This window comes from Pituophis catenifer, unplaced genomic scaffold (assembly GCF_029215685.1).
Source record: "Pituophis catenifer annectens isolate HBS135680 unplaced genomic scaffold, rPitCat1.0.hap2 SCAF_3, whole genome shotgun sequence".
Lineage (NCBI taxonomy): Eukaryota > Metazoa > Chordata > Lepidosauria > Squamata > Colubridae > Pituophis > Pituophis catenifer.
This window is the reverse complement of record NW_027256883.1, coordinates 150,889,057-150,948,879: the sequence shown is the minus strand read 5'-3', so window position 1 is coordinate 150,948,879 and position 59,823 is coordinate 150,889,057. Positions and strand designations below refer to the sequence as shown.

Here is a 59,823-nt window from a genome sequence, read left to right as displayed (position 1 = left end):
AAGACAAATGAAACCCACTGATCTTCATCTAAAACACCACGCAGAGTTATGGCTATAACCAATGGCAGCGAAGATTAAATAAACAGCATTGTGTCTGCAGCATGGGCACAATATCTGCATGCTTTTTAAAGAACAAAAAACAGCCCAAACGCTCAGCAATGTTTATGGTTCTTTATTGAAAACCAGGTGCTCCTCTATTTCTGAATGCTCTTAGATGGTACTCAGAGATGGCCCAACGAAAACAGAAGCCTTTGCCAGGTCACAACATTGCAACAAGGCATCCCAGAAGGACTGTATTCCTGAGAAGAATTATGGTATTATGAGTTAAAACACAGCTGAAACAACAGAGCTGGATCCAGAAGAGATGCCTCGGTTTCTAAAGAGCACCACAGGTGCCACGGCTCATCCATGAAGCACAGCACAGCATGCTGGAATTTGAATGTAGCTCTGACAAAACCAGGGATTCTGCAGTGGCACAACATACACACAACAGATCATTCGCTATACTCCCATCAGAACTGGGAGAATTTACAAATCCTTCTTTTTTTCCCTTACAATCTACTCTGATCCTTTCTTTTTAACAAATCTGTTTCCCACCTTTATTATTTTTACAAATAACTCAAAGTGGCAAATATATCCAACACAACATCCATCTCCTATTTTCCCCACAACTACAATGCTGTGAGTTGTGTTGGGCTGAGACAGAGGGACTGGCACAAAGCAGCCTAACTGGCTTTCATAGCTAAAATGGGATTTGAACTCACGATTTCCCGCTTTCTAGCCTGGTACCTTAACCACTTGTTATGGCATCTTGTTAAAACTTAATTTTTAGAGGCAGGATATCCTAAGGCAAGATTCTGGGGGGAAAGTTTCTTTCTTTCCTACTCCAAATCAAGTTTGATAAGGCCTAACAATTCTTCACTTACTACCTTTCTAACTACGAGAGAAAAAGAGAGCAATTCACAATGGAGGAGAAAGAGAGAAAAAGCACTTTTTTACTAATTAGAAATCCTTTCCATATGCAAATACTTCTGAAATAAATGCCCTCAAGTTCAGTGTTAATGTAACACTTCACTCAACAAACCAGGAATTCCTGTAGTATATAATGCATCTAGAATTTTTCAAAATACCGGACTCCAATAGATGACCAATGTTTATGACTATCATAAAGCTATAAACTGTAGTTTACAAGCTACTATAGTTGCGACATAATCCACCTTACGCATCAGTATAACCGTATGATATTTAACAGTACTATGGGTTGGTACAAATATATTACTAAAATCTAGAGCACGACTGTCAAACTCCCAGCCCGCGGGCCAGATCTGTTACGCGCTGGCCACGCCCACGCCCGGTTTAGCAAAGGGGAAAAAAGTCCTGATACGTCATGAGACGCTGCCGTGACATGAGTTTGACACCCCAATCTAAAGATACATGTGTCACTTATGTTCTAACAACAAACACAAGGGTTGGAATTGTTTGTTCTTTAAAAAAATTATTAGAAGTTTTTTATTGCGTAAAAAAGCAATAAAAAGCAAGTTTTATTATTAAAATAGAAACAATACAAGCGATTTTTCTCTCCAATTTTTAATTAAGCTTACAATAAGTCTATGAACATTACGGCAGGATGAGTGGGAATTATCATGTAATAGTAACAGAGTTGGAAGGGGCCTTAGAGGTCTTCTAGCCCAACTTCTCGCTCAAGCAGGAGACCCTATATACCATTCTGGACAAATAACTATCCAATCTCTTCTTAAAAACCTCCAGTAAATGGAGCACCCACAACTTCTGGAGGCAAGCTGTTTTGCTGATTATTTGTTCTCGCTGTCAGGAAATTTTTCCTTAGTTCTAGGCTGGGTCTTTCTTTGGTAAGTTTCCAACTGTTATTTCTTATCCTGCCCTTAGGTGCTTCGGAGAATAGGTTGTTCCTTTCTTCTCTGTAGCAGTTCTTCAGTGCAGAAAATCAGATCTTTTTGTCCAAGGAATTTTCTAAGAGATTTTGGGTGAGAGTAAGGACAAGAACAGAGCAATACTGCCAAAGGTTTGCAAGGGTAGAGTCACTACAGTTGCACTTTAAGAATCTAGAATTAATTTTCTAAATCTAAAGAGGAACATGCTCGGAGACTCATTTATTTCAAAGTAGTAAAATACTCTGACCTTAAGAGGCACATGTTGCCACATGCATCAGGGACTACAACTAGACTGACACACACTGTACCCAGGAAGTATCTACTCATGCAGGTTTTCCCCACTAATCCACCCACAGGTTCTCAAAAAATGCAAAAGGAAGGAGGAAAAAAACAAAAGAAGCCATTATTCAGGTAGTTTCACAATTAAAAATAAACAGAACAATTTCAAATGTAGATGCCAACTATCTCAAGGGTCTTAGATTATTAGTACAATCTAGTCTCTCAGAAGCAGCTCCATTCTTCAATGGATCTTACTTTGTGTAATTTTAGCTTCAAAATAATATTTTTTTAAAAAATGGCACAGTCTTGTCCAGTGACTGTTAGGCAAAATTAAAATGGAATTGGTCACAAAATTCAAACAACTTTTGGAAAGGTAGCAGTAGAGAGTGACGGTCAGCTGTAACTCTTTGCTACATTTCAAGGTTTAGCCATATATATTTTTTTCAGCCTTACATAAAAAGACTGCAAGTAGAAGTAGATTGTAAAGAGAAGCCATCTAGAAGGAAGGGGAAGCATTTCCCCCCTTCTGTTGTAAGGAATGTTTACAGACAAGCCACGTGTGCGGATGGATAAAGTTCACTTCAGAAACGTGAACCCGCAAAATAAACTCCAGCACCGAAAGCAAGGAAAGGCTCCAGAAAATCCAAAGCACAGCTATGGCCCCGATCCAGACCCTGTGCTTTGCTCTAGACAATAATGCCTTGCTCTAGAAACCAATCCAAAGTATAGTTACCCTCCTCCTCTCCAAAGCAGTCTGGGCCCGGTCTACTCCATCCTACCCCCCCCTCCCCAAAAAACCCCCAAGCCCGCTTTCCTGCTGCGCGTGGCAGCGATCCTTAACCAGCTGCAAGCCGCTGAAGAGTTGTTTAGTCCCCAGACCCGCAAACCCAACCTCTGGCCAGAAGAGTTACCATGTCCATATTTTCCCTCTTTTTGTCGTACTCCTTCCCAAGCCGGCTCCACTCCTCCCAAGCAGCCCATGCCGTGGCTCTAAGGAAAGGAGCCTGGCTAACTTCCTCTATCCCGAACTGCCGAAAGAAAGCCGGCAGAGGAGGAGGAGCGTCGATGCAGAAGAATCGCACCTGAGCTCAGGAATCGGCTCCTCCCCGTCTAAACCCTGGGGCTGTCTGTAGAGCCAGATTAGGTTCACCTGTCAAAAGGGCTAGCTCTGAGATAGAGCTCCCTCACTCTCCCTACCCCCTCCCTCCCTCCCTCCCTCCCTCCTTCCTTCCTTCCTCTTTCTCTCCCTCCTTCCTGTCTAAACCCTGGGGCTGTCTGTAGAGCCAGATTAGGTTCACCTGTCAAAAGGGCTAGCTCTGAGATAGAGCTCCCTCACTCTCCCTGCCTCCTTCCTTCTTTCCTCCCTCCCTCCCTCCCTCTTTCCTTCCTTCCTTCTATAGACAACCCTGGGGCTGTCTGTAGAGCCAGATTAGGTTCACCTGTCAAGAGCTCTCTCTCCTTCTCCGTCTCCCTCCCTCCCTCCCTCCCTCCCTCCTTCCTTCCTTCCTTCCTTCCTTCCTGTCTAAACCCTGGAGCTGCCTGTAGAGCCAGATTAGGTTCACCTGTCAAGAGCTCTCTCTCCTTCTCCGTCTCCCTCCCTCCCTCCCTCCCTCCCTCCTTCCTTCCTTCCTTCCTTCCTTCCTGTCTAAACCCTGGAGCTGCCTGTAGAGCCAGATTAGGTTCACCTGTCAAAAGAGCTAGCTCTGAGATAGAGCTCCCTCACTCTCCCTACCCCCTCCCTCCCTCCCTCCCTCCTTCCTTCCTTCCTCCCTTCCTCTTTCTCTCCCTCCTTCCTGTCTAAACCCTGGGGCTGTCTGTAGAGCCAGATTAGGTTCACCTGTCAAAAGAGCTAGCTCTGAGATAGAGCTCCCTCACTCTCCCTGCCTCCTTCCTTCTTTCCTTCCTTCCTCCCTCCCTCCCTCCCTCTTTCCTTCCTTCCTTCTATAGACAATCCTGGGGCTGTCTGTAGAGCCAGATTAGGTTCACCTGTCAAGAGCTCTCTCTCCTTCTCCGTCTCCCTCCCTTCCTCCCTCCCTCCTTCCTTCCTTCCTTCCTTCCTGTCTAAACCCTGGAGCTGCCTGTAGAGCCAGATTAGGTTCACCTGTCAAAAGAGTTAGCTCCCTCACTCTCCCTGCCTCCTTCCTTCCTTCCTTCTTCTTTCTTCCTTCCTCACTCTTTCTCTCCCTCCTTCCTGTCTAAACCCTGGAGCTGCCTGTAGAGCCAGATTAGGTTCACCTGTCAAAAGAGCTAGCTCTGAGATAGAGCTCCCTCACTCTCCCTACCCCTCCCTCCCTCCCTCCCTCCCTCCTTCCTCTTTCTCTCCCTCCTTCCTGTCTAAACCCTGGGGCTGTCTGTAGAGCCAGATTAGGTTCACCTGTCAAAAGGGCTAGCTCTGAGATAGAGCTCCCTCACTCTCCCTGCCTCCTTCCTTCTTTCCTCCCTCCCTCCCTCCCTCTTTCCTTCCTTCCTTCTATAGACAACCCTGGGGCTGTCTGTAGAGCCAGATTAGGTTCACCTGTCAAGAGCTCTCTCTCCTTCTCCGTCTCCCGCCCGCCCTCCCTCCCTCCCTCCCTCCCTCCCTCCTTCCTTCCTTCCTTCCTTCCTTCCTTCCTTCCTGTCTAAACCCTGGAGCTGCCTGTAGAGCCAGATTAGGTTCACCTGTCAAAAGGGCTAGCTCTGAGATAGAGCTCCCTCACTCTCCCTGCCTCCTTCCTTCTTTCCTTCCTTCCTCCCTCCCTCCCTCCCTCTTTCCTTCCTTCCTTCTATAGACAATCCTGGGGCTGTCTGTAGAGCCAGATTAGGTTCACCTGTCAAGAGCTCTCTCTCCTTCTCCGTCTCCCGCCCTCCCTCCCTCCCTCCCTCCCTCCTTCCTTCCTTCCTTCCTTCCTGTCTAAACCCTGGAGCTGCCTGTAGAGCCAGATTAGGTTCACCTGTCAAAAGAGTTAGCTCCCTCACTCTCCCTGCCTCCTTCCTTCCTTCCTTCTTCTTTCTTCCTTCCTCACTCTTTCTCTCCCTCCTTCCTGTCTAAACCCTGGAGCTGCCTGTAGAACCAGATTAGGTTCACCTGTCAAAAGAGCTAGCTCTGAGATAGAGCTCCCTCACTCTCCCTACCCCCTCCCTCCCTCCCTCCCTCCTTCCTTCCTTCCTCCCTTCCTCTTTCTCTCCCTCCTTCCTGTCTAAACCCTGGGGCTGTCTGTAGAGCCAGATTAGGTTCACCTGTCAAAAGGGCTAGCTCTGAGATAGAGCTCCCTCACTCTCCCTGCCTCCTTCCTTCTTTCCTCCCTCCCTCCCTCCCTCTTTCCTTCCTTCCTTCTATAGACAACCCTGGGGCTGTCTGTAGAGCCAGATTAGGTTCACCTGTCAAGAGCTCTCTCTCCTTCTCCGTCTCCCTCCCTCCCTCCCTCCCTCCTTCCTTCCTTCCTTCCTTCCTGTCTAAACCCTGGAGCTGCCTGTAGAGCCAGATTAGGTTCACCTGTCAAAAGAGTTAGCTCCCTCACTCTCCCTGCCTCCTTCCTTCCTTCCTTCTTCTTTCTTCCTTCCTCACTCTTTCTCTCCCTCCTTCCTGTCTAAACCCTGGAGCTGCCTGTAGAACCAGATTAGGTTCACCTGTCAAGAGCTCTCTCTCCTTCTCCGTCTCCCTCCCTCCCTCCCTCCCTCCCTCCTTCCTTCCTTCCTTCCTTCCTGTCTAAACCCTGGGGCTGTCTGTAGAGCCAGATTAGGTTCACCTGTCAAGAGCTCTCTCTCCTTCTCCGTCTCCCTCCCTCCCTCCCTCCCTCCTTCCTTCCTTCCTTCCTTCCTGTCTAAACCCTGGGGCTGTCTGTAGAGCCAGATTAGGTTCACCTGTCAAGAGCTCTCTCTCCTTCTCCGTCTCCCTCCCTCCCTCCCTCCCTCCCTCCCTCCCTCCTTCCTTCCTTCCTTCCTTCCTGTCTAAACCCTGGGGCTGTCTGTAGAGCCAGATTAGGTTCACCTGTCAAGAGCTCTCTCTCCTTCTCCGTCTCCCTCCCTCCCTCCCTCCCTCCTTCCTTCCTTCCTTCCTTCCTGTCTAAACCCTGGAGCTGCCTGTAGAGCCAGATTAGGTTCACCTGTCAAAAGAGTTAGCTCCCTCACTCTCCCTGCCTCCTTCCTTCCTTCTTCTTTCTTCCTTCCTCACTCTTTCTCTCCCTCCTTCCTGTCTAAACCCTGGAGCTGCCTGTAGAGCCAGATTAGGTTCACCTGTCAAAAGAGCTAGCTCCCTCACTCTCCCTGCCTCCTTCCTTCCTTCTTCTTTCTTCCTTCCTCACTCTTTCTCTCCCTCCTTCCTGTCTAAACCCTGGAGCTGCCTGTAGAGCCAGATTAGGTTCACCTGTCAAAAGAGCTAGCTCTGAGATAGAGCTCCCTCACTCTCCCTACCCCCTCCCTCCCTCCCTCCCTCCCTCCTTCCTTCCTTCCTCTTTCTCTCCCTCCTTCCTGTCTAAACCCTGGGGCTGTCTGTAGAGCCAGATTAGGTTCACCTGTCAAAAGGGCTAGCTCTGAGATAGAGCTCCCTCACTCTCCCTGCCTCCTTCCTTCTTTCCTCCCTCCCTCCCTCCCTCTTTCCTTCCTTCCTTCTATAGACAACCCTGGGGCTGTCTGTAGAGCCAGATTAGGTTCACCTGTCAAGAGCTCTCTCTCCTTCTCCGTCTCCCTCCCTCCCTCCCTCCCTCCTTCCTTCCTTCCTTCCTTCCTGTCTAAACCCTGGAGCTGCCTGTAGAGCCAGATTAGGTTCACCTGTCAAAAGAGTTAGCTCCCTCACTCTCCCTGCCTCCTTCCTTCCTTCCTTCTTCTTTCTTCCTTCCTCACTCTTTCTCTCCCTCCTTCCTGTCTAAACCCTGGAGCTGCCTGTAGAACCAGATTAGGTTCACCTGTCAAGAGCTCTCTCTCCTTCTCCGTCTCCCTCCCTCCCTCCCTCCCTCCCTCCTTCCTTCCTTCCTTCCTTCCTGTCTAAACCCTGGGGCTGTCTGTAGAGCCAGATTAGGTTCACCTGTCAAGAGCTCTCTCTCCTTCTCCGTCTCCCTCCCTCCCTCCCTCCCTCCTTCCTTCCTTCCTTCCTTCCTGTCTAAACCCTGGGGCTGTCTGTAGAGCCAGATTAGGTTCACCTGTCAAGAGCTCTCTCTCCTTCTCCGTCTCCCTCCCTCCCTCCCTCCCTCCCTCCCTCCCTCCTTCCTTCCTTCCTTCCTTCCTGTCTAAACCCTGGGGCTGTCTGTAGAGCCAGATTAGGTTCACCTGTCAAGAGCTCTCTCTCCTTCTCCGTCTCCCTCCCTCCCTCCCTCCCTCCTTCCTTCCTTCCTTCCTTCCTGTCTAAACCCTGGAGCTGCCTGTAGAGCCAGATTAGGTTCACCTGTCAAAAGAGTTAGCTCCCTCACTCTCCCTGCCTCCTTCCTTCCTTCTTCTTTCTTCCTTCCTCACTCTTTCTCTCCCTCCTTCCTGTCTAAACCCTGGAGCTGCCTGTAGAGCCAGATTAGGTTCACCTGTCAAAAGAGCTAGCTCCCTCACTCTCCCTGCCTCCTTCCTTCCTTCTTCTTTCTTCCTTCCTCACTCTTTCTCTCCCTCCTTCCTGTCTAAACCCTGGAGCTGCCTGTAGAGCCAGATTAGGTTCACCTGTCAAAAGGGCTAGCTCTGAGATAGAGCTCCCTCACTCTCCCTACCCCCCTCCCTCCCTCCCTCCCTCCCTCCTTCCTTCCTTCCTCTTTCTCTCCCTCCTTCCTGTCTAAACCCTGGGGCTGTCTGTAGAGCCAGATTAGGTTCACCTGTCAAAAGGGCTAGCTCTGAGATAGAGCTCCCTCACTCTCCCTGCCTCCTTCCTTCTTTCCTCCCTCCCTCCCTCCCTCTTTCCTTCCTTCCTTCTATAGACAACCCTGGGGCTGTCTGTAGAGCCAGATTAGGTTCACCTGTCAAGAGCTCTCTCTCCTTCTCCGTCTCCCTCCCTCCCTCCCTCCCTCCCTCCTTCCTTCCTTCCTTCTTCTTTCTTCCTTCCTCACTCTTTCTCTCCCTCCTTCCTGTCTAAACCCTGGAGCTGCCTGTAGAGCCAGATTAGGTTCACCTGTCAAAAGAGCTAGCTCTGAGATAGAGCTCCCTCACTCTCCCTACCCCCTCCCTCCCTCCCTCCCTCCTTCCTTCCTTCCTCCCTTCCTCTTTCTCTCCCTCCTTCCTGTCTAAACCCTGGGGCTGTCTGTAGAGCCAGATTAGGTTCACCTGTCAAAAGAGCTAGCTCTGAGATAGAGCTCCCTCACTCTCCCTGCCTCCTTCCTTCTTTCCTTCCTTCCTTCCTCCCTCCCTCCCTCTTTCCTTCCTTCCTTCTATAGACAACCCTGGGGCTGTCTATAGAGCCAGATTAGGTTCACCTGTCAAGAGCTCTCTCTCCTTCTCCGTCTCCCTCCCTCCCTCCCTCCCTCCCTCCCTCCCTCCTTCCTTCCTTCCTTCCTGTCTAAACCCTGGAGCTGCCTGTAGAGCCAGATTAGGTTCACCTGTCAAAAGAGTTAGCTCCCTCACTCTCCCTGCCTCCTTCCTTCCTTCTTCTTTCTTCCTTCCTCACTCTTTCTCTCCCTCCTTCCTGTCTAAACCCTGGAGCTGCCTGTAGAGCCAGATTAGGTTCACCTGTCAAAAGAGCTAGCTCTGAGATAGAGCTCCCTCACTCTCCCTGCCTCCTTCCTTCTTTCCTTCCTTCCTCCCTCCCTCCCTCCCTTCCTCCTTCCTTCCTTCCTTCCCCCCTTCCTCTTTCTCTCCCTCCTTCCTGTCTAAACCCTGGAGCTGCCTGTAGAGCCAGATTAGGTTCACCTGTCAAAAGAGCTAGCTCTGAGATAGAGCTCCCTCACTCTCCCTACCCCCTCCCTCCCTCCCTCCCTCCCTCCCTCCCTCCCTCCTTCCTTCCTTCCTTCCTTCCTTCCTTCCTTCCTTCCTTCCTTCCTTCCTTCCTTCCTTCCTTCCTTCCTTCCTTCTACAGACAATCCTGGGGCTCTCTGTAGAGCCAGATTAGGTTCACCTGTCAAAAGAGCTCTTTCTCTCCCTCTCCCTCCTTCCCTCTCCATGCTGTTTCCACACAGGAAACACTGACCTTAAACCATGGATACTTCATCTAGAAAGCAAGTCCCACAGCCAGGGCCTTTCAAGCAAAGATTGTGCTGCCCAAGGGACATAGCAGCAAACCAATTTAAGCCTCTTTTGCCACTCCAGATGGGAGATATGTGCAAGTTGGTTTTGGTGATTATTTTGGGGAAATAATAATCAAATGTATTATTTGATATGTTTTACATTCTCATCTGTTTTGGTCTCAACACAGACAGCTACTCTGATGCGATGCATAAAGACAACTGTGCCCTGGTGTTCTTCTCCTTCATTTTTTCCCCTTTAGTTTCCTCTGAAAAAGCAATAACATACTTTAACAAATATCAAAGGAAGAGGGCTTGAGGCAAACTCTAAATTAGCCAGAGATTGAGACAAGTTAATTGCACTTTGTCTAGGCAGAGGCTACTACCCAGTCAGAATTAAATAGAATATACCCTTATTGGTTTTGATGTAGTTAAATTTTTCCCAAGGAAACCAATTGTATTTTAAATAGCTTAAGTAGAATAGCTAAGAACAGAACCAGATTATATCCTAATATTTAGTTTAAATCAGCTCCTATATAAGTTTAGTGTTGGTCATATTTTTAATATTTCTATATACCAAAAAACAATGGAGCACAATCTCTTGTTGCTTTATTTACAGTTGGCTTGAAAATGTGTTCAGGTTTGCAGCTTTAGTGCAGACTTTTAATAAAAAGGTGGCATTCAGAATTGTTTCAAAGTTCCCGGTGAGTCAGGAAATTGTTCTACCTGCTAAGAATGTGCTTATTGTGAATGTGCTTATTGTGACTGGAAAAATTCCCTCATGAAGACCAAATGCATCTTTCATTTCAAGATGCAATGAATATAAAGTTCTCTATAATAATATTAGTGCAGTAGTCCTTGACTTACGACCACAACTGAGCCTAAAATTTATGTTGCTAAGTGAAACAGTTGTTAAGTGAGTTTTGCTCCATTTTATGACCTTTCTCGCCACAATTAAGTAAATCACTGCAGTTGTTAAATTAGTAGCATGGTTGTTAAGTGGATTTGGCTTTCCCTTTGACTTTGCTTGTCAGAAAGGTGATCACATGACTCTGGGGCACTGCAACCGTCATAAATATGAGTCAGTTGCCAAGCATCTGAATTTTAATCACATGACCATGGGGATGCCGCAATGATTGTAAACAAAAAACGGACATAAGTCATTTTTTTTAGTGCCATTGTGACTTCAGACTGTCACTAAACAAAGTGTTGTAAGTCGAGGATGATCGGTAGTTATTGAGGAGTTGACATGATCATTTCAAATCATCAGTTGGACTCTCTCGGTACATGAGGGAATGGAATTGCTATAGGGACATTACATGCACCACATACTTTCATGTATCTGATCGCCATTTCACAGTGCCTGAAGACGGATTGACTGTAAGTGGAGCCTTGGGGGATATCATCTCTGAAGGAGAAGCATTACCTCAGACAGGGCCCATGTTCTGCTCAAAGAACAAGTAGCAGTGGCGGCCAAAAGAGCCTTTGTACAACTTTGGGAAAACTGTGCCCTTTTCTGGATTGTGAGGTTGTTTAAGCGCTAATCTGTTTTTGTTTTTTTTTTTTTGAATGACAACCAGTCTCTTTGGAAAGATTGTCGCTTTGCCCAATCAAAGAAAATGTTCCATTTCTGGTCCTGGATCTATTCAAGCTACAAATCTATTTACTGTAACTTACCTTCCTAAATATCCTTAATGCAGTTATTAATATCTAATCTATTTCACTGTTTATGCCGTTATAGAAATGGCATCATATTGGAGAGATTAGGGGTGTGGAAATATTTATTCAGGCCAGTCCATTTGTGGTCAGTTTGTTAGATGTTTTAGGAGTCACTACTATGCCATACTAAAAATTAGGAATTTGTCACATGATGTTGGTGGGCAAAACCCCTTCTCATTTTTCTTCATACATGAGTCTGTGTTATTTTGAAAACCTCCTGAAGCTACAAGAAGTGTATTGAGGAAAATCTAAAGTGCTTTGGAATGGCCATGGAAAGATGCCAATGAAAAGCAATTGTTTTTTTTTTTTAATTGCCATTATTCATAATACCGAAAGTTAAATAGAGCTTGAAATATATCATACATTAAACCAGTTTAAAAAGGTGGAATGTATGACTCACTCTATTTTAATGACACTTCTTATTTTTTAACGATGAATTGAAGGTTAAAGTCTACCTACTCTAGTGGTTAAAAATCCAAAGTGGGTTATAAAAGTAATTTTAATAAATGATAGCATAACATTTAAATAATGATTGCTAAGTAATGATTTTGTGTAGCATGTGTTATGAATAACGTGCCTTCTAAGCAGTGGTGAAATCTGAACTGATTTACTACCAATTCGCTGGCTGCGCATGCGTGCTGCGTGCCAAATGCACACTGCACAAGCATGCACAGTGCCCACCACGCACCAAATGCGAGGTGCATGTGCAATGCACACGAAAAGGAGGCATGGGGTAAGTAGAACAGCGTGCAGGGGTGTGTGTGTGTGATCAGCTGTGGCACGTAATCTTCAGAGCCTTTTTTTTTTTTTACTTTTAAAAGCATTTTTTTACAACCTAAAAGGTTAAAAAAAAGGCTCTGACGATCGCGCGCCACAGCTATGATCATTGGAGTCTTTTTTTTACCTTTTAAAAGCATTTTTACTACCGGTTCTGGAGAAACCTAAAAGCCTAAAAAGTTTTAAAAAAAAAGTTCCGACGATCAGCTGAGCAACGAGTGATCTTCAGACCTTTTTTTTTTTTTTTTTTACTTTTTAAAGCATTTTTAACTAACGGTTCGGAAAACCAGTAGCCTTTTTTTCTACCAGTTCGGGCGAACCGGACTGAACCGGGAGCATTTCACCCCTGCTTCTAAGGCAACAATTGACATATTAATACTAAACACCGCATTCATCTCCAAAAAATATATATCAAAAATAGTTTGAAATTATTTGTTAGAATCTTATGACATTATTCGTTATAAATACCAATAATGTCAATTAAAAAGATCATTGTTTTTTGAGTCAATCCAATGAGGGCAACATACAGAGGCTGAGATGTCATACAAGTGGCTACACAAATCAGGGGTGGGTTCTACTTACCTTTACTACCGGTTCACAATGGGATCTTGCTTCGCTCACATGCATGCCTTGCGTCTGCACATGCGCAAAAGCTTTTGCGCATGCGCAGATCGCCGATGACAACATCCGGGGTGGTGGGCGGGGCCTCCATTGGTTTTACTACCGGTTCTTGTGAACCAGTCCAAACCAGGGGCAATCCACCACTGACACAAATCAAGTGAATTATGAATAGGAAGTTGACCATGCTAATATTTATACATGTACCTTTCAAGTGGTTTTGTATGTTAGATTATTTGGGCTACCTGGAAACTATGATTAAACGTCTACCTCAGGTGACTGGTAAAATGATGCAGTAGTCAATTTCTTTCTTTCTTTTTTTTAAGCACATGGGAAAGTAGAAAGGTTGGAAAACAAAAGTAGTAATTATTATTATTATTATTATTATTATTATTATTATTATTATTATCATTATCATTATCATTATCATTATTATTAATTTTATTTCTATATCGCCCTTCTCCCGAAGGACTCAGGGCGGTGTACAGCCTAATTAAAAACACAGATAATATTTAAAAATAATTAAAATTATTAAATAATAGGCCCAATTTATAAAACCCCGAATTTAAAATCCCATTTAAAACCAATTAAAATCTTTATATTGATAGCCCAGCCTGGCGGAACAACATGGTTTTGAGGGCACAGCGAAATACACGGAGATCAGAGATTTTATGAATTTCTGGGGGGAGTTCATTCCAAAGGGCAGGGGCTCCCACAGAGAAGGTCCTCCCCCTGGGTGTCGCCAGCCGACATAATTTGGCCGATGGCACCCTGAGGAGACCCTCTCTGTGGGAGCAGACTGGCCGGTGGGAGGCTACTTTTTTTAGATTTTTTTTTTTAAAAATCTACCAGGTTTCAAATCCAGAAACTTCTATTTGCAAGGCAAGAATTAAAGCCATTGCCCTAATAGAGTACTATTGATAAAAACAAACAAACAAACATCAACTCAGTTGAAAAGAAGCCACTCTCTCTGCAAAGCAGCTAATGAACGGATAGGATTGGTTTGCAATAAAATGAAGTGTGCTATCTGTAATAAGTGGGAACCTTGAGCTAATAACTTGAACAGCATACTTCAGAGGTAGAACAGAAAAATGCACCCTAAAGTTATTTCAACAGTGAGTGGAGGCAACATAGTCTGTTTTATTCCCTCCAAAAATGGTTGCTTAGCTATTTTGATGATGATACAACCGGATAATAAGGATAAACCTTTTTTATTTCTTTCCTTCCTTCCTCTCTGAGTTGTGCTGTTCAGATAGTTATCTGACTTATTCTCTGCCTATAAAGGAAGAGAGAACACTCACGTCCCGAATAAAAGTTATCTCTGTTTTTCTTTCATGCAAGAACCAGCCTCAAAAATACTTTTTTTTATAGAAGGTGTGCCCCTATCTTCAGGGTTTCGTTCCATGCATTCTTTCCATTGTATAAAGCTATCGGTTATCCATCCTGGTACAGCTGTGATATGACTGTAAACTACTCTCCTTTTATCCTTTCCCTGACCTTTGATGGAAGGTTGTCTTTTTAAAGGCCATTCTTTCACTCTGTACCAGCAAGAAACCTGAGGTACAACAGTTGTCATGTAAACATATTTTCTATTATAAATCTTCCCAAACAATAATATCTCCCAAAGCAAATACATGGAAATATGTAAAAGTAAACATTTTCTCTGCACAAAAGAGATTTGCTTTTATTTCTTGATAACAATTACGATCATCTATTTCATAGATTAATATTGTGGGTAAAATATAATCTGAATAAGGAAGGGAGGCCCAATTTCAGGTTTTCAATAGGCTAGAAGCTCATTTGAAGGCACAATCTAACGTAACTCAAGGTTTTCATAAAGGTAAATGTTTATAATTATGAATTAGGTCCACAGATAGCATCTAATTGGTTTAGTTACAGACTTGAGTAACCGCATTAAAGCAATGTAGGATAGGTTTAACATTAGTTAGAATTTTGACTTTTGAAACCATCCCATCCCCCCACCCCCAGTCAATGGAAGAAATGTCTTTTCTGGAAACCTGTCACTGGTGCCAAAAAGAGTAAGGATCACTGCTGTTCAAAGAAGAGATGGGTGGCCCACAGGAGCCAAGCAATGTGAACTCCACATTATTTTGACACACTACTCACCTTGTCAAAATCTTAGTCTACTGAGAGTCACCAGGAATGAGTTGGGTAGCCATACAGATTGTCTTTATCTATCTATCTATATATATAAATGACTGTGTGTGTGTGTGTGTGTGTGTGTGTGTGTCTGTGTGTGTCTGTGTGTGTGTATGTTCCAGCATAACTCTGGAATGCCTCAAGCAATTTCAACCAAACTTGGCACACAGATGACTTACTCTCTGGAAAAAAATACTGTGGGGGTAAGACACCCCTAACACCCCTTGGGGAGTGTTCTGTTGAGATACAGCCTATTGTGCCGTAAAATGACTTCTACTGTACTGCCTTAAAATGGCTTCTACTGTACAGCACAATGGAGTTGCCATGGTAACAGCTTCACACTACTCCACAAGGGGGCTCCGTCTGGTAAGGGGGAAAATCCAACATTAGAAATTACGTTTGGTCCGGACATTTTCAACAAGGCTTTGATTATTCTTGAAGATAAATGTATGGCCATGATCAATAAAACATTACTGCAACTCGGCCTGCCTGTACCACTACGAGACCGACACAACGTGCTCAGGAGTGGGTTGTACTTATCTTTACTACCGGTTTGCAATGGGGCCACGCGTGCAGAAGCATTTTTGTGATGTCAGGATCGGTGGGGAGGGCCTCCCGCCGGTTTTACTACCGGTTCTATAGAACCGGTGCGAACCAGGGGCAACCCACCTCTGGACGTGCTTCCCACAGATTTCATACAAGAAAAGAACTACAATGTTGAACAGTTTAGTGCATATATCATGGACAAAAGCATACTAAATGATCATGAATCAGCTAGCAAAACAACAAAGTAGTATCATTTTACTTGACACTTCTGGGGGCACAGGGAAAACATTTTTAACTAATTTAATTCTCACTGAAATCAGGGCTCAGAGTGAAGTTGCTCTTCCTGTCTAATACAGGATTGGGATAAATAAATACCTAGACAACGCCAGGTTATCAGCTAGTATATATATAAATAAAGTTAATGTTTAGTTGCTTCTGATTCTTTCTAGTGACTTCTTATGCTTCGAATGGGAAGTTCTGCTCTGTTATCAAGCTCTCAAGAGATTTTTTTCTATACTTTGCTCTTCTTATGACTGGAACATGATGATCTGAATCACTGACTTTTTGACTATTACTTCTGCTTTTGGTATCTGTTGTCCTTTCTCTTCAGTTCTGTGCTTATGAGCAATTTATGACCAATGTAAACAATTCTCAGCAACCCATAGGATCTTATTCAAAGTACAATGTTGATTTGCCAGCTTGTGCTAAAACTATCTATCCTGAAAATACTTCAGCCAGGAATGGGAAAGAAGGCTGAGATAAGCCTTCTTCTACTGAACTGGCCTGAAGTGATTTGAGGCCATAGAAATTACTTTGTTGAGTTAAATCAGGTAAACTCTGCAGCAAAACAAGATCAAATTGCTTTCATGATATAAATCACTTCATTAAAGTGAATTTTAATTGTTTTCCATACCCTAATATTTTCCATGTGCTAGTTCTAGTTACAACAGCATCTAATTCACACATTTTTTTTGATAGACTGCTATCATCTACTATTTTAACCTTTTCTTCCCCAGGCTAATAATTACCAGATATATCACAGACTTGTCACATGGATTCAGACTGTTTTCCATATTGGTTTCTGTTGAGAATATGTGCTAGATCCGTATCTTGTGTTTTCTATAGAGCACACAGAGACAAAAGCCTACAAGATAAGTTGGATAGAAAGAGAATGATTGACTCAAATCAGTGAACTTCTATGATTGAGGGGACCCAGAACTGGGAGTTTCCTTGTTACATCTGCTGCAAACCACATCTGCTGTGGGATAACTTCTAGTTTTTTAGTATCATCTTAAAATGTGGCATAGCCAGAAATGGCTTCAGTACTTCAGATGGTGCTACAGCACCAGCCCTGTAACTTGAACCTCTTGCTTACGTTAATACACTCTAAAAAAGCCCTGTAGCTCTACAAAACAAATAAGGTTTGTTTTGGAAGAAAATGAATTCTTCTCCTTTTGTCAAGGCATAGCTTGTCAGTTACTCTGTATATCTCACAGGCAACATGACCATTCATTTGTGAATTATAAAGAGTGGATAACACACAAGTGCTATTCCTAGGCATAGAGGGGAAGCTTGTGGAATTGTGTGAAAGGTGCCAGATTTTTATTACAGTGATGCCCAAATCTTAAAAAGAGTTCCCCAATCATTGCCTGATTACAGTTACGTGAAGAGTCAGTCTCCATCGCTGAACATTACACCTATTTTTCTCACTGGAAGCAGCATTTGTTTTCTCGGGTCAAAGCTTGTATCTACAGAGAAAATGCCAAGGAGACAAAGCACTGGAGCTTGTTACAGGCACAGCGTTATCTGACAACTGCCTCTTAACCTGAATAAACTGAGGAATTTATTTTGTCTCTTTTTACTCCTATGACTCCAGCGAAACACTTTTTAATTCTCCTCAAGATTTTGCTTTCAGGAGCAAAACAGAGCCATATTTCCAGGCACTAGCTGTCTGAAATCCACCCAGCCTAATCTTCAAGGGTTAATCTTTTCTTCAGGGGGTTTAGAAGCTCATCTGACAGCACAGAGTCTAATCAATTCAGTTTGCAATCTCGATAAGTAATAATAATAATAAAAAGAATGTCTCATTTAGGAGAAAAGGAGGACTTGATGCAAATTTGTTAAGATGCCCCCCCCTCAAAAAATAATAAAATATTCCTCTAATAGTTTTATTAGAGAGACAGAAATCTGTCACATCTTTGATGTGGAGAAGTACTTTTTTTTCTTAACAGGATCAAAGCCCTTCCAATTGTTAGAAGAATTATCCTTCTGGGTTCAGTTCCAAGTGGGGGGAAAAGACACTGGAAACATGAAGACTGCTTGGAAAGATGGCTTAATGGTGGACAGGATCACATAGTTTGAGTTCCTGAACAGAAAAAGGGCAAGATGCAACGAGTCCTCGGGTTTTATGCCCTCTCTGTCTTTGAACTACCTGGGGTCCTGAAAGAGTATCCTGATTGGTTGTCAGACACCCAGGGGGTGGGGGTCTTAGCTAGCCTTGCTGGCTGATGTAATCTTCCCAGGTGCCATGTGGTGAGTTTCTGTTGCTAGATAGGTCCTATTGTGTTAGTTTCTGTTGCTAGATGGGTCCTATTGTGTTGCAGATGATGGTCCATTGACAAAGATGGGAAGGAATTGAGTTTCTGCCTCTGGCCCATTGACAAGGGGAGGGGGCAAGAAGGTGGGAGCTGCTTCGTCTTTAAAACATGCTTCTCCATTTCTCATCCAGGGAAACATAATATTCTCCCTTTTTAATATTTCCTAAAATATTTCATTTTTCTAGGAAAGGGGTGGGTGCTAACTTCCTACACGATTTTGAAACATTAGTACGGTATTAGAAAATTCCCCTAGATTTGTGTTTCTTCTAAATTTTGCTTTAATATTTAGATGAGAATGTACAATTTATATGAAGTTGAATTTAATAACAATCACATTTTATATGAGTTGAATGGAAAAGTGTGAATAGAAATCTAAAGATGACATACAGTTTCCACTAGTCTTTTGCATTGTAGAAACCATTCTTAGAATTTTAGCTACACAGAGTTCTTTCAAAAGAAAGCTCCCAAAAATTGTAAATTGTTGTTCAAATTTAGTTCACAGAACTCTAGCACAGGGTCTCAATCTTGGCAGCTTGAAGATGGGTGGACTTCAATGCTGGGTGGGGAATTCTGGGAGTTGAAATCCAGCCATCTTCAAGCTTCTATGGTTAAGAAACAGTGCTCTAGCGCTATCAATGATGATTTGACTAAGGAAGCTCCTTTTAATCTAAGAGAAACTTAAATTGTCAAAATCGATTGGGTGATGCACTTGTAGTTTATGTTTGAACTTTTTCCATTTTTCTTTCCCTACCATTTTGCCTTCTTTAAATTTCTCTACTCCTTTCTTTCAATGTCATAAGGAAAGTGAGATATAAATTCCTACATATATCATGGCCATAGATGCTGCATGTTTTCTTCATGGGTCTTAAATGCAATTGACTCTTTTCATGTTAACATTAAGCTACTGCAAACATTAAAAAAACATCAAAAATCAGCTTATTGATCCAGTTAATACCATTTTACTAGGTTCATCAGTTACTCATTACAGGCAAGGAATAGGTTGTGATTTTGGGGTATGGAAAAAGGTAAGTGCATGATCTGATGCTTTGATCAACACGACAAAAGCAACTTTTGCACCATTATGTCCCAAATCACAACACTTGTGCAAAAGGGCAGAATTTACAATAACATGGTGTGATGCTGCTTTTATCGTTTGTGCATCCTCTCCTATGGACGTTTCTGTGAAGGAGATCTGTCAAGCCCATGTGTGCATTCATTTGGAGGCAAATTGCATTCAGTATAGTGATAATGGATGATAATTACCACTACGTTTTAACTGAATCCCTTGGCATTCAGTATCCTCTATAGAGTCAACTATAATAATCCTTCAATTTAACTTCTGCAAATTCCACAGTATTGAATACTGGCAAATTTCTACTGTAAGGCTTTGTAGGCAAAGAGGTTTTTTTTTTGGCTACAGTTTTCCACTAGAGGACGAGCTAACCTAGCTTTAGTTGCATCAGGATTTTTTCAGGATATTTCTCTACAGCTTTGGGGGGAGGGGAAAATGTTCATAGTGTTTATTGATCTTCGGGTTAAAATCAGACAAGGTGAATAATGACAACTTTTACCGAAGCAACTTATTATTAGCCAGACTGATGGAATTTACTGTACGTCTAATAATTCTCCCTTCAGTAATTTTTAAGAAAAGTCCTCTCAAAACAGGGCAATAAAATGTTGCATTGGAAATAGACTTACTGTTCTCAGCTGCTCCAGTTTCCCATCACATGACTTGCAGCTTTTAATGGGCTACTTCTTCTCTATAGATTAGGCCAGGGGTTAGGCAACTTTAAGACTAAGCCATCTGAGGAATTCTGGGAGTTGAAGTCCACAAGTCTTAAAGTTGCCAAGTTTGGAGAGCCTTGATATCGTGAATCAAGTTTAGTCTTTGTGCTGAAAACCATTGGATCAGTTTCTTTCTCTTGGCTTTTTTTCATTCATAGTTCATGCACTCCAGGGTTTGTTTAGTGAGATAGTATTCCACCACAGGGTTAGTTTTGAGACATGTGGTGATGCAAAGATTGCCTTCTTTTGCCTTTCGCATTTAGTGTGGCAGAGTGTGCCAAATAACCCAGATGCTGGAACAGCTCCAGTGGGTTGCCTCCAGAATTGCTAGCCAAATTCAGTTTTGGCTAGGAATGCTTGGAGCTGCCATCCAACACATGTGGAGAGCCTGAGGCTAGGAAGAACGGCTGGGGACATTACCTTGAAGGTCACTGCACCAGCTGAACAGCTTGAGAGTGTAGGACCCAACATTTATTTCATTTATTTGCAGCTTTCTAATGTTGATGCATATGGGAGTATAGTTTTTAGCCATCATTTTTAATATGTAACTTCCTGCAACATGAGATGTGTTTTATTCATCTGTGATATGCTTAGTGTCTCTCCAACCTTTTTTCTACTTTCCTAGCTGACAGCATCACACACTCACTAAAGTGGCACCTTCTCTTTCGGAAACAGGAGATGTGCTTGATTGTTTTATTTCTGGAAGAGCCACAAATAACTTTAATCATATGAAGTGTGTTTCCAATGCCACTGTCAGCATAGCTAAAATAGATATAATGCTTTAGTAATCTCGCTACATGCTGAGAAGGAAAATATTTGGCCATTTTTATTAGGAGATGGTCAGGCTTTGGGTTGGAGAGATTCCTGGTGGCTGGTTTACATGGCATATTAAATTAAAGGAAGATTTCATATTGTCAGTTACTTCTTTCTTCTCTCCATTTGCTTTAGAAATCAAAGATTTAGATTCTAGTGATGCAGTGACTGAGTAGGCAAACATGACAGCCAATATGTGCTAAGCAATAACTCACTCTGCTTGGATGCTGGAAACTATTTTATTGAGACAGACAATGGGGAAAAATGAATTGCCATTTTCTTTAGGGCCCTGTGCGGTGTACATTTTGTTTTCCCTAAGTGAATTCATTGGTAGGTTCAGCATATTATTTTCTAAAGTTTTGCTATACATGAGATGTGGCTTGCAAACTCCACTTGAACAGATGGTAAGAATGGCTGAATTCATATAGCCCAAAGGAAGCCCAAACTGAGTTTGTGTCATCTTCATTATTCATTGAGGTTAGTACTATTCAGTTCTATTTCCGTATTTTATCCTGTTTTAAGTCTAATCTTAGCAAGACTTAGCTAAGGTTCATTCAAATCAGAACTTTATTATGGCGATAGACAACATAGGGGCTCAATCTGCTTTATAACACCATAGAATATGACAGAATAATAATTATTTTTTAAAAATCTTTGCTTATTTATTTTTTCAGTCCATTTCCTGGAAATCTGGCTGAGGCTTCTAGAAAACATGGCATTAATATTTTATTCTATTCTATGAAAGCGTATTTTTGTCATGCAGTAGTTCAAATATGTCCTAAAATTATCAAGGGTATCTATTTTCTATAATGCAGATGCATATTGGACTGTTTATTTGTAGCATTGCCCCATATATATTGTAGAATGCCAAACCAGGGAAATTCCTACTGGAATCTTACCATCTGCTCATTAAAACATAAAGTTGTAGCTTACTGTAATTTATTCTCAGATTTTTGATTAAAGAAAACTAGACAAAAAAAAAAAGTGACGAGGCCCTCTGCTTCTTATCAAATCAGATATTCCAAGTTCTGATCCTGCAAAATTCCTGTAAAACTGATATTTTTGCAAAATATCATTACAATAGGCTGGCTAAAAAAATATCAAGAGTTCATGTAAAACAAGTATATTAAGGATAATTTGTTTTGAAGTCCCAATATTATACCAGGTTGGGGACTTTAATTAGCCATTGCAGAGAAACGTTAATTAATTAGCCATTGCAAAGAAACAATCAGAGGTATATTTTTGTCACCCACTTGCAAGCACCACAAAGTAATCTGCGTGGCAAGATCCAACATATCATAGGTCTATTTGACTTGTACATATGTATCAGATGAATGCATTTCTACATATGGCCATGTTTTTTATTTCTAGTCGAATTTACACCTGTCAAAATAGTGTTAATATTAGTGAAATCCAGTATCTATATCTGGAAACTTCCCATATGTTAAATGTTGCACTTGGAAGAAGAGAGAGAAAACCATTGGGATAAAATTTGTGCTCTTGATTGTTTTGACTTTCCCTTCAATAATGCTGTCCTTAATTCCTAAATATCATAATCGCATATAGAAGAAACAAGCAGCTATTAAGTTCATGTTCTTATACCTTCAATTTCTAATATATGGGCTTCAAACAAAGAGTTCAGTTCTATTAACCAAACTTAGTGGACTTTGGCATGGACACAAAAGCTTGTTTAAATATGTCCATCTATCTTGAAATGTCTGCCATTGAGAACTCAGTTTGATTGGTTCCCCCCCCCCCCATTTTGTTTGTTTTTCTTTCTGTCAATGATTCACAGTACCAAAGAACATTTGAGACACAAAATACACTCTTAAAAAAAAAAAAAAACCCGAGACCACTCCCAAGTGGGTTCTCAAAGGTTTTCAAACCAAAAAATAAAAAAAATAAAAAATGAAAAGCATTTGGTTTTGCTAAAAGAAAATGAAGATCCACCCAAATAATATACTTTTTCCTATAATTCTCTCAATAGCTTACTTGCTATTATGTCAGAATACAGATGCGGCAGAGAGTAAGGTAACCGGATTGCCTTCCCAGAGGTAAGTCTATCTCCATGTAATTTAAGATACTACCTGTCATATAGAAATTGTTATCTGGTCAGTACATCAATTCAAACTCACATATGAGCCATGTGGGTACCATTATCTTAAAGCAGCTAGCAAAAAATGGTTGACACAATTGTCCCATCACTGTGGAGCAGTAATGCTCAAATCATTTTTTGAGTCTCATAATTATATCTGTTTAAGACATTTCCTCCTGAGCTACAATTTGTTCTTCAGACAATTCTATTCTTCATTCCATGCATACCAAATCAAAATGAACTTGTAACCATATTATTTAACAATACATTTGCTAGCTATTCTATATAATTTTCTGGTGATTAAAAAAAAAAACAGTGACAAATGCTATCCTCAAATTTAAACTCTATTAAATTCTGTAGAACTTAGTTCCAAGTAAAAATATGTAGGCATTTCCCCTAATTTGAAAGCTTGTTCCAGAAATCCTTACTGAATCTAAATGAAGAACAGAATGTTTTTATGCTAGATAAAGTGATCCCATCAAACAAGGAGGAAATGTAATGAAGGTGAACTTCAAACATTTTTGGAAAAGAGAAAGCAAGAATATTGTGTTTGGATTATTAATATATGATTTCTGAATTTTCAGGATTGATTCATTTAGTTCTGCAATAAGTACAGATGGCTTATTTTTATCATTGCATTTATCTACAGCACCCCTTCCCAGCCAAATGTTTAGTAATTTTAGCACTTTGTGTTCTGCTCAAGAGACAGCACAGAGCAGAAAGTGGAGAGGCAAGAACAAAAATAAAATAAGTAATTAGATTATTGTTTTTTTAAAATGATCCTCTCTAACTGCCTGGTTCTGAAATTGAAACTAACCTATAGGAACAGCAAGGTATGATTAAGTATACCCCATTGGTATCTCTACATACATCTCTTGCTTTAGACTAGCATGTGATTTCCAACTTTGGAAGAATACTGTCATTGTTCTAATTATTAGTAGTCTTCCTCCTTACAAAAAATAAATCTCCTATATAAAATCTCTGCCTGTCATCTGACATTGTGGATTATAGCCTGTGAAATCTCATGTCATATCAAATTTACTGGTCTTCAAGGTGCCGAAGCACCTTACAGTCTCCTAGTCTGTCAGTCATAATGATAATAGAAGGTAAGTGATAATGACAGGTTATGTGTTAGCAATGTGACAATAACAAGCATTGCTCGGAGCTTCTACTTCAATAAATAATCAAATTGGATGTATCTTATTAAGGAATACATTGGATATAGATCAGCACCCTATCTCACCCTGTGCTCTTTCTAGAGAACATACCTTGAAGAAATTGACATACTGACCAGGCAGTTGTGAATCACTGGAAAAAGTAGCTATTTGAATTGTCTGCTGTTGGACATTTACTCTGATAATAAAGTAATGTTGCTCCAAGGAACAATATCACTTTATTATCAGAATAATCTACTGGTTATCATGTCAAATAACTTGTTCAAGATTTTGTGAACTCTGCCAGGGAAAGACTGCGTAGAATCTGAAGTAGAGATCTTTAGCAAGATTGTATTAATTTTGGAGTTATAAGTTATTCTGGATCAAACCTGACTTTATATTACTAAGGGTTTTTTTTTTTTCAAGACGGATGAGATGCACACAATTCTGAATCAGATGAGCATATATTTATATTTAATTAATATACAAGGATGTTTATTTAATCAAATATAAATTAATTCATGTGAGTATAATTATATTTAATTAAGTATTCAGAAAAACAAAATTAAGGATAATAGTATGCATTTTATAGTTTCTCTGTTTTGGCACATCAAAAGTTTTTATTTCGTAGCAACTTTTGGAGGCCTCCGAATTCCACAATATTTTCAAGTGATCTCATGCTTCCCTGGGACATTTGGCAGTATGCCTTCAATTTAATACAAAATTCTGGGATCTTCTATGCTGATCTTTAGTCCTTCCAATACCAATATTTATTTTAATTTTTTTGGTCAAAATATAAAAGTTGTTGCCTATGCAATATTTCATGAGAGGGGAGGAGAAAAGTAAGGTTGAGACTACAATTGTAGCTTGTCAAGGAACACAACCTTGCAGCTTCACATACATCCACAGTCCTGTGCACATACTCTCAAGTAATTAGTTCTAATTTTGGTTTAAGTCTGATGTTACATAGCACTTGTTTCTTTGGAGGAAATAATAATGGGAATTGGTTGTCTATCCAGCTTTTCCAAGGTTGTGGAAGTCCTAATTGGCCTGGATCTGGAGAATGTTGTAGGCTACCATGGCACTGAATAGCTTAAGTAACCACTACTGAAGCATTTTTATGTTAGAATTCCTTTAATTCTGACTAACCTTGAATATTACTTTAGATGTCATGTGTAATGCTGTAAATAAGTGGACGGGAGCAACACTGAGTGAGAAATGGTTTATATTGGAGTGGACAATCCAGGGTTCACATTTTTAAGTAGCTATTTTTAAGTCTCCAAGAAACACAGAAGCCATGGTGGTGGCATGGTGATAAAACCAGAAGAAATGTAATAGTTTTTTTAAAAAAAACCCTTTCTTAATTATTGGGGTATAGTATTTTTGTTTTGTTTCAGTGAAACTGCTATGAGAACTTCTTTTGATTTTAGATAGGGCGAACTATGGACATACATCATTACTTCATATATATCTCAGATGTAGATAAAATAGACAATACAGTATTTTCCAAGTGTGAGTTTCTGTTACTACGGTAATTCAATTTTGGTATTATGATGCTGTGAGAAGCTACTTAGAAAAACATTCACCTTATTTAATGCATGTTTATTTATTTGCTACATTTATAGCTCCACAACTTCACAACACAGTACACAGCATACTATCCTACAACTCAACTTAATCCCACAAGTACCATCCTATTGAGAAAATGTTTACGGGCCATAATCATCTAGTGAATTTCTATCACTGAGGCTGAATGTATCTTTTATACTGTATGTTAACTTCACTCTAGTATTGCCACCCGAATAGGCATTACCAAGACGTGAACTTCGAACTTTTAATAATGTAAAATAAATTTTGCTTGCAATCACGGTAAAATGAATTTTCTTAAATAAATAATGTATATGGCCACTGACTCGTGGTTCAATCAAACACAGTCAGATGGCATTCCTTTTCTCCTGAACATAACAGAAGAATATAAAAGTGTAAGAATTAAAAAAAACCCACTAAAAAGAGCTCACCGCTGTTTTCTGCCAGAGTGCAGACAAAACACAAGAATGCAGCAAGCATCTGCACACAAGATTCCTTGAACATTTGAAAACAGTCCTTGAAATTAACTTGAGCCTGACATACTTAATAGGTATTAAATCCAGCCCATGTTGCAGTCAAGAGTATTCTATTAAAATTGATTTTCACAGAGTAGATGTGCAAAATGGACACTTTTATTCAGTATTGCTAACTCTTTTCATTCTATTACAAGATCACGAAGACAAGCTGGGGGACCTATTCCCATTGATTGTCAGCTGGGCACATGGTCACAATGGACAAAATGTTTTCCTTGCCAAGAAAAACGAGTAAGGGGTTCCAGTCTTACGCAACTAACGTCTTGCTATATTTTGCTTGCAATGAGAATAAAAGCATAGCTCAGTATAGGGACAATATCTAATTCCATGGCCAAAAAACCCAAACAAAACAGATTTAGTCTGAATGAAGGACTTTGAAATCCATGTACCGTAATTCTGCTCTGTTTTGAATTGGGTCTAATGTGCTGCTCTGTACAGTGAACCAAAATGCCAGAAAAGAATGTAGGAAGCACTTTGCTGGATTTATTTATGTGTGTGTATATGCATGATTTTGAGTCAGTGTTGACTCCTGGCAACTGCCTAGACTAGCCCCTGCAGTTTTGTCAGCAAAATTTCAGAAGTGGTCTCTCAACCATTGCCAATGGTTGAGAGACTCATCCAGTTGACTTCATGTCAAGGACAGGATTAAAACACATAACTCCTGGTTTCTAGTCTCATACCTTAACTGCTACACTAAATTGGCACTCTTTGTTGGATTGATGCACTAAATATCTAGATCAGCGGTGTCAAGGGGTGCTTAGATCTGGCCAGTGGTGAAATGTACCGGTTCTGTGGGCGTGGCTTGGTGGTGGTGGGGGTAATGTGACTGGGTGGGCGTGGCCAACTTTTTTTTTTTTTTTACTTTTGAAAGCATTTTTTCTACAACCTTAAGAGGTTGCAGGAAAAAAATGCTTTTAGAAGCCTCTGACGATCAGGCAACTCAGCTGGGATCACCAGAGGCTTTTAAAGGCATTTTTTTTCTACAACCTCTTCGGCAGAAAAAATGTTTTTAGAAGCCTCTGACGATCCCAGCTGAGCCGCACGATCATCAGAGGCTATTTTTTTTAACTTTTAAAAGCATTTTTTCAGCCGAAGAGGTTGTAAAAAAAATGCTTTTAAAAGTAAAAAAAAAAAAAAGCCTCTGATGATCGTGCAGCTCAACTGGGCATGGGAGGGGCATGGATTTTTGCTACTGGTTCTCCAAACCACCTGCCGCCATCGCTACCAGATCGGGAGATCCGGTCCAAACCGGGAGCATTTCACCCCTGGATCTGGCCTGCGAGGCCGCCCTGGAAACAGCGAAGAACTGGCCCGCAGTGCCTCTGCCAGTGAAAATGGAGCTTGGGATAGCTGTGTGTAGCCCTCCCAAGCTCCATTTTCGCTGGCAGAGGGTTGCAGGAGACCGTCACAGTCAAAAAAAGGAACTCAGGAGTCTGTTTTTGCTGACAGAGTGCTCAGGCTGCCACAGGTGCCCCCGACACAAGTGACATCGAGCTGACCACGCTCCCCCTGGCCATGCCCCGCCCTGAGGTCAAACACAACCCTGATGGAGCCCTCAATGAAATCGAGTTTGACACCCCTGATCTAGATATTTATTATTTAGTCATTTCATTTATATTATACCCAATCTGCCTAGTACTTCTGGCAGTTTATAGCCATGGACAACAGTCAAAACATCCAGATAATGTAATAAACAACTAGATGTAACAAACAACTCCATGACAATGCAATGGTAATAATAGTGTAAAGATTATTATCATATAAACTATCATGATAATGATACTGCTGTGGAGCAATCATAACCTTAAATAGTATATTATGGCAATGTTATTCACTATTAAATTCTATGCAGAAGACCTCTTAACTAACTTCATTGTAATAGGAAAAGGTTTACCTCCAAGAAAAGCTTTTTTTGTTAAGGCTGAGACTGCAGGAATGTGTGGCTTCATTTCACAAAATGAAGTATAAACAGGAGTTTCTCCTGGGATGAACTTGCAGTGCAATGTTTCACTCACTCACTCACACACACCAACTTGCACTATTAAAGTGATAGCTTTCATATATGCACCTACTGTTTATTTGGAATTCCAAGTCATGACAAACCGATCCCAGTTATTTGTGGGCTGATAGAGTGTTATTTTATCTTCTTGAAACAAGAGAGCAGTTGGATTTGAAAAAAGGCCCTGCAATTTATGTTGACTGCAATCAGGCTTTACCCCTGTTTTTTTTTTAATTATCTCTGAATGTTTCATCACCGCATACTGCAAGCTGTGCTTTAAGTAATTCCCACTGTATTGAGAAACACTCAATTAGTTCTACATTTTTAATGGCTACATAATTAATGCTTCCCCTTCTTGGGTGAGATTATTTTGTAGGATTCTAAATGTTTAATTCCACATTTTAAAGAATTTGTATGCAACTATTTTAATGTACTCTACAGTTCAGATCAAGGCAGCTGGTACAACCAGCCAAATATAAAGGGAGAATGTGCAATGGTATTCTTTGGGACAGAGAAGCATGTGCCCCGAAAGAACCATGCGTGGTGGATCAAAGCTGTGGAAATGACTTTCAGTGTCAGGAGACAGGTGAGTCTGGTTCCATTTCAGTCTTCCTTGTTCTGATGCCCTTTGGATGGCTTCAGTTTCTATAAATCCCATTAAATGAGGCACAAGTGCCTAGAGGTGACCAGTCTTGAAAGATACACTGAAATTCTTTTCAGTGAAAAGAAAGATTTTTGCTGGGGGTTTTTTTTTTGTTGTTGTTGAAATGAGAACAAAGAATAAAGCTTTATGTTTCATTTCTGTATACTCCATAGTCTCGTTCAGTGATGATGAACTTTTTGGGCTTGGTGTTCAGAATTCAGGAAATGCCTAAATTGACTCTGAAAAATACAGTCCCAATTCAGGCAGCGTTGTCTTTCTGTTGATAGGCCTGTGCTACCCACCGGAGGTAGCTACAAGTTGCACGAGGCCTTCATTCTTGAAGTGGCTTTGGAGAATGCTCAATGAATCCTGCACAAAAGCACGCTCTTCATTCATTATTATCAGACCGTCCAGGAGCACAAGAGCACAGCCCTCTCACATGACTTTTCAGAGCATTCACATGTTTATTTTCACACCCCAAAAATGCTTTTTCAAGAAGCAACTGGGCTTTCTGGTTTTTTGTTGAAGATGTTTTGCTTCTCATCCAAGAAACTTCTTCAGCTCTGATTGTTTTCATCTGACTCCTGCAGCCTTAAAAAAATCAGACCAAAACAGGGCATGTCTTTGAGAAAAGTCATTGTGGGGTGTTTTAGTCACCCAAAATATTGTGCAGTGTCACTTTTGACACACATGTCATAGCTTCACCATCACTGGTCTAGTTCATTCATAATACTGAGACATAATATTACTGGTTTCCTTTTGACTCAGCATTATATATAATGTGCAGGCCTATTTATATAAGTGCTAATTTTTTATTAGCATGATATATAAGTCAGGATATTATAGTTTGGTCACAGACCATAGTTAAACAACCTAGCTTAACATTATGTGCAAAGTCCAATGTTTCTTATTAATATCGACATACCTTTTCTGAAGAGGAGCAGCTATTCCATTTAAGCTACTCTTCATAAACACCTTTGGCTTAGATCAAAGGTGTTAAAGTGTAAGGTGAACAAGAATGTGAAAAAATATGTCCCTAATTATATTATGTATGTGAAGAAAAGACCTTTAAATCCAACTTTAGACCAAGCAGAGATTTCATAAATAGATAAATAACAATATTTGTACTTCAGGACGCTGCATTAAACGTCACCTAGTATGCAATGGAGAAGTAGATTGCAGGGATGGATCTGATGAGAATGATTGTGATGATGCTGAAAGTACATGTGACTATCCTGATCCAGTCCCAGGAATTGAACTAGTTTCAAGAGGGTAAGTAGAATTTGTCCCCCTCAGAGTGCTGTTTTTTTTAAAAAAATCAAATAGAAACAAAAATCTTACTTCCAGTTTTGGTAAATTTGCTTCCAGCGTGCAAATGTTTTCAGATTTTCTATCTTCTTCTCGTGGAGCCTGTGAATTTAAAATTTATTCCGATGCCGTACAAAATAATTGGATGCCCAGCCTTTCTCTTATTAAAAAAACCCAATGGAAGGAATTCCCTTCATCTGTTGGGATTTAGGCTGCTGACTATTTAAGACAGAGTTCCCAATCCCTGAATTGTGAACTGCTACTGGATGGCAGCCCATTGGGAACCAAAGTGTGGGTGAGCATGCAAAACCTCTTTTGTACAGGCACAGGGTTTATGTTGTGTGTGTGAAACCATTTCCCTCCGTCCCCACATTGCTGAAGCTGCTGCTGCTGCCAGTCTGTGGAACCAAAATGGTTGGAGACCCCTGCTTATAGAGATGACTGCATAAGGAAAAACAATACATTCAAACATGCCCTTTGGCCATTTCACAACTATGTACAAGATCTCTTATTCCATTCACCAAGATTTCAGTGGCAAGCCAAAATGTTGTTCCTCATCAAATTAAGAAGTAGTTGAAAAATTTCAGTTTTTTAAAAAAAATCTGCCTCATTTATAATATATGCCAGAAAAAATGTTTATTTTTATCCATCATATTGTGCCATATTCTGAAATGAACATTTTAGAACTCAACCAAGTTAGGATAGATACTTTATAAATGCCATAGGAATAGATTCTTCATCTAATCTGTTTTATAATAGTCCAGATGGGCAAGAAGCCATTACATCCAATTTCAAGAATAGACTAAATTCTCTATATAGATAAAAGTTTAGCTGGTTTTTCATTGTGTTTTAAATACTGAGAATTATTCAGTGCATCTACAACAGGGGTGTCAAACTGGATTTCTTCAAGGGCTGGATCAGCATTGTAGTTCTACTCTGTGGGGCATGGGGGGGCTTTTTGCAGCCTGTTTTCGGCCTGGACAGCCTCCTGAAACATTTTGCGGGCCAAAACAGGGTGCAGAGGGCCATGCACAGCCCCCTCACATCCCCCCCGTGCCCCATTTTGGCTCACAAAGTGCTTCAGGAGGCCATCCAGGCCAAAAATGGGCCACGCGGGGGCAGCATGCAGCTTCCCATGCCCCATTTTGTCTGTGGGAGGCACCATGGGCCAGTCCTTTGTTATTTCCAGGCCAGCCCTATGGGCCATATTTAAGCACACCGTGGGCCAGATTCGGCCCATGGGCCTTGAGTTTGACACTCCTGATCTACCACATCATTTCATCTGGGAGAAAATGTCTCTTAGTTGCTTTAAGAGTAAACATTTATTTGACAGCTTATGATCCTCACAGCGCTCATATACGTCTTTTAAAAAAGTCTGATTTTTATAATTTACTGAATTTATTAGTAGTACAATAATAATGGCTGAAAGATAAATATTATGAGATTGATAATGCAGTATCTGCAAGGTTTGTGCAATCTGCCCTTCGTAGGCTACACAAGGACCGAAGGGTTTATAAAGAGTGCACAAATACATGCAAATAACTGGAAACATTTTTGATCTTAATAAAGGAAGAACCCTGAGAAAGAAAGGACAGAATTTGAAATGCTTATGCAGAATCAACATCATTTATTAGAATGTATCTACATATTTTTATTCATAGAGACAGAACAAATTAAAAAAATTCTATGATAGCATGGATATTAAAATTCAAAGAAGGAAGGAAAGGAGGAAAAGAAAGAACGGGGGGAAGAGAGGGCAGCTATTGGGATCTTTTTCCTATATTTCTTCTTTATTATTTTATTTCTTTTGCCTTTTTTAAAAAAAACTCTAATCAAACTTTTTATAATTATATTTTCATTTCTCTCTAGTGTAAAGTTCATCTTATGCATGCATTCTTTTCATTTTTGTTTCTTTTCCATTTTTGTTGTTTGTTTTACTTAATTAAAAAGATAAAAAAGAATACACAAAAATAGGTTAAGGAAATAATCTGGCCACAACTTCCTGAGTTACTACTTATAAGCAGTTTGATATAGAGTAACACCGAAGATCTTACGTAGTTCGGATAATGAACTGTTTGGATAATGAACAAAAATGGACTTTTGTTCGCCAGTTCATATCTGTCAAAGAAGAGAAGGAAAAAGATATTGCAAGTATGGGATACACAGATGACATACTCTGGGTTTTAAATTGGCAGTGAAAGCATGTCAATTTAATTGCATACAAGTAGTCCTCGACTTACAACAGTTTGCTTAGTGACCGTCGAAGTTACAACGACGCTCAAAAAAGTGACTTATGACCATTTTTCGTACTTATGACCATTGCAGCATCCCCACGGTCATGTAATTACATTTGGATGCTTGACAACTGGTTCATATTTATAACGGTTGCAGTGTCCTGGGGTTGTGTGATCACCTTTTGTGACTATCTGACAAGCAAAGTCAATGGGGAAGCCAGATTCACTTAACAACCATGTTACTAATTTAATAACTGCAGTGGTTCATTTAACAACTGTGGCAAGAAAAGTCGTAAAAAGGGGCAAGACTCACTTAGCAAATTTAACAATATCAAATTTGGGCTCAATTGTGGTCGTAAATTGAGGACTACCTGTATTTATTCAGCAGTACATTCAGGGGTTAAATCCAGCAGGTTCTGACAGGTTCTGGAGAACCGGTAGCGGAAACTTTGAGTAGTTTGGAAAACCGGCAAATGCCACCTCTGGCTGGCCCCAGAGTGGGGTGGGAATGGAGATTTTGCAATATCCTTCCCCTGCCACGCCCACCAAGCCACACCACGCCCACTAAGCCACACCCACAGAACCGGTAGTGAAAAAAATATGGATTTCACCACTAGGTATATTCCACAGCATTTCATTGAATTTTACTATTAGTTAAGTACTCCTAGGATTCTAGCACAAACTAATTTGTGCCAAATAAAAAACATCTCAAAAGTATGGTTGAAAATGTATCCACACTATGACACATACTTCAAATGCATTATCAAATGTATTTCTACAACTGCAGGCAATAATGCCTAAGACAATAATGCCATAAAAGAGTGCAAAGAATAAAAAAGTAAATATGAACAATTATCACATTTCATGCATTTAGTATTAAAACGGCCTTCATTCTAATCTGCTTTGGTGCAAACTGAGAACTTCTCCAACTTGTACCAGTTTATTGTGTTGTCATCTATGTGTCTAGTCTAGAAATAAAAACCAATTACACATATTTAGAAATAAAGAAATAGAGAATCACAGCTTTAATTGGGCTGCATCTGAATCATTCCTCAGATTTTTTATTTTATTTTTGGAGAGTTTCTAGGATGTTTAAGAACTGGAATACTCTTTGCCACAGAACAAACCAACGCTGCTTACCTATCTGCCTTTCTCCTTCTTTATTAAAGATTCAACATCCTTACACAAAATCCAGCACTGTTAGTCTATGACCCTAAATATTTTGGAGGCCGGTGTGAAACTGTTTATAATGGAGAATGGCGAGAGCTGAAGTACGATTCTACATGTGAACATTTGTATTATGGGGATGATGAGAAATATTTCCGAAAGTCCTACAATGTTCACTTTTATCAATTTCTTGTAAGTATGTGGGTCTATTTGTGTGCTTGACATTAAGGTTTCAATAGCCCTGGACCTATGCAAGGAAAGACCTAATGCATTTCCTGACAGTTAGAACAATTAACCAGTGGAACAACTTGCCTCCAGAAGTTGTGAATGCTCCAACACTGGAAGTTTTTAAGAAGATGTTGGATAACCATTTGTGATGTAGGGTTTCCTGCCTAAGCAGGGGGTTGGACTAGAAGACCTCCAAGGTGCCTTCCAACTCTGTTATTCTGTTTTCCGTTTTCAGTAGAGTCATACATTGAATGGTATTAGGCAAATTCCCTGCTTTGAGTTGTATAAAAAAGGCATCATCCGTTTTATCGAAGACACCAAGAAGAAGGCCTACTCTGGACTGATTTATTTTAAATGAAATAATGATCTATTCCTTCGTTGTTTGTTTGCTTCTAATGTGGTAACTGAGACCAGGATTTGGTCGCCTCCTGCTGAGGCCAGAATGAAAGCTCTGAATGATCTATTGCAGGAATCAAATCAGTTTTCTGCCTTGTGCAATTGCACCTAACGTACTGCAAAGTCTAGCCTATTAGGACCCTTATCGGATTATGTACTATTAGATCCAGGTGCAGTATAGTACCATTTTATTCTGCACTTGAAATACTGCATCTAGTTTTGGTCACCACAATACAGAAAAGATGTTGAGACTCTAGAAAGGGTGGAGAGAAGAGCAACAAAGATGATTAGGGGACTGGAGACTAAACCGTACAATGAACAATTGTGGGAACTGGGAATATCTAACGAAGAGAAATATTAGGGGGTGAGATGATATCAGTCTTCCAATATTTGAGAAGCTGTCAAAGAGAGGAGGGGGGTCAACGTATTTTCCAAAGCACTTCAGGGCAAGATACAAAGTACCAGATGGAAGCTCAACACAGAGAGATCCAGACTAGAACTAAGGATGAATGTCCTGACAGTGAGGATAATTAATCAGTGGAACAGCTTGCCTATAGAAGTTATGGGTGCTCCATCACTGGAGGTTTTAAAGAAAAGATTGAATAACCATGTCCAGAATGGTATAGAGCCGTGATGGCAAACCTATGGCATGCATTCCAGAAGTGGCACATTGAGCCATTTTTCCAGGCACGCGAGGTGTCACCTAACTCACCTGTAGTTGCGCATGTGCGCGCACCCCAGCTGGTGTTTGAGCTCCTGGTGCGCATGCATGCAATTCAGGGGACCCAGATGGTCTTTGGAGCTCTCTTGCGCATGCATGCGAGAGTGCTGGTGTGTAGCGTGCACATGCGCAGACAGCATTCGTGCATGAAAACCATGTGCATGCGCATATTGTGTGATTGCATGTGCAGCGCACAATAGGGGCGCACACAAAAGCTGTGCATGTGCGCAGGTGGTGTGGTTGCGCACACAGTGCATGGGGAAGTAGCCGCGCGCTAGCACATACCTGGTTGGCACTTGGTGAGTAAAAGGTTCACCACCACTGGTATAGGGTCTGCTGTTTGAGCAGGGATTGGAGTAGAAAATCTCCAAGATCCCTTCCAACTTTTATATTCTGTATTCTCATCAATGTATCAGATTTGTATATGTGTGAATACTGCAATGGGCCTTTACTTCCAAGTTCAGTGGAAGATTAGCAGTATATATAAAGATTGGGAGTGAGGTGGGGCAGGGGCATTTTCCGCCCATCTTATATCCAACAACTCTAGGCAGCTTACAATATTAAAACATTGAAAAACATTAAAATCATCCATCATAAAAAACACAGCACATAAAAACATTAACAGATAAAATTGTGGACACAAGATGACAAAGAAGGGATCCAGACACACAGAGAAGGAGGGAGAGTATAATTTTAATTAGTCAACCACTTCCATTATGAAGCTCCCCCATTGGGCCCCCAAGCCATCTGGCAGAGCCAGGTCTTAAGGCTCTTATGAAACATCAGGAGGGTGCCCCACTCCCATTTTTATGGGGCTTTGATCATATAGCTGCTACCATTATCATGTGCCCTGGTGGCGTAGTGGTTAGAAAGCAGTATTGCAGGCCAACTCTGCCACCATTTGTAGTTTGATCCTGATGGGCTCAAGGTTGACTCAGCTTTCTATCCTTCCAAGGTCAATAAAATGAGGACCCAGATTGTAACAGGCAATATGCTGACATTGTAAACATCCCAGAGAGTGTATAAAGCACTATGAGGAGGTATATAAGTCTTGGAGCTATTGCTGTTGCTATTTTCTGATATTACCCCCACAGAAGTCCCAACGAACCTGATAATAGCTTGCACGCACATGTGTATATTTAGCAAAGGCCTCTCTTGCACTCACCAAATATTAATTTCAGAGTGTCCAACATCATCTGAATAACATTAATGCAATATCACATTGGTGGGGAGAAGCTAAAATATGAAAGCAGATGTCTTTTTGTTCATTGTGATGACCAAATAATTTAAGAGAAAGAAATTGGTCCTGCAAAGGTTCAGATAGAATAAATTAGGTGTGCATGTGCTGAAATTTGGAACTTCTGGAGCTTCTAGGACAGGGGTGGGAAAACTATGGCCCCTTTATGACATATGGACTTCACTCCTAAAATTCCTGAGCCAGCCATGCTAGCTCAGGAATTCTGGGAGTTGAAGTCTAAAGGTCATAAAGGGGCTATAGTTCCCCACCCCTATTCTAGAGTAAAAGAAAATCCATTGATGTTAATCCAATTTATTATCTTTTCATTTCAGGCTCAGGCTGATACTGGTGTCTCTTCAGAGTTTTATGATGATTCTGCAGACTTACTGAGGGCCATCAAAAAAGACACCTCTAGAAATGTTGGATTTACAGTTGGCATAGGAGCTGCTAGCGTTCCTGTGTCTCTGGAACTGGGTTTAACGTTATCAAAGGCTCAAGGGACCCTGAACAATTTTACCCAATACAAAGAAAAGGTAATAAAACAGCAAAGATCTCCTTTCTCAATCCTTGTTATTTTTTTCTAATCAAATCACTCAGCTCACATTTTCCTCATGAACCAGGAATAGTCATATCTTAATTTATGTGTGTAATTGCACATGTGAGATTATTAGTGCTGCTATTGCTCTTATTACAGTGAAGTAAAAGGAAGCATTATAATGGAGAATAAAATTATGAAGAATGTTGCATACTATCTCCCTCCATCCTGCTTCCTTGACATTAAATATATAAATGAGAACGGTTGAAAAATATATAGAATTATTCATCAGGCAACAGTTGTTGTCAGAGAAAATGTTCCAACAGCAAATCTATCTTTCCTACATTAATGTAAGAAAACCAAAAGTTGCAGGAAATCATTATTTTGCTTATGATTTAGGAAAGCTTGGAAATCAAGAGATGTGAACAGCTTGGTGCTGATCAGTTTTTAAAAGCTTGTATAGGAACTGGTTACAATCCAAGACTTTGGAATAATTTGTTTAGAGAAACAACTAAAGAGGGGGGTTTGCCATGGGCCTGGGGATCCCAAAGTGGGATTGAACCTGTCAAGTACCTCTTTTGATTGTTGACACTAAGGAGGTGGGTGGTTATGAATTTTTTTTATTGTATTTGTATTGGGTTTTTTTATTTTTGTAAACTGCCTGGAATCACTGAGAGTAAGTTGGGCAGCCATATAGATTTTCATAGATAGATAGATAGATAGATAGATAGATAGATAGATAGATAGATAGATAGATGGATGGATGGATGGATGGATGGATGGATGGATGGATGGATGGATGGATGGATAGATGGATAGATAGATAGATAGATAGAGATAGATAGATAGATAGATAGATAGATAGATAGATAGATAGATAGATAGATAGATCTTTGCATATTATTATAAGACTATGTTTCAAAAACTCAGTTTAACTTGTTTCTGACTGCTAGCTAGCTTTCTACTTACCTCCCGGTGAAAAACTCGGTGCAACTTGTTGCTCTCTGCTAAGTAACTAGTTACTTACCTCCCATGCAAAAACTGGGTATACAAGTATACAAGTTGGGTATACAAGTTGTACAACAGTGACTGTTCAAAGTTACAGCGGCACTGGAAAAAGTGACTTGTGACCATTTTTCACACTTACAACCGTTGTAGCAATCCCAAGGTCACTTGATCAAAATTAAGACGCTTGGGTTAGGGTTAGGAGTTAACCCTAGCCTGAGCCCTAGCTCTAGCCCTAATCCTAATCCTAATCTTAATCCTAGCCCTAGCCCTAGCCCTAGCCCTAGCCCTAGCCCTAGCCCTAACCCTAACCCATGTTATCAACTGAACTACTGCAGGGATTCACTTAACAACTATGGCATGAAAGATCATAAAATGGGGCAAAACTCACTTCACAAGTGTCTCACCTAGCAACAGAAACTTTGGGCTCAATTGTGATCGTAAGTCGAGGACTTCTTCCTGTCTGATAACTAGCTATGCACTTACCTCCCATACTTTATCTACAGAATGTAGGATTTATTCGAGCCAAAACCAAAGTACAAACAGCTCGTTTCAAGATGAGACGTGATAATATATACTTGGATGAAGACATGTTGCAATCTCTGCTAGAGCTTCCGGAGGAATACAATTATGGGATGTACAGCAGATTTATTAATGATTATGGGACCCATTTCATGACATCTGGAACCATTGGAGGCATCTTTGAATACATTCTTGTTGTGAACAAAGACAAAATGACAACCTCAGGTTTGCACGTTTATTTTATATATTGTTCATCAGGGAAGTTTACACATCAAAACACATCTACATGCTTAAAGCCAGGTCCACGTCCAGGATTGATATCTTATATTTCTATCTGAAAACGCACCCTGCTCTTCAATTTGCTATTAAAAAAGATGCCAAAATAAAGGAATGGAAGACAGGGAAAGAAAAAAGAAAATACAGATATGAAGTCTTAGTATTTGATAGCCAAGTTGACTAGTAGGGGAGAAGACATCTGTTCTGCAGATCAATGTATGGAAATGTAATGCACATGGATAGCTGTACTAATGATTTCTATTTTGCCAAAAGAGAAGCAGTGTTTCCACAGGGATCTCACAGCACAAAGTGCTCACCTGTCCTGTTTTATTATGTGTGGGAGAAGAGTACCCTTATTTACTTTATTTAGGCCACTGCATTTGTTTCCCTGAGACTGTCTTGCCTACATGATCCCAGAAGGCCTTGGAGTTAGCAGTCCAATAATCCTCCGCCTCTCTTTATTCTTGGAATAGTTCTGACCAGCTGCAGACCTAAGCAACATTTTGGGAGGATGCAAACCCCCTAGATCCGTGATGGCGAACCTATGGCACGCGTGCCACAGGTGGCACGCAGAGCCATATTAGTGGGCACGCCAGCTCAGCTCTGGGGCGCATGTGCGCGCCGGACAGCTGATTTTCGGGCCTTCTGGGCCCACCAGAATTAGGGAAACAGGCTGTTTCCTGCCTCTGGAGGGCCTGGGGGGGTGGGTGGGGAAGGCCCGTTTTTCTTTCTTACCTGGCTCCAGATCCTTTCTATGGATCTGGGAAGGGCAAAAACAGCCTTTCCCACTCCCTCGGAGACCCTACGGAGGCTGAAAGGGCCCATTTCCCGACTCCCGGTGGGACAGGAAGTGACTTTTTTTCTGTTCCCAGACTCCAGAGACTCCTAGAGAGGTTCCTACAGACTCCTAGAGAGGCTCCTAGAGACTCCTAGAGGGGTTCTGGAGGCTGGGGACAGCAAAAAACATCACTTCCTGTTCCACCGAGAGTTGGGAAATGGGCCCTTTCAGCCTCCGTAGGGCCTCCAAGGGAGTGGGAAAGGCTGTTTTCGACCTTCCCAGATGCATAGAAAGGATCTGGAATCAGGTAAGAAAGAAAAATGGGCCTACCAGGCCATCCTGTGCCAGGAGCGGGGTGAGGGGTGGGGTTGTGTGCGCATTCGCCTGGGCATGTGCATGCGCGACCCTCCTCCCTGCCCCCCCTCTCCTGGCACGCGATGGCAAAAAGGTTAGCCCTAGATTCTGCCTGAATGCATTATGCCATGGCCATCAATTGCAGATCTGAAGTCTATGTACTGCTGTACTTTTACAGATCAGTTCAAGGCGTTCCAGATTTGAATTTCAGCATCTTAGTATAGATTATATTTACAAGGCTGTTAACTGCTTCCACAGCTACATTAACAAGGAGAAATTGATTGTTGGTTGCTTAATGCATTGGAGGTAAACGACAGTCTGAATTAGTCAAAACTTGTGACTTATTCTACACAAACAAAGGAAAATTGCCCAGATCCAGGGGAGGCAAGCTGTATCCATAGCAGGAATCATACGCACAATAGAGACATGTACCAAGATGCCTCAATCCACCACTCAGCTTGTATTATTTTCAAAGGGGCATATATATTCAGCTTGCATTGCTAGGAATATCTGGACCTTGGCTAAATAGTACAAACAATTTCATAAAAATATAAATCTCAGTCTTATGCTTCTATAATAACTTGAGATGGATTTCAGTTGTACATTTGGAGGTAAATCTGTTTTGCTCTTATTTTTAGATAGGTGAGAAAAACTGTTATTGATCCTAAAACTTAAGTTCTGGATTACCATACAGGTAGTCCTTGATTTACAATCATTTGTTTAGTGACCATTTAAAGTCACACACCAGCACTGAATAAAGTGACTTATGAAAGTTTTTCACACTTACGACTGTTGCAACTTCCCCGTGGTCATGTGATCAAAATTTGGACAGGTGGTAATGTAGTTATGACGCTTAGAGTGTGCCAGGATCATGTGATCACTTTTTGCAACCTTCTGACAAGCAAAGTGAATGGGGAAGCCAAACTCACTTAACATCTATGTTATTAACTTCCCAACTGTAGCCATTCACTTAACAACCGTGTCAAGAAATGTCGTAAAACAGAGCAAAGCACACTTAACGATCTTGCCTACCACGGAAATGTTGGTCTCAACTGTGGTTGTGATTTGAGGATTACCTATGAATTAAGAGGTTTTGTGATAGGAAGAAGTAGCTTTGGAGAAATGCATTGTTCAAGTCTCACATTTCCAAGGGACGCACCAAAGAGCTAAGTGATATGGATGATTATGAGATGAAGTGACCTTGTTACCTTGCATGGAATACTGCTTCTCCCTAAAGAGCATATTTTTAAAAGGGAAGGATGATGGGTTTTGAGGAACGAGGATGCAGGAGAGAAAGGAATGACAGTGTGGGATGAAGTTAATTGGAGATTCTTTTGCTTAGATTTCAATCTTGAGTAATATTCTTGTGAGCTTATACTAGTCCCCCAAAATTATATCTAAGCCTCAACTTTCTTGTTTAGAACTGAGGTCATCCAGAAATGAAGTTGGCATCTTTTCTACACAAAACATGTAGAGCATGGGTATCAAACTCACGGCATCACTTTGCTGTCATGTGACATTTTGCGATATTTTCCCCATTCGCACAGCTGGAGTGGGTGTGGCCTGTGCATGACGCATCTGGTCCATGGGCCACCAGTTTGGCACCCCAGATGTAGAGGTACTCCTTGACGTATGATGACAATTTTATGCCTTTTTTGCCACAGTAATTAAGTGAGTCATGCACTCTTTAAGTTTAAGTGAATCTGACTTTGCTTGTCAGAAGCCAACTGGAAAAGTCACCAGTGGTGATCACATGACCCTGGGATGCTGCAACTGTTGCAAAGACATGCAGAGCACCCAAATTTGGATCACGTGACTGTGAGGATGTTACGATGGTCATACGTGCAAGGACCAGGCATAAGTCACACTGTCATGTCTATATGCAGACTCAAGGATGGCTGGAAAGCTTTTCTGAGCAGAAGTGGGGAAAGGCATTTAAATGAGCATTGTACTCTGCAGATTTGTTTGCACTTTGAGCATTTCTTGAAATGCCTCTTCACTCCAGCCACTCACATAAACAGACGATGCTGATCCTTTACAGAAAAGGCTATTGTGTTTTTTCCAGTAGCCACCCAGAGTTACCTTCTGGTAAGATCGGTGGCCTATAAATTTTATAAATAAATAAATAAATAATAAATTCAGAGCTTGCAATTGTGAATAGCGTCCATCCAGTCAGGCTGTGGATTCAGTGGACTTTAATATTCGCAAGCTTGTGTCTGTCCTGGTCCCAGAGAGTGACCAACGGAGAGACCAACGTGCCATTCAAAGCTGTAGAAAGCAAGGCTGTCGAGAGAAGAAGAAGAAGAAGGAGAAGGAGAAGGAGAAGGAGAAGGAGAAGAAGAGGAAGAATGCATCAGCCAGCAACATCTCCGCAGAGCGGTTCCTTTATTTATTTTACATTATGCTCCCTTGCCTTTCAGAAAGGGTGTGATTTATACAAGAAGGTGGACCCCGTGGAAGGAGGAGGGAAGTTGGAGTCCTAAAACAGACAACAAAAAAATGCGCCCCGGGAGAAAAATATTTTTTGCTTTTATGTAAGATACTTGTATAATTTTCACCCACAGCAGCAGACTATAAAAAAAAAAAAGAGACACATTTATCAAACTGGTGCTATAGTTAAGTGCCTTGTTGAGTCAGGAGAAGCAAATCTGTGGTTCAATGAATGTCGGCCTTTTGCTTTAGTGCTGCTCACAGTGTCTGAAAGCAAATGTTTCTCTAGAATTATGGGCTTGTTTCCCTTCTTCTGAAAAGGCTGATGATGGATGCAATCACTATCAAGCATGGATGACTCAATGAAGCGAAGGCAGAAATATATTCTTAAGGGGTAGTTTGGCAATCTTTGCCTTGGCAGGCACGTTAATTGCCAAATGATGCTTAAAAGTAGGGGCATGTTTTAATGAACCAAGTATGCAAGTTTAGGCTTCTACTGGTTGTTCCTTCAATGACAAATTCTCCAAGTTTAACTTTCCTGTCAGTACGACTTATTGTGAGTTGTCTTCAGTGTGCCATATTGGTACCGTGAGCCCTGGTGGCACAGTGATTAGAATGCAGTATTGCAGGCAAACTCTGCCCACAGCCAGGAGTTCAGACTTGACCAGTTCAAGGTTGACTCAGCCTTCCAGCCTTCCAAGGTTGGTAAAATGAGGGGCCAAATTGTTGGGGACAATATGCTAACTCTGTAAACCGATTAGAGAGGGCTGTAAAAGCACTACGAAGCGGTATATAAAGCTAAGTGCTATTGCTATTGTCCTTTGCCTCAGGCAGCAGAATTATTTTAGCATGCCTTTTGAACTCAGGAATAAAGGATTTGTAAGATGTTTAGTAGCTACAGTAAGCTAGGAGTTGCTGAGCTATGGAGGTAAGGTAGCTTTCAAAAGCATCATAAGGAGATCAGGAAGGTCTTCATTGGTCTTACCGATCCCTGCTGCGCATGGTGTCCCAATTTCTTACATTAGGGTATAGACCAGGGGGGAAATGCTACCAGTTCGGACTGGTTCAGCTGAACCGGTAGCAATGGTGGTGGGTGGTTCGGGGAACCGGTAGCAACGGCAGTGCAAGGCTCTGCTCACCCGCCTGGTTGTTGTTACTTCCTGGTTTCAACCCTCTACTTCCTAGTTTTTTACCGTCTGCGCATGCACTTCGGAACCAGAAGTAAGTAGATTTCACCCCTGGTATAGACAGTGACAAAAATTGGAGATCTAACTGAGTCACTGGTCTGATCCAAGAACACTTGTTTTTAGTTTTTATGTTAGGTTATCGGAGGGGTGAAATTCAGCAGGCTCTGGCAGGTCCTGGAGAACCAGTAGCGGAAATTTTCAGTAGTTCGGAGAACCGGTAGTAGAAACTTTGACTAGTTCGGAGAACTGGCAAATACCACCTCTGGCTGACCCCAAAGTGGGGTGGGAATGGAGATTTTGCAATATCCTTCCCCTGGAGTGGGGTGGGAATGGAGATTTTGCAGTATCCTTCCCCTGCCACGTCCACCAAGCCATGCCCACCAAGCCACACCATGCCCACAAGCCACACCCACAGAACCGGTAATAAAAAAAATTGGATTTCACCACTGGGTATCTTACAAGCTTCTTCATGGATGTGATGCAATTAAAATTGGACAGAAAAGTTTTCTAGATTTCAACATGAGCAGTTGGCTGGTTCATGTAGATCTTTCATGTAATTACAGACATTATATGGCATTTGTATTTATTATTACATTTATATGCCACCCATCTCTCAAAGCAACTGTTTATATATCAGTTACTGTAGGCATTCATATGCAATCAGTATATGTTTAAGAAACTAAATGTGTAAATCAAAATAAGTAGAAAGGTAGGGAGGTATATAGATAAAGGGACAGACAGACGGGTATTTCTTTTGGACATGTTAAATTTTTTGATCTCCTGACTAAGCCTTTATATTTTAAAAAATATTTGTTTCAATTCATATATATATCAAGGCATATATACACACACTTTTTTTAGCATTAGTGATTTTACTGCTTGTTTTGTTTCATTTATTTTATTGAAAATTCTTTTCATTATTTTTTGTGGAGGCCTTTTAAGGCTTCTTTGGGGAGAAGAATTGTATGGGAGAAGAAAAAGAGAAAACGAAGCAAAATGTGCATGTTTTTTATATATTAGATTTTGAACTAAATCTAAAAGCCTAAGATAATTTAATTTTGTTTTAATGTATTTTAATATTTGTATTGTGTTTTTAATTCTGGCTGTTCACCGCCCCGAGTCCTTCGGGAGAGGGGGCGGTATAAAAATTTAATAAATAAATAAAAATAAATAAATAAAAGTTAGCTATCTACATTTATCTACCTGACTTCTGATGAAAATTCGATTTCCCTTGATGTTGAGTCAAGTGCTCAAAAGCAGGTGCTGTGTTTGTATCCATTCCAATTTTCACATATATGTGTGTGTGTTTGTGTGTGTATGTTACATCGACTGCTACGTACATACTTACATACATACACTCTTATTTTCTTTAATTTGGCAGTGGTGTCTATGAATTCTGCAAATATATTAGCAAAAAAAGAAGATAGAAATTCATTGTGAAGGAGGGTTTCCTTCACCTAAAACAATGAAAGAATGGAAACAAATATAGTTACGAATCCTTGGGAGTTGCACAAAGATTATCTTTGATTTTTTTTTTCTTTCAGAGCAAATCATTATTCTTGTACGGTTTCACAGAAGAGCAATGCCATTTGTTTGAGATTTCTAATTACTGGTGTACAACAGAAACAGACTTTCTCACACTGTGATTAATTCAAAAATTAAAAGCAGAAATCCATCTAATTTGTGTTCCATATTTAGCCCCCTGGAATTACAATAAGACAATAAGTAATCTTGTTTTCTCTTTTCCTGCACTGCCAATATATTTTGTATGATCATCATTTTACGAAATCTACTACATGCCATTGATCAAAGTAGGAGCAACCCTCTCATGACTACCAATAACAAATTGTATTGACAGGCCTTTGCTGCAACTAATTACTTAAGAGGTACTAGAATATATTGTTGAAACACTGAGAAAAGAACTAATCATTTCTTTTTGTTTAAAGTAAATAGATTTCACCCAGGTGTGTTGTTAAACAGTGGTGGAGTAGTTAAATACAAACAATGCTATGGATTTATTAATATTCTGTCAGTTGGCAGCAAATGAATATAAGGGAGACTTTGTTCTATTAGATATGGCAAAGTACAGTCCGAGTCACAGCTTTATTGAGAATGTCGGCTCATTAGGAAACATTAAACTTTAGTTCCCTAATTACATGAAGCAATAATATATTAAACCACAACAGAGTGGGCAACATAGTGTGCAAGCCCAGCCCAATTAAGAAACACTGTTTCATTTTGCCCACAAAGGCCGAATGTGGTCATTGATTTATGAATCCTGGCTTAATGAAACTATGGTTTGCTTTAATCTAAATGCCAGAATTCCAATTTACCCTTTGTTCTTGTACTCCACTTTGTATCTTTTGGGTACCAGTGGAAGAAACTGAGAAAATAAATGAGGCGTTAGTCAAGCAAGCGGTGACTTCAGCTGCACTTGGTTTGTTCAGCAAACCATGGTTAAAATAAAAACTGGCTGACTATTATGTACAAATGCAAACTTACCAAAACCCAAATGTGGATTTTCCTCACTGAGAATTTTTTTTTTTTTAAAAAAGAGATCAATCTGGTGTCTGTTAAATAAATTATTAAAATACTGAACAGAATTTCATAAAATTTGACAAACAATACTTTTGGGTCTAAAAGGAAATAGGCAAGATTCTACAGGAGAAACCTATCCTGGTTTCTGTCTTCCCTAATGTGATGCTATACAAAAATGTTATATTACAAATTTACCTCTGAAAGTAACAAGTTAGGAAAAATGGATGCATTTATAATATGTTTCTAGCAAGTTGCACTTACAATATATTTAAAGAGTATGGTGGCTTGCAATTAATTTCCTATGTATTTTATTCACTGTATGAAGCATCAAAGGAAGTAAGGCAACCTTCAAAAGTGGTAGTCTTTATGATCTAGAACAGGGGTCTCCAACCTTGGCAGCTTTAAGCCTGGAGGACTTCAACTCCCAGCTTTGCTGGCTGGGAAATTCTGGGAGTTGAAGTCCTCCAGGCTTAAAGTTGCCAAGGTTGAAGACCCCTGATCTAGAAAGCCTGTTGGATGGTATTCGAAGTTCTCACAACTTTTGAGGTGACAGAATTGAATCATACAGCTGTATTCTCTGCTCCTCAAGGCATTTTTACTAGTGGAAAGTGAAAGGAGACAAGTTGTAGCAGAGAATACTGGGAAACAAGGCAATATTTCTATTTAAAAACAAGTTTAGAAGGGTTAGAAAATGATTTGGAAGGTGGTCTAGAACCTCAAACCACCAAAGTATGTTCTTGCTATTCATTAAAAAAAAAATATCCAACCTTTCCAAGCTTCCAATGGTGCTGCTGGGTTGAGGGACCCTTCTAGAGTCTGCTTTAACTTTACAGCAGAGGTAGCTGTTTTTTTTAAAGGCTTATGTAAGTATGTAAGGTAAAGGTTCCCCTCGCACCTATGTGCTAGTCATTCCTGACACTAGAGGGCAGTGCTCATCTCCGTTTCAAAGCCAAAGAGCTGAAGATGTCTCCATGGTCATGTGGCCGGCATGACTAAATGCCAAAGGCGCACAGAACGCTGTTACCTTCCCACCAAAGGTGGTCCCTATTTTTCTACTTGCATTTTTTATGTGCTTTTGAACTGCTAGGTTGGCAGAAGCTGGGACAAGTAACGGGAGCTCACCCCGTTACGTGGCACTAGGGATACGAACCGCTGAACTGCCAACCTTTCGATTGACAAGCTCAGCGTCTTAGCCACTGAGCTACCACATCTACACTATGTAGAAGCTTTAAAAAATTTTGATTCCTTTAAGAAAGAATAGAGAAATTCTTCAGAATAGTTTCCAATTTTTTTCCAAAATATGGCAGACATTTCCAATTATGAGGGGAAGCCAAAGAAATTTCATGCACATTTCCTCTGTTTCTTGAAGGACCAAAAATATGAACAGAATCTTGGCTATGCCTTTGCTTGTAGCAACAGCAGCATAATTGAATATAAACTGACGTAGGTAAATTATCTCAAATTATCTTTTTTAAAAAAATATGTAATTTCAGTTATTTTTGCACATTTCTTCTCAGACATTCTTATTTTTCAAAACCCATATATGGCTTACACAGTGGCAACTATGGAAATGTAATTTATATTGTTGTTGTTTTTTTTTTTTAAAAAAAGTAGAACTCTTCATCACTGTCAATAGCTTTCCAGATACCAGCTGTCAGGGATGGAGTCAAAACAAATGTCAGGAAAGTAGCCACAGCTATGCATTTAAAGTCCCACCTTAGTTTGTGTGTGCTGCAACATAAGGGAGAATTCCCACCCTTTTTAATGTTGTGTTGCCTGTGGAAAAGAGCAGGGCTTTTATCATAGGTCCAGGATATTTGTCGGACCATCTGCAATCAGCAACAGCTTCCCATCGCCCGGTGAGTTCTCACAGGGAGGGCCTACTCAGGGTGCCGTCGGCTAGGCAGTGTCGACTGGCGACCCCTAGAGGCAGAGCTTTCTCTGTGGGTGCTCCCACCCTCTGGAACCAACTTCCTCTGGGACTCCGGTTGGCCCCTGACCTCCGCACCTTCTGCCACGACTTAAAGACATGGTTGTTCAGCCTGGACTGAGGGGGTTAACATGTATTTTAACACACTTTTATTCGGATATTTTATTGTTGTGAGCCACCCTGAGTCCTACAGAGATAGGGCGGCATATAAATAAAATAAAATAAATATGGCTCTGCCTGCCATCTTGGTTTGTTGATGTACCCTTGGCAGACATTGTTTTAGACAATGACCAGTGAAAAAAATGTTGAAATGCAAATAAGGATGTTCTTACTTTGCTTCTGTTGGTAACTAAGATATGAAGTGTTCATCAATTATCCATGGGTATAAACATGCTAATGATATTCATGATTTCTTCCTTTACTATAGAAGTTAAAAAGGATTATGTAAATAGCTGTTTTGGAGCATCGATTGGCTTAAGCTTTCCATTTCAAGAAGTTCTGGAAATAAATACTAAGGTGGACTTCAATAAATGTGGCTCAGAAGGAGGCATGAGCGAAGGTAGGAAATAGACTTCTTCACTTGTGAATTTAAAACCTCTTTGTTTCCATAAGGGGACTCAGGCACTAGAAATTATTCTTCACAGAGCAAAGTAGACACAGCATTCTCTTGCTGCCGGTCCTCATTCTATTTGATAAAATATAGAAATTAAGGATTCTTTCAAAGGAGAAGAAAATGTTTATGAGGGGCACATGGTAGCTTTGGTCATAAAATGACTAGGACATATATCGAAGTGTCTTGAATTTCATGGGACTCCTTCTATGTTTTGCTAATTTCTTGCCATTAATTGAAATCATTCATAAAGATGAATGGCAAATTAAAGGGGAAGGAACAATAACAGGAAAAAAATTATTTTGAATTCACAAGAAGGAGGTCAATGCCATGATGCAGTTTTAACATCCATGTTGACAAATGCTGTGCATACTATGATTATATATTATGCTGTAGATGAATAGCACCAATAGGATTTTCTTTTACTGCCTATTCCAAATTCTTGTCATTCTTATCCCCTTTTAAGTTACTTCAATTAATGAATGTCTGTAGAATTAGGGAAATCATAGAAATGAAGTCTAATTTTTTTCAACTGTTCAACTTTCCAGACGGCGATGGAAAAAACTCAGTAGTAGAAGATATTATTCCCCGGGTAGAAGGTGGAGATTCCTCATCCATTGCCAGAATCATGGAAAATAGGAGCTCCATAGCATACCGCTACTGGGGGAGGTCATTAAAATTTAATCCCACCATTATTGATTTTGAGGTAAACCTTTGCTTTCACATGTAGGAATGCTGCATTTCTAAAGGATTGAAAATGTACTGGAGCAGATCATTTTATATTTTGATAGCGATTCCATCTTAGAACAGGCTTAAATGTAATGGGCTGTAGATACACTGACCTTCTCCCCATTTCACAAGGATACAAATGTTTTTTGTTTTGTTTTTTGAAAAAGAAGAGGCCAAAAAAAAAAAAAAAGACTTTCAAAGTAAGGGAGAGGTAAGAAGAGAACTTTCATTCTTAATGTTTAAGTTTATGTTTATTGCACCATGGCAACTAGATTGTCAAAAGAAAGGTGAGAATAGGAACACCCATTTTAGGAAACTGAGGATTGTTGTTCTTCAACAAGGAAGAATGGATTGTATTTTTTTAACCTAGGTACTGATAAGATTAATCCTGCTGTGAAGCATTTACAAGCAGGCAGTTTAGATATCCTGTCTAAGATGAGAAATAGCTACAGAGATGAAAACAGTCAACTGCCTTTGTAGAGCCTTCTAATTGTTTCCCTAGTTGATAGAGACATTTGGAGCAGATGCGGGGCAAGAAGGTGCTAAAGAAAACCGTGGTCGCTAGATCATACACATCATACAGATCGTTTAAAATGAAATCAATTGTGGACATTTTGTCTCAAAAAATAAAAGGAGCCATAAATATAAACTTTTCTGGCTCTCTTTTGCATACGTTTTGTACCTGGCAGCAGGCTTAGATCTCCAAGAAATATAATAGGATTCTGGTTTTGTCCAGAAGGAGAGAGTTCCATGTATTTGGTTGCTGAGCAATGCAACTAAGACTTCTCTAAGCTAACCAAATGAAATAGTTCATTTGTTCGGTTCTGTATCTTCATCCATGGCTGCAAATATAACATCAGTTCATTATATAGCAATAGCACTTAGACCACAGGTATCAAACTTGATCGTGTCACATGACATATTATGACGTATCATGATATTTTTTGCCTTTGCGGGAGCTGGGGTGGGCGTGACCTTCCCATGTTCAAATACACTATCATTCAAGAGAGAGTAAGGAAACTAGAATTCCAGTTAACCACCTGAACTATATAAAACAGTAGAGGATGATATGCAAAATCCTTGAAATTTTGCTGGTATCTAGAACCCAGGGGTGAAATGCTACCAGTTCTCTCCGGTTCGAGCAAACCGGTAGTGATAAAAACTACTGGTTTGGGCGAACTGGTAGTAAAAAAAGCTACAATCTGACGATCAGCTGTGCCGCGCGGTTTAACTTTGCTAGAAAGCAGGATTTCCTGCTTTCTAGCGAAGCTAAACCACATGGCACAGCTGATCCCCCCTTCGCTGTTCTACATACCCTCCCAAGCCTCCTTTTCACACGTACTGCACATGCGTGCATGTGCGCGTGGCACATGCCAAAGGAAGCTAAACAATGGATGACTGTATAATTTAAGTCCCTAATTCTGGCAGGTTCAGATGTTTTGGAACTGCAAAAACCTCACTGTCCTGTAAATTCTGGAGATGAGTTGTTATCCCAACACATCTAGAAGGTGCTGATCAGTGGTGGGATTCAGCAGGCCAGTTCAGGTGAACAGGTAGCTAAATTTCTGGCTGGCCCCGCCCATTCCAGGAGTCCCCACACTCCCCATTTTGTCACCCAGGTAAGTGCAGGGAAGCCGACTAGGCCCAAAACAGGGTGCAGGTGGGTGCGGTGTGCTCCCCGCAACCCGTTTTCACTCCCAGGAGGCTTCAGTGATGCCTCCTAGATCCAAAATGGGGCACGGGGGGGGGGGGGGCGTGCGTCCTCACCCCCCATGGCCTGTTTTCCCTCCCAGGAGGCTGCAGGGAGGCCTCCTAGGCCCAGAACAGGGCACGGGGAGTGGGGGGTGGCGCAGCCCGCCTGCAGCCCGTTTTCTCTCCCAGGAGGTTGCAGGCAGGCCTACTAGGTCCAAAACAGGGGGCGCGGGGGCAGTGCATCCCCCCCGGGAGCCATTTTTGCTTCCAGGGATGTGCAGGAAGCCAAGTGCTGCCTGTCACACCCCCTGGCCACACCCACTATGGCCATGCCCACCCAGCCAGCCAGTCATTAGGGCAGAGAACCAGTTGTTAAATTATTTGAATCCCACCACTGGTGCTGATTTTAGGTAATACTGGTACCGTATTACCAGTATTAAAATCTTTTATTTTTCTATTTAATTGAAGCCAGACCAGCTTTCCCATCCTGGGTGGATAAATTTCCATGAATTCTGAATGAAACTGTTTGCCCGGCATTTAGTCCTTAACCCGTAAACGACAGGTCCAGGAACATTGCAAGTGCTGATGGTTTTGGAGTAGATTCAGACATCCAATAATTACTAACCTCCACTTGAATGTCCTCTCCATTTGACATACTGTTGTTTGCTAAAGTGTCTTCTGTAAATATTGTTTTAAAACAGCCTTTTTTTTTCAAGGCTGTGGAGAATCTCTTATGCAGCAATCCTCTCAACCTCTTGAATTACAGGAAACCTCTGTAAACAAGACTGCCCTGCACCTATCTCAGCATTCCTGACAGCTCTGCACACTATTTGTATTTCTGACACTTGATCCCTCTTTCCACACTGCATTGCTCCTGTGCATTGGGCTGCAGAGCTTCAAGCTACCAATAAAAAGTAGCTAAGAATTAGAGGTTCCTGTATGCTTTTATTGTCATCTGGGGGCTCAGCAGGATTATTGCAGCCCAGATGTGCTAGACAGATCCACTCGATTTGAATTTCGGAGCCCACCTCCTTTGCATTCTCCAACAGCCCATTTGGATCTTGGCCAATGATTGATGGGAAAGGTTCTTGAACTTGCAAACTGTCACTTTGTGAAAATATTTATCCAGCATGTAGCTGCTGTGTAAAAGGCAAATTCCATGTTGGGTAACAATTAGAAAGTCTTGACAGATGACAGACCTGCTCAGAAGCTCAGTAGGGTCAGGCTTAGTTAACAATTGGAATATAGAGACAGAAAGTTCAAGAACTGTTGTCTGTATTGAGAAACTGGGGGTGAGGGGGACCTTTAGATGGTAATGACAAATTGTCCTTATTCAGTATCAAGCTTAGATGAAAAGACAACTTTAAACAATTGGAAAAAGGATCGATGGGTTTGTTTGTTTATTCATGTCAGAAGCATCACAATTAAAATTAATCATAATGTAAAGGTAAAGGTTCCCCTCACACATATGCGCTAGTCGCTCCCGACTCTAGGGGACGGTGCTCATCTCCATTTCAAAGCCAAAGAGCCAGCACTGTCCGAAGACGTCTCCGTGGTCATGTGGCCGACATGACTAAACACCAAAGGCACACGGAACACTGTTACCTTCCCACCAAAGGTGGTCCCTATTTTTCTACTTGCATTTTTTTTTTAATGTGCTTTCAAACTGCTACGTTGGCAGAAGCTGGGACAAGTAATGGGAGCTCATCCCATTACATGACACTAGGGATTCGAACTGCTGAACTGCTGAACTGAAATTAAGCATACTATACGACATAAAATTTAAAATACAAGTTTAAAATATGTATACATTTATTCAGTATATATCTTGTTTTTTCATTTGCACAGATATATTCAAAGCAGATTACAGCAAGGAAAAGAATGCAAACTGCAAATAATGCAAAAGTTTAGAAGTACAAAATTAAAAGTGATGGTAGTGTAATACCTATCATACAAATCAATGTGTGAAGCCAACTTCTTCGGGCAAGCTGCATATAGTTCCGTTCCTTGCATTTCCAAAAAAGATATTACAAAAATGAAAAAAGAAAAACCTGTGGAAAAAGATGATCAAATTGATAAAGGGAACTAGAACAGTACCTTAGGGCAAGCAGTTGCTTTTAGCTCAGGAAAAATGGTAGGCTGAGAAAGAAATATAATAAGCATTTTTAAAATAATGCAGAGCGTGGGGAAAATGTCTTGTGAGATATTTCCCTTCTGCTGTCATCAAAATAGTTGGGGAAAGTTCTCCCACTGAAGATGTTGAGTGGGGAAAAATTCAGATAGAGAAGAGGCAAGCTTTTGTATTGTAGCCAGGTGATTATGGACATTGCTACCATAGATGTAAATGGCTGTGTATTAAAGATGCTCATAAGTGTGTATAAGATTAGCAATGATTATTGGCCACGAAGACTAATGTTGCCTCCAGAGATCAGTAAAAGACGCATCTGATCAGGAGAGACCTATTGTCTTCATCTTCAACTTCTGGGCTTCCCAAAGTCATCTGGGTAGCTACAATAAAAACAAAGTCTTATCCAACATAACTTTTTGTATAATGATTAGATGAATAATTATATTTAAGATTTTTGAAGGAGGGAGAAATCCATATTTCACACTACATTGCAATAACATTGCTTTTCTCTGACTTGGGTTTTGCTTTGATTTGCAGTATGAACTTTCATTTGTTGTGCTAACTCATCTTGGCTATTTGCCCTGTAAGCAGTAAAGAGAGCAAATAGTTGAGCAATCTCTCCCTCAGATCTTACAGCCTCAGAAATTAGATCATTCTGAACTCTTTCAACGCTATATTTGTATATACTTATTTATACTGACTTTCCCAGAAAATAAGGCAGCAATCTTAGCCAACCTTGTATCAGAAGTCACCAGTTTGGGGAAAACTGCAGAAACAGAATGATTCATTCCTTCTTTCTGAAAGCTTCACTGGGTAGTACACTAGTATAAATAGAGATTTCATATTTATCTAGTTCCAGAAAGTGACTTGACTTGGGAAATCATACTGGGTACAAACGAGAAACCCATTTTTAATGAACTTATGGCTGCTCTCAGGGAGAGCCATAGAGGCTAAAAGACTCATGCATGTTGCTTGATGCCTTTTCTCCTACACATAATGACTAGAAGTGCTCTACAAATCTCTGTAGTCACAATGACTTGAAGTCACTAAAATGTCAGTTCTTAAAGTCACCATAAGGCCTTTGGTGCTATTGTTAATGCTGTCCCTTGTGTCCTGCTCAATATCTTCCAGGCCATCTAGCAGCTTTATAGAGAAACTTGGAGAAAATCTTTCTTGAGATCCTTTTAAAGATCTCCTTTATAGAATATCATCATTTCTTTTAAAAAAAATGCAAGATTCAGGCTAAGAAGTAGAAGTAAACCTACCTGAGGATTAACAGATTGGTCTACACTACAGGATCACCAGAGCCTGAAATCTCTAAACAATTCTTCCTTCTCTATCCCTGCTTTTAAATATAAAGATTAAAAAACTATCTTTATATAATATAACAATAGACATTTTTTAAAAAAAGATATTGACAATGCACCCCTAACTACTTTTTTTTCACTCTTGTTCCCCAAATGAATTCCTATAGCATTAATCCCTGTTGTTTCCAACACAGTCCAACACATATTTAGAGAACTTCAGGTATCTGACTTACTGTAGACATTATCCACATTTTCTATGTCTACTTCTGTATTTAATCTAATTGTTTCAGTTATGGGAGCCATTTGCTCAATGTGAAGATGTCTTTGGCTCCTGCGCCATGTTGTTTCCTCCATTCTCTATAAGAATCCCACAAATGAGATTTTATGCAGCTTCTCAGGATTTTTTTAAAAAAAGTGTATATAGAAGTTTATAACAGGGAGGAAAAAATTGAGAGACAATCCTTGAAAAGTCAGATGGAGCCATTCATATCTTGGATTATCTATCAAGATGATTATCAAAATAAATATTTTGCCATTCCATCCATTCTGTACCTGCACCATTTAAGTTTATTGGTTTACAAATTGCCCCTTTCCCAAGATATCCTGATACTTTCTGGGCATTGTATTTCACCTTTCCCAAGGTTGAAGTAACAACACCCAAAACAACCACAATATAAAAATACTTTTCCTTTTTCTCTTTTTCCTCAGCTGCAGCCCATGCATGAATTATTGTCTAGGACAACCCTTGGTAATATGGAAACCAAGAGGAGAAACTTGAAAAGGGCTTTAGACCAGTATTTAATGGAATTCAATACCTGCCGTTGTGGTCCCTGTAAGAATAATGGTGAGCCAATATTGCTGGGAGCTACCTGTGTTTGTGAGTGCAAGCAAGGCTACCTAGGCCCAGACTGTGGACAGACAAAGAGGACAGGTAAGACTTCTGAGAAAATATTGTTAAATGAGACCTCTTGAGATCAGTAGGCTGTAAACAACATTTACCTTCAATACCTTGGATCTCCTTGTATGCCAGGCTACCAAAGGAGCTTTATCCAGGAATCAGACTGGCATTTTAAGCCAGTTTGAAGGGTTAACTAAAGACCTTGTAGAAGTAGCTTACTGCAGTGGCATAAATCATATCAGAGACTGCAAGGGCAGAGCCAAGAAAACCCCCCAATAAATATTAATGGGGATGTCCAACGCTTGCAGCTTAACCCTATGCAGATTTAAGTGTAGTTAAATTGATTTATTCTAGTGGATATGGGTAGCACTTAATTCCGTATGGGATTGTGTCAGGTCAGTCACTTCAGCCTCAAGTTCTCCAGATAATTCTTTGATATAGATGTGGAATCTCTCATACTCACTCTCTCTCACACACACATTGTACTCTCAAAGACCCATTATATAGATATATAGCAGAACCTGAGGTTCCCCTGTTGTCAGTAATTGCTTGCCTACAATTCTTTCAATCCATGAAAGGAGATGCGAAAGATGTCTTGCTGCTACGAATCCAATGCATACATTTATAGTGATTGTGCCACCATAAAAATCAGCATTTATTTGGGAACTTTTAGTATAGTACTTACATTCAGCCACAGTCAACAATAGCTGGGTTGCAGAAAAGAGAGCTAAATTGCATGTACAGTACTCTATGAACAGTATATAATGAGAAAAAGCACAAAAATAAAAGGAGGTACAGCTAGTGTGGTATAATGCTTAAGGCATTGGATTAAAGAGTATCAGGGGTGGGATGCTGGGGGTTCGCAGGGATTTGGGAGAACCTATAACCTATAAATATGACTTCTGCAATAGAGTAATAAATGTCTGATACACTCTACCTGATCCTGTTGTTAGTCTCGCTAATCCTCATACCTTTTACTTTAAACTGTCTACCGTGGACCTTTCATGGCGTGCATAAGCGCACCAGCGTGCCTACCATCCCTGACCTACTGTCCCCATTTATATGTAACCTCTAGCTAAGATTCTGTGCAGTCTGGAGAACCCCCAAATCCCACTCCTGGCTGGCCCTGCCCATCCCAGCCCTCCCAGGAGTCCCCACATGGCCTGTTTTGGATGCAGGTAAGCGCAGGGTGCTTGCGGAGGCTCAGGGAGGGCGAAAAATGGGCCTACTGGAAGTTTGGGAAGTTCCCTCCAGAGGGACTCCGGAGCCTAGGGAGACTGTTTTTGCCCTTCCAGAGGCTCGAGGAAAACCTCCGGAGCCCAGGGAGGGCAAAAACGCCCCCCTCTGCCATGGTGCAGGAGGCCGACTAGGCCACACCCATGATGGCCACGCCCACCCAGCAAGAGGCAGAGAACCTCTTGCTAAAATTTTTGAAGCCCACCGTGAAGAATATGAATACCTGGGTTATAGTCCAGATACAGACATTGAGGATTCCTGTGACTCTGAGCCAGGCTCAGCCCAATGTACAACCCAGGTTTGTTGGTCTGAGGAAAATTTAGAATATAGAGTAGCCAACAGGTAGTATGTGAATCAAATAAATAACCCACAAGAAAAGCCTCCGTGGAAAATAATGCAGCAGATACCACTCTAGAACACCTGCCCCATTTAAAATGCTTGGATACAAGACAATGTATTTTGTAATGCCTAAGGCAGGATTTCTCAACCTCAATAACTTTAAGATGTATAGAGTTCAATTCCCAGAATTCCTCAGTCAGCATGATGGGAGTTGAAGTCCACACATCTTAAAGTTGTTGCAGTTGAGAAACCCTGCTGTGCTGTTGTCTTTGAGTTCATTTTGGATCATGTCGATGCAGTCCTAATAAATCTGTCATTTCAATGAATACAGGTAAAAATGAAGATTAACAGGTGGGTCTTACAAAGAACTCTTAAAGCAGCCTATTTTTCTCCACCCATTGCAGTTTAAAGCTGAAACGTCAAACAACTTTAAGGTTTTTTTGGGGGGGAGAGGGGCTGACAGACAAGAGAAAATATTCTATACCTTTTTATGATTCTGAATATTGCAGGCAACACACGATTCATGCAATGTGGAAAAGTCCTAGGTCTCTCTTCTGGCTGCTTCTCTGTAAAAATCAATACAATGAAATAGAAAGGGTGTTATATTGTTTGTATGCTGTGAATTTCCCCACTTCCCATTCATTTTACAGGCATGTTATACTGTTTTTTTAAAAGCAGGATAAGGCTATTTTGGCTTTATGTAATATATGTGTGTGATACTTCAAGTTCTAGAAACAGGATTCTGATCTTTTTGCCATTGATTGAGACCTATGGTGAGAGAAGTTACCATCCTTAGTTCCACCCTCATATCCTACTAATGAATTCCTAGAGGAAGATGGCTACTGGATTAGGAGAAACTTCGTCTGGTCAACAGAACTCTCCCTAAATACTTACATCAAAAGATTGTTGGTCTTGAGCACTATACAAATAGCATTAGTTCTGGAATAAATTTCTTTTAGATCAGGGATGGTCCAACTTTTCAGAACTTAGTAAGTGACATCTATAGTAATTCCAGAAATATGTAAATGTTGCAAAGCTATATAATGTTGCTGGTATTTTTACTTATTAATAATTGCCAGTAATGTCCAGGTTTGTCCATAAACTGGAATGGGTTTGATTTCTTTGTTTTATTCTAAATGTTGAACAAATCTGAAACTGGCTGAAAGTTGCTAATCACAATGTACTGTGTTACAGGTTATCCAGTCCATGGTAGCTGGAGTTGCTGGACTCCATGGGCAGCTTGTCAAAGGGGATCTAGAAGCCGCACAAGACAATGTACAAACCCACCTCCTGAAAATGGTGGAACAGCATGCCCAGGCAGGAATACACAGACAGAGATTTGTTAATAACTAATAATGCTATGAGTGGATTAATGGGTTGTGCTACCAGGCAGGAAAATGTTGCAAACTTGATGCAAATAGAGTCAAAACAAATGGGCCATAAATATTGACTTACCTTTAGGAGAGTGGAAAATCCCAGTAGCAAGAATATACAGAAAAAGAAATGTAAATGTTTTGTACACTTTGTACACCAGAATTGTAATTGTAGTAATTATTTTTGTTGAATTTAGAAGTCCATCATAAGGAAGACATTTTTGCTCTGCACAAAATTTAAAGCAAAAAAAATTGTTATATTGCTGGCCCTGTAATATATTACTGACTAATATGTTGGGACTATTCAGAGAATTCATCATGTGGATACCTAGTGTATGATACAAAATAGAATGTACTTCTTTCCTAGAATTGTCTATTTTACTATCATGGCAACAAAAAACATTTTTTTTTCTGCTACTGAACAAATTTGTTCCCAAAGTAAGATGTAACAATTGGGTCCAAAATTATGAAGATTCTTCTTATCATTATCATGATATTTTTCTAAAGTTCACTACTATGGCTATAATTCAAGAGTTGATCAATACAGGCTGTTTTCTTCAGATAAACAAATTCCTAAACAAAGCAGTCCTTTTGGTATAACTACTAAGATGATAAATTGCCTCTGGATATAAATCCTCTATATATTCTGCCACTTAGGTAGTCTTAGCTTTTTAAACAACAGCAATAGTAATAATACTTTGGTGTAACACTTTTCAAACTTCAGGAGTTGTAAAAACCACACGTGTTGATCAGAATTCAAGCAACTGTTACAGCTGTCAAATAAAGCTCAAATATTAATTCAGAGATCCAAGAGATAAAATATTAAGGGAAGCTAGGCATTTCTTTAACCATAGTAGATCTACCCAAATTGTTACAAACTGAATCTAATAAAAGCATTTTGGAAAACAGTGTGAACTGGCTGCCTTTTACTTGGAACATCCAATAACAAAAGATATTCTGTTTAATCTGTTTAATAATGTAATGGCAGATAGCATAAGGATAACAACATTTCCAGGAACAATTTATGCTGGGGAGGGGGGAAATCCTCATGGTGACTTCTGTAGGGTAAACAACTTGTGCTCTTTGTGAGAATGGCTCCTAGGCTGGAAAAGAAGCGATTACTGTAGTAATATGTTGTATAGCTCTAAATGAAGATATTTAAGGTTTCTAAATGAATCTTTTGTACAAGTCATAATTCCCTTTCTCACTCCTCAAAAATCTTTATCCAATGGAACAGATAACTTCAGAAGAAGGTGTTACAGATGGGCAGCTAGCTATCAGCATCTACCTGAAAATGATCCTTCTCATTGTGATCAAGAATATCATTTCCTGCTGGGAGGATGGGTTTGTCAATTTCTCATAAGAAGTAAGCATCATGGCGCAGTCAGAAATGTTGTTTATGGGTATTCTAGTGAGTTATTTCAAGTTAAAGCATGAGTATCTGCCTATTAAGCTGTTTCAATCATTACATGTTCCCTCTCCTAATGCAGAAATAGAGAAGTTTTGATTTCATAAGGAGTGGGATAGGCAGAGGAGGGCTGGTTGATCAATTGAAGTGTTGAACAAAATTAATCTAAACATTTATTGACAGGCAAGTAAGATGATGAATGGAATCCAGTTTGAATTAGAATGGTCTCAAAGGTTTCTCAGTGATAGATCTGAAATGGGATAATCCTTTTTTTTTTTATGGGAGTGGTTCTAATTTCAAGCCCCACTAGCTACTGTTCATGTTTCATATCAGCTTTGCTATAGATCATTCCACGAAGCTCCAAAGGCCAAAATTCAATATAGAATAACAATAGGATATAATGTAGCACACTGAGCATAATCCATACTTAAATAAAATCTGATGGGTAGAAAGGTCTTTCACAGACAACCTATGAGAACTCCATCTTAAGCATCCAGTCTGAGCTCCATAAATTAAACAGAAAATCAATTATAAAAATGAGGTGTCTACAGAATAGAGAATGACAGGGTTGGAAGGGATCTTGGAGGTCTTCTACTCCAACCCCCTGCTCAGGCAGGAAGCCCTATGTCATTTTAAACAGAAGAGTCCAATCTCTTCTTAAAAATTTCCAGGATTGGTGTACCCACAACTTCTGAATGCAAGTTGTTCCACTGACAAATTGTTCTAACTGTCAGGAAATTTCTCCTTAGTTCTAGGTTGTTTCTCTCCTTCATTAATTTCCATCCATTATTTCTTTTCCTGCCTTCAGGTAGTTTGGAGAATAGGTTGACCCACCTCTTCTTTGTGGCAGCCCTTATTGGAATATTGCTATCATGTCACCCCTAGTCCAGGGGTGGGTTCTAAATTTTTTTACTACTGGTTCTGTGGGTGTGGCTTATT

The 59,823-nt window shown here is 40.5% G+C and overlaps 1 protein-coding gene across 1 annotated transcript; it reads left to right on the top strand.

The window, feature by feature from the left end:
- Positions 1-22,133: 22,133 nt before the first annotated feature.
- On the top strand, positions 22,134-58,382 carry C8A (complement C8 alpha chain). The gene is made up of 11 exons (XM_070941299.1): positions 22,134-22,361; positions 25,814-25,907; positions 28,117-28,261; positions 29,452-29,590; positions 33,030-33,219; positions 35,942-36,142; positions 37,656-37,896; positions 47,592-47,723; positions 48,323-48,480; positions 54,339-54,561; positions 57,298-58,382. Exons 1-11 carry the CDS (start codon positions 22,246-22,248, stop codon positions 57,447-57,449), a joined length of 1,791 nt encoding a protein of 596 aa, XP_070797400.1. The 5' UTR covers positions 22,134-22,245; the 3' UTR covers positions 57,450-58,382.
- The last annotated feature ends 1,441 nt before the right edge of the window (positions 58,383-59,823 follow it).

Coding starts and splice junctions, on each gene's coding strand:
- C8A (XM_070941299.1), top strand. CDS start 22,246: ATGAAGATCCACCCAAATAATATACTTTTTCCTATAATTCTCTCAATA. Junction 25,908..28,116: donor TTCCTTGCCAAGAAAAACGA/GTAAGGGGTTCC, acceptor TGTACTCTACAG/TTCAGATCAAGGCAGCTGGT. Junction 37,897..47,591: donor AGACAAAATGACAACCTCAG/GTTTGCACGTTT, acceptor CCTTTACTATAG/AAGTTAAAAAGGATTATGTA.